The sequence below is a fragment of the Hibiscus syriacus genome, unplaced genomic scaffold (assembly GCF_006381635.1).
Source record: "Hibiscus syriacus cultivar Baekdansim isolate YM2019G1 unplaced genomic scaffold, ASM638163v2 tig00110221_pilon, whole genome shotgun sequence".
Lineage (NCBI taxonomy): Eukaryota > Viridiplantae > Streptophyta > Magnoliopsida > Malvales > Malvaceae > Hibiscus > Hibiscus syriacus.
Window position 1 is genome coordinate 506,470 of NW_024062635.1, and position 72,089 is coordinate 578,558.

General features: G+C 35.9%; 2 protein-coding genes and 1 long non-coding RNA gene across 3 annotated transcripts; 2 read left to right on the forward strand and 1 right to left on the reverse strand.

The window, feature by feature from the left end:
- Nucleotides 1-20,663: 20,663 nt before the first annotated feature.
- On the forward strand, nucleotides 20,664-21,233 carry LOC120114202 (zinc-finger homeodomain protein 5-like). The gene has a single exon (XM_039135181.1). It carries the CDS (start codon nucleotides 20,664-20,666, stop codon nucleotides 21,231-21,233), a length of 570 nt encoding a protein of 189 aa, XP_038991112.1.
- A 1,165-nt stretch (nucleotides 21,234-22,398) lies between these two features.
- Nucleotides 22,399-32,946, forward strand: LOC120114268 (ATP phosphoribosyltransferase 2, chloroplastic-like). The gene is made up of 11 exons (XM_039135233.1): nucleotides 22,399-22,683; nucleotides 22,951-23,010; nucleotides 23,111-23,224; nucleotides 23,538-23,603; nucleotides 23,689-23,796; nucleotides 23,942-24,025; nucleotides 30,943-31,058; nucleotides 31,141-31,267; nucleotides 31,355-31,435; nucleotides 31,581-31,700; nucleotides 32,625-32,946. The coding sequence occupies exons 1-11, from the start codon at nucleotides 22,438-22,440 to the stop codon at nucleotides 32,718-32,720; spliced, it is 1,218 nt and encodes a 405-aa protein (XP_038991164.1). The 5' UTR covers nucleotides 22,399-22,437; the 3' UTR covers nucleotides 32,721-32,946.
- Nucleotides 32,947-42,751: 9,805 nt separating this feature from the next.
- Nucleotides 42,752-46,201, reverse strand: LOC120114191. Its single transcript, XR_005515370.1, has 8 exons — nucleotides 46,096-46,201; nucleotides 45,847-46,001; nucleotides 45,125-45,229; nucleotides 44,699-44,794; nucleotides 44,487-44,585; nucleotides 44,268-44,347; nucleotides 43,650-43,845; nucleotides 42,752-43,157 (listed from the first exon to the last, which is right to left on the reverse strand). It is a non-coding gene; the product is annotated as an uncharacterized LOC120114191 (long non-coding RNA).
- Nucleotides 46,202-72,089: the final 25,888 nt, after the last annotated feature.

Here is a 72,089-nt window from a genome sequence, read left to right on the forward strand (position 1 = left end):
TGATTACTAGCAAAGGCGATAAGAAACCCTAAAAGTTCTAAGAGGCCAAACAAGGGTTAGACTACAAGAGAACGAGAATGCAAGGAAGGAAGAAGTATGCAAACTCTTTAATCCTACTAACACAAGAATGATACTGTGTTAGATAATGCAAAAGACATAAAAAGGAAAAACAAAAGTACCTAAAGCACTAAGAGTCAAAGAAAAAAAAATAACCAAACCAAAAAACCTAGAAAACGCTGGATCAACTTGAGCAACGTTTTTGAGGGGGTTACCGGTGTAAAAAAAAATAGAAAACTTCTTAAATGTATTTCGATGCGTCAAGAAACCAACTGTAAAATTTTAGACCCAAATACCTTCAGTAGTATCCAGTAGACTATGTTGAACGGTGAGCCCTCAAACAATCTATTTTTCGTGATCACTTTGTTTGAAGGTGTTCTTGATCTCCAAAAATTCTGATTTTTTGTATGAATGATATTGCATATATTAAGTTACAATATGAAATTTTCAACACGAAATTCTTCCTGTATAATTTTCAAGAAATTCAATAAGATTCTAGACTGAATCTGCCAATGAAGCTTGAATGATGTATTTGAAGGCTCTAATGAACTCCGATTGGGGTGAAATTTTGACTATATATTACTATTAGGATGAATATGATATCTGGATAATATCAACCCTAAATTCCTTCATTTACACTTTTTCAATTTTTGTGACTTTTTTTGGCTTTTTGATTTTTCTTTTTTTTGTTCCTTTTCTTCTTTTTTTTTTTGAAAAATAGCAAACTAACAAGAAGGATTTGAATCTAAATTAAAACTAAATAACAAGAACCTGAAACGATGAATCTTTTGTGAACTAGCTCCGTTGGGGTACCTTGAAGGTTTTGTTTGCAAAACCAAGAAAGATTGTTTGCTTCTTTCCAAGAATCAGCCCAGCTCTGATACCAATGAATAGGGAAGCAGTGGTGGGTTAATGAACGTTGCTCTTGTTGAAGAATCAAACATAGAAAGCTCTAGACTCGATGAAGAACTATGGGGAATGAATAGGGGAAGGTGGCAGAAACAAGTAGGGTTCTTAGAGTTTCTTTTAGGTGCTAGAAACAAGGTAAGAAACAAGATTAAAATAAGATAAAGAAAAGATAAAGGAATTGTAAATTAAATAAGATAACCAAGAAATCAAAAGATCTCCCTTATGAAGTTGAACGGTAAATATGATTGATGATGTGGATGGATATGTGGAAAATCGATGGATAATGTCCTATCGAGCCCTCCTAATCGCAATGAAAAGGAAAATACGATAATATAGCTCTAACCAACCCTCCTAGTCGCGATGAAAAGGAAAATTGGAGTGTGAAGATTAATCTCCCTCACAAGAACTTGAAAGAACTCAAGGAGAATAAGCTTCGAAGGCACAAGGCAATCAGCACTTGCAAAAACTATATGATACATGATTTAGAATTGACAGCAGTTGTGTTTGCATTGAAAATTTAGAGTCATTATTTGTATGGGGAACGGTGCCATATATACTGATCACAACAGTTTGAAGTATTTATTGACTCAGAAAAAATTGAACTTGAGGCGGAGAAGATGGATTTAGCTTCTAAAGGATTATGATCTAATCATCGATTATCATCCAGGAAAGGCGAATGTAGTAACGGATGCATTAAGCCGAAAGATTTTTGCTTCTTTACGGGCCATGGATGCACGTATGTCATTAAAGGAAGATGATGCTTTAATTGCTGAGCTTAAGTTAAAGTCGACATTTTTGGATCAGATTAAAGAGTTATAAAAGCAAGATGAGAAATATTTGGCGAGGATGGCAGAATTCGAAAGAAATGAAATCAAAGACTTCGAAATAAGAGTGGATGGATGTTTATATTATAAGGGAAGACTTTGTATTCCCTACAATGATGATTTGAGGAAAGATATTCTGTTTGAGGCACATTATAGCCCTCTGACTATGTATCCAGGTGGAAATAAAATGTATCAAGACTTGAAGAGTAGTTACTGGTGGTCTGGCATGAAAAGAGTTGTAACAGTTTTGTTGCTAAATGTCTGACATGTCAGCAAGTGAAAGCTGAACATCAAGTGCCATCTGGGTTACTGTAGCCAATAATCATCCCTGAGTGGAAATGGGAGAGGGTTAAAATGGATTTCGTTACGGGGCTACCTTTTTCACCGGTTAAAAAGGATTCGATATGGGAAATAGTAGGCCGATTGACCAAGACGGCTCATTTTATTTCAGTTCGAGTGTAATACTCGATGAATAGGTATGTAGAGTTGTACATTAAAGAAATAGTAAGACTGCATGAAGTACCTATATCAATAGTGTATGATCGAGACCCAATGTTTACTTCAAGGTTCTGGAAGCCGTTGCATGAGGCATTGAGTACTCAATTAAACTTCAGCACAACTTTTCATTTGCAGAGAGATGGGTAGTCAGAGCGAGCCATTCAAATACTTGAGGATATTCTAAGGGCATATGTGATTGACTTTAAAGGATCATGGGAAAGGTATTTGCCTTTAGCTAAATTTGCATATAATAACAGTTATCAGCCAAGTATTAAGATGGCCTCGTACGAAGCATTATATGGAAGTAAGTGTTGTACACCATTAAATTGGTTTGAATTGAAAGATCAAGACATAATTGGGATGGAGTTGATTAAAGAGATGGAGAAGAAAGTAAAGATTATTCAAATGAATCTCAAAATAGCCTCCGATCGGCAGAAATCATATGATGATTTGAAAAAAAAGAGAAATTGAATTCCAAGAGGGAGATAAAGTATTTTTAAAGGTGTCTCCTTGGAAGAACGTTTTGAGATTTGGGCGGAAAAAAAGCTGAGTCCAAGATTTATTGGACCTTATGAAATTTTGAAAAGAGTCGGACCAGTAGCTTATCAGCTAGAATTGCCTCCGAATATGGACAAAATTCACAATGTTTTCAATATCCATGCTCAGAAGATATCGATCTGATTCATCCCACGTTATTAATCCATAGAAAATAGATGTCCGAATGGATTTAACTTATGAAGAACAACCAGTGTGGATATTGTCTAGAGAAATTAATTAATTGAGCAACAAACGAATTCCGTTAGTTAAGGTACTCTGGCAAAATCATAAGGTGGAAGAGGCTAGAATGCAGTTTCCCTACCTTTTAACTTCAGGTATTTATCTAAATTCGAGGATGGATTTTCTTAAGGGGAGAATTGTACTATCCCAAAATATTAGACCAGAGATTATATCGAAAAGATTGGAATATTTAAGATTTAAATTGAATAAGTGGTAAAATATGATAAAAAGGATTTGGAATAGTGTTTAGACTAAATTATATCAATAGATAAGTTAAGAGGGAAATTTAGACTTTTAAGAGGAAATGAAATTAAAAATAGATAGGGATTTTAAATAGGAAGAAAGAGGAAAGTAAGGTATTTTTTTCTACACTTCTTCTTCTTCTTCTTATTCACGTGAGTGCTCTCTCCTCCCTAGCATAAGGTAAATTCTCATTAGCTAGTGTTTTCTTTAAATTATGAGTTGCTTTTGTATCATTAAGTGATATATGTGTATAAGGAAGGATTAGATGAGATTAAAATGAAGAGATAAAGGAAATAATGGGGATTTTATAAAATGGGTTTTGAAAGGATATGTTAAAATAGGAGTGTTTATGGATGTTTTATGGTAAATTTGATTTGTCATAGAGGCAAATGAGAGATTAGAAGCATTTGATGGGATTAAAAACACATTAGAAAAAGTTATAGAACTTTGTGTTCTTGATAGATGTTAGATGTTTTATGAAACAAGATGAAGAAAAATTTGTATGGATAATTAGAGAAAAGTTAAATAGCATTGTTGGGTGTAAATTTAAAGAAATTTGGCCCCATTTGGCTAATAATCGGATTAAAAATTAGAAAATATGGGCAAGGGTATCGATATTGATAGAACAGTACTGATACTATAGGCAAAAAGAAGATGAATTTGTTGGATAGTATCGATACTGATTCAATCAATATCGATACAGTTGAGGCAGTATCGATACCATTGTAAGGGTATTGATACCAAGCAAACATCGAATCTAAAATCGGTATTGATATCGTAAGAGGGTATCAATACCATAGTATGGTACTGATCGAAACCATGGTAAGGGTATCGATGCCTTGCAACATCGAACCTAATTTTGGTATCGATACCCGGAGGAAGTATCAGTACCATAGTATTGAAGTATCGGTACTAGGGTAGTAGTATTGATACTACTAACCTTGGAACAACCACTTAGGTTTTAATTGTTATAGAAATTGAGATAATGATATTTTGAATATTCTTAAGGTACAAGGTTAAAGAGTATACTAACATTGGTATGTTATGTGTACTTAATGGATAATGGTGTAGATCAGAATCAAGCTCCTGAATCAAGTAAAGTAAAAGGCAAAGGCCAAGTTCCAAAATAGCAGTTGGTGAGTTTTGGATATCAAAGCAAGGCAAGCCTGGTGAGTACATTTATTGTATGCAATCTAGATGAAAATGATTATAAATTATTCAAGATGTAATATTTAAATGTTAATGTATGTTTTACCGTAATTACTATATTTTATTGAACATGGAAATTTACCGTAATTACTATGTTTTATTGAATACATGGAAATTATATTGTGAATGAGTTTTAGAGTATGAATTGCTCTAAAATTAATGAAAATAATAATCCATATGGGTACAATATTGGCATGAAAGGATGCATAGTTGAAATGCATATGGGTGCATTGTCAACAGGAAAGTATACCATCGTTGAAATGCATATGGGTGCATTATCAATAGAAAAGTATACTATAGTTGAAATGCATATGGGTGCATTATCAACAGAAAAGTATGCTATAGTTGAAATACATATGGGTGCATTGTCAACAGAAAAGTATGCTATAGTTGAAATGCATATGGGTGTATTGTCAACAGAAAAGTATGCTATAGTTGAAATGCATATGGGTGCATTGTTAACAGAAAATCATAGCATAGTTGAAGTGCATATGGGTGCATTGTCAACAGAAAAGTATGTTATAGTTAAAAATGCATAATGGTGCATTATAAGCATGAATGGAGGTTACAAATGAAAAGAAAGAATAAGGACCAATGATCATGATAATTGTGAATAAAATACTTATGTATACATAAGGGTTATTTTACAATATTATGACTCACTAAGAAATACTTAATGTGTGTGTTTCCACGCGTAGGTAACAGTAAAGAATAATCAAGTAAGGAGTGCAGTCGTAGCAGCAGATATCATCCACTAAGGTTGACTCACTAGTAACATTAGGACAATAGTAATCATTTTGGAAACTTGTTTGGCATGTAATTAAATTTAACAAAATATTTTGTAATATGTTTTAATGAATACTTGTTTATTATGTTTATCTATGTGGAATTAAATTTTACAACAAAATTTTAAAGGCTTTTCAAAACAGGTAAACAACTTTTAAAGTAATGTGACACTTGTATTCATATACGTAAACATATATAGAATATGGGTGTTACAGGTATTCTCAATTTCTTGTTAGGAATTGAAGTTAATTATGAATTTGGTGGTGTTGTGTTGAGTCAGAAGAAATATATTCATGAGTTGTTACATCGCAATGGGTTTGAAAATGCAAATGGCCTTCCTACACCCATGGTTACCAACTGTAAGCTTTCAGCTAATGATGGAAATCCAGTTGAGAAAGTTGCTCATTATCGCAGTATTGTTGGAGCTTTACAATATGTTGTGATCACTCGCCCAGATATTGCTTTTGTTGTAAATCGTTCGTGTCAATTTATGCAAGCTCCTCTTGAAACTCACTTTCAAGCAGTGAAACGTATTTTAAGATACTTGCAATGAATGATTGACTTTGGCTTGAGTTTCTTGGCTTCTTTCGACTTTCTTTGACAGGTTTTACTGGTGCAAGTTGGGGAGCAGATGTTGATGATAGATGTTCTACATCTGGATATTACATTTATTTTGGGGGCAATATAGTTTCATGGAGCTCTCAAAAACAACAAGTTGTGGCTCGATCAACAGCTGAAGCAGAATATAGAAGTGTTGCATATGCAACTACTAAAATGGCGTGGCTTGAGTCTTTGTTGAGTGAACTGCATGTTGTTTCTCATGGTAAACCTACTTTGTGGTGTGACAACTCAAGTGCATTTGTAGTTTGTGCCAATCCTATTTTGCACTCTAAATTCAAGCATGTGGAACTTGATCTCTTTTTTGTTCGAGAAATAATTGTAACAGGGAAGTTACAAGTTCATGAGGTTCTTGCATATGAACAAGTTGCAGACATACTAACAAAGCCACTGTATGCACCTTTATTTGTAAAGCATAGGCAGAAACTGTTGATTGTTCAACTTAAGCATGCAGGTTGAAAGTTTTGGAGGTTTGAAGCAGCAAGGGAAATGTTAATGTCTATGTAGAATGCAGATAGGAAGTTTGCAGAGTGAAGTTTGGAGTAGCAAAGGGAATGTTAGTGTATGTGATGTATGCATGTATCTCATGCATGTGTGAAGTACTTGAGGTGGTTAGAGTTTTTTGGATTTAACAAACTCTCTCTCTCCTCTAACATCCTTGCCCGCCTTTTATAATTTCCTCTCTTCTTTATGTATAAAGGAGTCTTGAGTCATTACTGTAAACTCATGGATTTACAAATGAATGAAATAATGCATACATGGTTCTTTTTAGTATTATTTAGTTATCGAGTTACTTTGATACTTTAACACTTCTGTCTGATATATTCTCAAAAGTAAGAATGTCCCAAAACCTCAATGGTATCAATCCATTTCCTGGTGATGGGGCTGGACAGAGCTTAAACATAGAGAATCATGAACCTAAGCATTGGTCATACTTTCGTAAATTGTCTCAAGATGAGTTTGTTAGAAAGGTTGTCTTGCTCATCGATCAGGATCATCTGAGTTTTTTGTCTCCGCTGAAAAATATTGAAGGTGGGACTCTAATTGATTATAGCTATCCACCTTAGACATGTACTGGTGCCGTTGCCTTGGCTCAAATTAATCCAGACATCAATTTTGGTGAGGACATATAACAAGAGTTAACTTCTGTTGCTGCTACTAATAACTTGGATATAGGCTCAGAATACAAGAAGTCTCCACTCAAGGGCGATGAAAGTGCACAAGTTGGGCAAAATCTCCAAGTACCTGAATCTGAGCTTGGGGTACTAGTGCCTGTTGATTTTGATTTATATCAATAGCTTCTGAAGATAATTCTTTCTTTTGTCCATGTTTTCTAAATTTCTTCTGTTTTCAAGGATGGGAAATTGGATATTCGAAATACTGGTAAACCTCTTCTCAATCATTCCAGTGGAGATTTTGATTTAAGCACGTTGTAGGTATATCTTGGGTTCCTAATCATCTGATGTCTTATTACTGAAAGAGCTGGTGAATTTTAAATTTGCTTTTATGTTTTCTAAAGTTTCCATCTTTAAGAAAGCTAATCCACATTATATGCATACATGTTTATGCATAAATCTTTAATAGAATCTTCTATTCAGTCAATAGCATTGGTATCCATCCACAACCAGCCATTGCTACCATTTTGTAGAACCTCATCGCCAATGACATCAATGCAGCTGCTAATGATAATTTTCTAGATGTTAAACACCGATTATTTTGTAGCATGCTGCCACTTACATCACCACAGACAGCATTACCATTATGTTATCTGTTTCTAGCACCTCCTCATCTCAATTTATGCTAGTGAACTGAATATAAACATGGTGAAAAAATCTTATCCAACATGCTGCTTGGTCGAACTGTTCTGCATGTTGTGCCCCTAGTCTCAATATTATTCAACTAATTTGGTCACTATTTTTAGCTCCATGTTGGCTAATTTCGTCAAATTCGATGGCAGATCATTAAAAATGAAGATCTAGAAGAACTAAGGGAGTCGGGTTCAGGTACATTTGGGAATGTATATCATGGAAAATGGAGGGGAACAAATGTTGCCATCAAGCGGATAAAAAAATTTGTTTCACTGGTCGTTCATCTGAGCAAGAGAGATTGGTTAGCGTTCTTGTTGTTTCTTGGCATTTTGTACATCATGAATGGAGATTGTTACTTTTTCCTCTTTGTCCCATCTCATCAATGACAGTCTGTGTTAAATGTTTTTCAGACTCTGGAGTTCTGGCGTGAAGTTGACATCCTTTCAAAGCTTCACCACCCCAATGTGGTGGCCTTTTATGGTGTGGTGCAGGATGGACCTGGAGGAACACTAGCCGCTGTCACAAAGTTTATGGTGAAAGTATCTCTTAGACATGTTTTGCTTAGCAAAGAAGGTAACTTTTTTAAATATAGTTACCAGAATGTACTATTTTCCTCTGTTGCTTGGACTTGCCAAAATTGGGGCCTCGCCCGTGTCGATTCGACGAGGATAAGGTAACGGGATATGGGTTGTCAGATGTTTGGTGACTGGGTGAGGAGTAGAAGAAGTTGCAACAGCAGGAGAAAGAGAAAGGAAAGGAAGAGATTAGAATAGATTTAAATCTCGGTTTTCAAGGGGAAAGTAATATAAAACAAAAAAAAATGAAGTAAAAAGGTGGAATGTTAAAATCTTAGTTCTGGGTTTGAAGCCGAAAAGTTTGTTAATTAAATCCAATCCAAATAATAAACTAAAATATTTTAGATTATATTTATTTTTAATAATTATTTACAATCAATAATAGTTAAAACAAAATTTAATAAATAAAAATAATATTTTATATATTAAATATTGATGTATTATAAACATATAATATATTTTTGTACATATAAAATGAATCTCTTTACCCATTGTCCACTCAAGTTGACACTCATACCTGAGTCCGAGCAACGTAGCTACTTTCATCACTCTAGAAATTTCATTTATATATTTTGTTTGCATAGGTTTTTTAACTGTCTAGGCGACTTGATCGATGTAAGCGGCTCATTATTGTCATTGATGTAGCATTTGGGATGGACTATTTACAGTCAAAGAACATTGTGCATTTTGATTTAAAATGTGACAACCTGCTTGTCAACTTGAACGACCCTGTGCGGCCAATTTGTAAGGTAATTTGCACAGTCTTGCTATGTATAAACTTGTAAACTTTGAGGTGCATGTATCCCAATCATGCATCTCTTTGTTTTGGTAGACAGATATTTGATGTCTAAGTGAAACCCAAGTGAAATAAAGATGCTGATGTGTGTACAGGTTAGGGACTTCGGGTTGTCCAAGATAAAAAGGAATACCTTGGTTACTAGTGGTGTGAGGAGAACTCTTCCATGGATGGCCCGAGAGCTGTTGAATGGCAGTAGTAATAAGGTTTCTGATAAGGTAAGACGATTTGTTTCAGAGCTTAGATGACGTTTGTTTATATCTTGGTTCATGTCTTGCTTTACTGCAATCCTGCACATGCTGGGAACAAAATTTATTATTCTTCTTAGAAAGCCCTGCCTCTCAATAATTTTATTTCTCGTATTGTTTTGGATGGCTATTAAGAAGTTGGTTTTAAGCAAGTTATATACTCTTCATTATCTAGAATGCAGCTGTACTTACTGGTTCGAGCTGTAGTTTTCTATTTGTCGTCTATAATGAAGTGAGATGCTAGGACTTGTTGGCTCTGCACATGAAGACATCAAATTTCATCCTTAGATATTTTATATAATATATTTGTTTATTGCAAACTATATTATTATATATATATATATATATATATATCATTATTTATGTTAGATTTTACAGGTGACCCAAGTGGCCCAGCACCCAGACCCAACAGTAACCCATAACCCGAGTCACATAGGGTTTCTAGAAACCCTAGCAGCTTCCCCGTCCAGTGCCGCAATAAGGGAAACCAATCCCAGCCGAGGAGTCTTCACGCCAACACGCCTCCAACAGCCCGAACTTTCCGACGCAAGGATCACAACCATCACCAACACACCAACAAATGTGGATACATGAAACACGAAGCATTAGTGTTTCGTTAGGGTTTAAATACCCAAAAGTAGGAGTAGATGAACACTATAAATATAATGTAATCCCTACTGTAATTTTCACGGTTGATATACAAAATAAAAACATAAAGTTACAAGCAGTTTTAGAACGAAATCGGAGCAACTTCTTGCAAAATTTCAAAGGCAACAAAGGTAAAAGACCTTACCTTTTTTTCGTTTGGTTACCTTGCATGCGTGTTTCCTTCGTTGTTGTGGCTCGAATAACACTCAAAAGAAGCGTTTTTGGCCAATGAACGGGGGTATTTTCGAGATCTATTTTTGTAGATATATCCCCTTAGGCTTATTTTTTAAAGAAATGATTTTGGTTTTCGGAAAGTATAGGAGGTGGGCTTTCGAAAAATGGAATTTTTTTAAACATTCGTCGCCGATGACTGACGGCCGGCGCCAATCAACGGCGGAGGCGAGGCGATGCAACCGTCGGTTTCTGGAAATTTTGGTTCATGTTATTCATTTGTGAAGAACAATATAGAGCAAAGGGGAAAGAAAGGGGAAGCACTTGGCTTAAAGAGGAGAGAAATGAAGGTTTTTCAAAAAACTTTGCTTTAAATAGTTGGCCCATCAGACAGTGACCCGACCCGTTTAATCCCTCAGGCCCGCGTGTTTTCATTATGGGGGGTAAATCGCTTTTTTAGCCCCTTCAGTTTTAAAAGAATTCTCTTTTGACCATAAATTGGATCCCAAACCCGAATTTCATTTCAAATTGACCCCTTATTTTTAATTTTATGTCAAATTAACCCCACTATTAATATATATATATATATATATATATATTTTATATTTTTTTCTGTTTTTACTATTTTTATTTTCGGTTTGTTACTATTATTATTATATTTATTTTCATTATTTTATTCTTCTATTATTATTATAACTTTTTTCCCTAATATTTAAATATACATATGTATCTATATTTAGTATTATTATTATTGTAAATATATACTTTTATTTATTTCTATTTATTTGTTTTACTTAAATACTATATACTATTATCTTTCATATATTTTATTTATTTATTGTATCATTAACATATTTTATGTATATTATTTTTTTATTTCACTGTATTTTTTTCTCTCTTCATTTAATTTCATCCCTTATTTTTGGCCTTTGTTTTTTTTAATCATGTGTTATCTTTTTATTTTTGTTCACTTTGTCTCATATCTATTTTATTTTACCTTTTATTGTTTTTTTGCTTTATTTATTATTTTCATATTTACGTTTTTCACCTTGATTCAATTTTGTACTTCATCTAACATTTCTTTTTAAGGGTACAATTCTAAATTTATTAGAGGTAATTAATTTTGGATCGTTATTTTACCTTTTAAGTTAAACTTTCAATTTTCTTAATTAAAGACAACTGGAAATTACGTAGTATCGAAAGGGCAGTTCAAGGGTGCTAACCCTTCCTTGACTGTAATCGACTCCCGAATCCGACACATCTTTGGAAAGACGCAGATCAAGTAAGAAATAGGGTATCCGATCAACCCATTTGTTTTAAAATAAATGATCGGTGGTGACTCCCAATCCATTTTCCTAAGTCGAAGCCCAATTACGGGACCCACCCGAAAGATGGTTCCGATAGCTTGGCTACTCCGCTAGGGGCATAGGTAAGTGAGTCAGGCTAAGGTAATTTTCAGTTGTCTTTTAAACGAAAAGGGTAAGTTTAAGTTTTAAGGTAACATTTCGATCCTTATTGCTTACTTTTGATTATATTTTTGAGTAAATAGTTGTACTAATCGTTTTCTAATGATTTCAGCCTTCAAAGCTTCTTTTTCATTTAAGGCTCTAAGCCTGAGCTATGAACCCTATTTTAAGTAGGGGTAAAAGCAAAACCTTCATGTGAATTTATTCACCGTGCGGGCATAAGGGAATGTGTCCTCTCGAGTTTAACTTAGTTCACACAAGCCTGTGATGGGTTTAGGACTAAGGGTTTGGCAAGCCCAAGGGGGCACCAGCAAGAAGAACTCGGGTACCATTTTTTTAGAACCTAAATCGGGGGACTATGGAGAATTAGAGCCTACCCCAAAACCACATTCCAAAACCTAGGATACTTTTACCCTAACCATGTCTTTGTGTTTTTCCCTTTCGTCATTTTTATTTATTTATTTATTTTTATTTTACTAATTTTTTTGCCTTTGTGTTTGTTTTTTAGCATTTGCATCATAACAAGAGACTATTGATCCCTAAAAAGCATTTGTTACACACAAAATAATATGAATTAATGGACAAAGGTATTGTAATACAAGAGATTGAAAATGATGAGGCACGACTATGGTCCGAGAAGACTTAGAAAGAGAAGGGAGACAGTCTTCAGGGGAACTATGTGTCAGAGCTTGTTAGTTACGCCTCTGTCAGCCTAAAACAAAACGATGTCCAAGAGATGTGGAATATTTGGGATAGTTGGAAGAATGACAGAAAGCAGAAGTTAAGCCAACGATATGGTGATATTGCCCTCTTACTTCATGTCAAGACTGATGAGCCCCTGCTCCGAGTCTTGATTCAGTTCTGGAACCCGTGATATAGTTGCTTCACCTTTAACCGGGAGGACATGGTGCCCACTATCAAAGAGTGCACTACACTACTGCACTGCGAAAGCATCATACTAGAGAGTGCATATATCAAACACATCAAGAGTCAACTTTTCAAGAACGGACTGGCCAAGATTGTAGGAGTTGCTGAAAAATGGGTGACTGATCGACTCCGACATAAAGGTAGCGGGGAAGGAATCGAGTGGATCCACATAAGGCAACTAATGAAGAACCACCCTGATGAATGGAAGACTATAGACCTTTTTGCACTAGGTCTGTACAGTTTTGTTATCTTTCTGAAGACTTTGGGGTGCATCGACGCAGCCGTGGTGGAACTATTTGAACAATTTCCAAGGCGAGTCAACCCAGCACCAGCCATCTTAGACGAGACCTTTTGGTCTCTCAATCATTGCAGAAGAGTTGGTGGAGGAAGGTTCATTGGGTGTGTTCAGCTCTTTCAAGTATGGATTCACAGCCACTTTTGGAAGACTAACGGGGTTGCCTACCACCGATTTAGCACCACATATTCACCTTTGGGAGAGTTCATCACAATGAAATGGCATGAAGGTGCTTCAAAGGAAAAGTGGATGAAAGTCTTTACACATCTTCAGGATCGGGATATTACCTGGAGAGCCCCTTGGTTGTTCTTCGGTAACGTTCTTTTCTGATGTGGGGATTCTGATACTATGACCTTACTTGGACTTTGGGGTGTAGTTGGGTATGCTCTGTTGTTAGCACTTAGACAGTATGAGGCACGTCAGTTTATCCTAGCAATAAGCGGACTAGCTAGATTAGAGTTCGTGTATCATGGTGACAGCTATAAGAAAATGATCAAGGAAGTAACCGATTCATGGAAGAAAGTATCCCTGATGGATGTTGTAGCTGCCAGAGACATGCTTACTCCGGATTATGTGGAGTGGTGAAGATTGAGGAAAAATGAAAAAATCCCGATGCCAGACTGTGAAGACACCCGGACCATGGAAGAACATCTCAGGTATGTCCCTTCCGAACTTGAGATAGCCAAGGCAGAGTTCGAAGCTGTGAACAATGTGTTGAAGAAAAAAGTAAAGGAACTTGAAGCTAAGCGTTATCAATGGAAGCTAGATGCCGACTCTCAGAAAGATATAGCAGACAAACTGGAAAGAGAACAGAAAAGAGTTTGTTTTGAGCTCGAAGACTTGAGAAAGGGGTATCAAGATAAAGTCAAGGATAACTCTAAGTTGAAAGTAACCTCTAAATACTGGAAAGACGAAGCTCACAATCTAAAAAGGTAGTTCGAGGGGCCAGACAAAAGAGATTGGAAGGAACAATTAAAGACTGCTCAGAGGCGCTTAGTAGACAATCAACATCAAAATCAACGCTTGAGAATCCGGGTGGCTGATCTAGAGAAGCAACATGAAAAGGATGACAAGACAATAGATGAGTTAGAAGCCATTGTAGATGGGTTTAAGAAGCAAGCGAGTGAACTTCAGATAGTGCCCTTTGACGGAGCTTTATAGTGGCATTTCCGTTGGGAGCAAGCACAACAAATGGTGAAGGCCAGAGATGCAGTCATCCAAGATTTTCTGGATCAAGTACATAAGGTAGCCCGTCATCTACATGGCCTAGCACGGGAAGCTGGAGTGGTTTGACAAGGCATTTAACCAGTGACAGATGAAGGCAGAAGATTTGTTAACCTACTAGAAGTTATTTAGGGTCTAAAGGATTTAGTCTGGATGTACCTTTGATTGCTTTTATGTCTCTTATAAGATAAAACATTTTTGTCTAAATAAGGATTATTTATAATAATAGACACTTTTCTAGATCAATGCCTCCAAATTGCATACATCATGCATTGCATTCTTTGCATTTTATATTTTATGTTTACTTTTATATTTTCCATGTTTTTACACTCATATTAACCAACAGAACATGTCTCAGAAAGAGAAAGAGAAAACACCAAGTTTACCGTTACAAGCTCAAGACACACATCACCCTCACAACACTTGAGAAAAGAAGAGACAAATGGATGCCAGAATCGAGAAGATCGAAGAGAACATGGAAAAACTGCAGAAATAGTTGGATGACAGAATGGGTCAAAACAGTCAAAGTACCATGGAGTCCATCAAGAAAAACCAGGAGTCCTTAGTCGACCGAATTATGGCTAAGTTGTATGGTTTACAATAACAGGCAAGTGCACTTGGAGTAGGTGCATCTGAGGGGGTAACCATACCACCAACCCCACAAGTGGTTGTCTCATCCGGGATCTTACCCGGACTACAAGATGACTCATCTGCCACCAAAGGGAAAGCTCTATCGGTTGCAAATTTATAGACTTTGGCAGCAAATCCTGACAGTCATCCGGACGACTGCCCTATCCCAGATTTTGACGAGGAGAATAAGTTAAAGAAGATGGAAGAGAAGATCAGGATGTTAGAAGATCGAATGAAGATGGTCCAAGGGGACCATGATTATTATGGAGTGGACGCAATAGAGCTGAGCTTGGTTCCAGATATGGTGCTTCCACCTAAGTTTAAAATTCCTGAGTTTGAGAAGTTTGAAGGGAACAACTGCCCTTCAGCCCATATCACTATGTTAGGTCGGAAGATGACAGGATATGGGGGAAATGACCAACTCCTGATCCACTGCTTCCAGAAGAGCCTGTCCGGTTCAGCTATCCGGTGGTACAACCAACTCAGTCGAACTCATATCAAGACATGGAAAGACTTAGCCAAATCTTTCTTAGAGTAGTACAAGTATATCAATGATATGAGACCAGACCGAGTTATGCTGCAGATCCTGGAGAAGAAGCATAACGAGAGTTTCCGACAGTACGCACAGAGATGGAGGGATTTATCTATGCAAGTTCATCCACCATTGGATGAAAAGGAAACTAGAAAGTTGTTTGTACAAACCTTAAAGACACCTTACTTTGGGCACCTGGTGGCGATCACATCGGAAAGTTTATCAAATTTAGTTATGGTTGGTGAGATGGTCGAGCTAGCTATAAAACAAGGAAAAATTGAGGGAGGGGACTTCAGTAAGAAGCCTCCTATGAAGAGAAAAGAGCGAGAGATCAACAATGTCAACACCTACAACGCTAACAAAGGTGTTACCTCAAGTTCAAAAACCAGTGCAACTGTACCCTCCGGTGCTTCTAACCAAACTCAGAGAGAACCAAGGAATGAAAGGGAGAGATAACAGTTTGATCTCATTCCCATGACATACAAAGAGTTGTACCAACAGCTCTTCGACACTCACGCGGTGTCACCCTACCCTATGGATCCGATAAAGCCCCCTATCTTATATGGTTTGATGAAAACGCCCACTGTGAATATCATGGTAGTGTGCAGGGGCATTCAATTGAAAGTTGTCTCACATTCAAGAGGCTTGTACAATGAATGCGGAACAAGAATTGGATCCATTTCAACTCTGGAACACCGAACGTTGCTCAGAATCCCTTGCCTAATCATCCGGAGACTGGAATCAATGCAGTCACTACCGAGAGCGGCAGGAGAATCAAAACAAGGATTGAAGATGGTAATCATTGGTATTACCACAACGAAGAAGGGAATGAAGTACAAGAGTGCCCAGAATTCAAATTGTTAGTCCAGCTCATGATGGACCAGAAAGAGCTGGAATTTTACGAAGAAATTCAAGATTCTTTGGAAGCATATGTTTGTGCTACCGGAGAATCATCCGACAAGAAGTACATCAAGGGTAGTCCTTTGATAATTACCCCTAAAGAAAAGATGACCACGACTATACCAGCCAAGGTGGTGATCACAGTACCTCGGTATTTTCAATACAAGGACAATCGACGAGTGACATGGAAGTACGAATGCCAGGTGAGTACTTCCAAAGAATGTGATAACAAAATGGGGAAAAGACCACTTGAGCCCTTCAAAGAAGATGTGCTAGCCATCAACGAACCTATCAAAGAGGAAGAAGCTAAGGAGTTCCTCAAGATCTTGAAGCACAACGAGTATAACATTGTAGAACAGCTCCACAGCTTACCTACGCGTACTTCAATGCCAGTACTATTGTTGAACTCGGAGGCACATCGGAAGGCCTTGTTGAAAGTTCTTAATCAAACGTTCGTGCCATAAGACATACAAGTCAACAAGATGGATCAACTAGTGAACAATATTCAAGATGATAATCTCATCTCATTTTTAGATGATGAGATTCCATCCGGAGGAAGAGGCCGAACAAAGGCGTTACACATTACTACATATTGCAAGGGGCATGCCTTACCAAGTGTGTTGATTGACAACGGCTCAACCCTGAACGTAATGCCTTTGGTTATATTGAAAAGGCTGCCAATATATACCTCATATATGGGAACCTGCCAGAATGTGGTCCGAGCATTTGATGGGACCAAGAGAAAGGTTATTGGCAAGATCGAGGTACCGTTAACAATCGGACCTACCACCTATGATGTTGAATTCCTAGTGATGGATATCATGCCTTTTTACAACTGTCTGTTGAGGAGGCCATGGATTCATCAAGCAGGTGCAGTGTCGTCCATATTGCATCAAAAGGTTAAATTTGTTATTGACGGGGCCTTAGTAATCATCAATGTTGAGGAAGATATCATGGCAAGTGTGACCATAGAGGCCTCATACATCAAAGTAAATGAGGAAGCAGTGGAGTGCTCATTCCGCTCCTTAGAGTTTGTGAATGCCACATTCGTGGTAGAAGGAAGAAGAATCCCTAAATCCTGGCTTTCCAAGTGTATCAGAATGGAGATCATGCAGACTTTGGGAAGAGGTGCCAGGACCGGGAGAGGTTTTGGGAAATATTTGTAAGAAAGGATTAGTCCAGTCCTTCCTATTTCAAAATTAGACCAGTTTGGGCTCGGTTTTCAGCCCAGTTAACATGAAAAGAGGAAGGAGATCCAAAAGAACCGGGAGAGAAGATTAGCCAGATTGACTGGAAATGAACTCTAATTGAAGCCTATGACATTCCCGCCTCTTTACCACACATTCAAGTCAGGTGGCTATGTGTTTGAAACCACCACATCTGATTTAGAAGCGGCTCTGGAAGATCTGAACATTAATGACGTGACCACAGAAGATGTTGACAACGAAGATAGATCTAGGATATGCCCTCTGCCACCTGGGTTCGTGCCTAGCAGTTGGTCGATGGAAGAACTACCTGTGGTTTACAAGAGTCTTTTAGAGTAATATTCGAACTATTCCTATTTGCCTATACCTGGGGCGATAGGTGATCTTTTGTAAGGGTGAATAAACATTTTGTTTAATTTCAATAAAAGATGCATTTTTTCCCATTTCCATGGCAAACACGTTTTTTATTTCATTTCTTTTTGAATTCATTTTCTATTTTCTTCATTCCAGTACTCTATTCTATTCTCTTTCAAGTTTAATTCTTTGACTCTTCGTGTGGGATATTTCCTCTCACACACACATATATTCTTTGTTCCTTCAGGACCCCAGATAACGATAATGCAGGCACTGATGATCATGATCCAGAGGTGGATTTTGAATCGGCTATTTGTCTTGGGGAATTTGATGAATGCGACAATGAAGAGGAGTGCAACTTACCAACCGAATTGTTGAGAATGGTAGAAAGAGAAGAAAAGCAAATATTGCCACATGAGGAGGCGATCGAAATCTTGAATCTGGGCACTGAAGATGACAGAAAGGAGGTTAAAATCGGCACAACTCTCTCGGATGAAGCAAGACAAAACTTGATAGTCCTACTTCAAGAGTACAGAGATGTGTTCTCCTGGTCGTATCAAGACATGCCGGGACTAGACACAGATATGGTAGTTCACAAACTACCGATCAAGCCAGAATGCGACCAGAAATGCTCCTTAAGATCAAAGAAGAGGTCAAGAAGTAATTTGATGCCGGTTTTCTTCAAGTGGCCAAGTATCCAGAGTGGGTGGCTAACATAGTGCATGTTCCGAAGAAAGACGGGAAAGTACGCATGTGTGTCGATTACTGGGACCTCAACAAGGCGAGCCCTAAAGATAATTTTCATCTACCTCACATTGACACATTGGTGGACAATACAGCCGGGAATGCTTTCTTTTCATTCATGGATGGATTCTCGGGATATAACCAGATCAAGATGCACCCTAAAGACATGGAGAAGACCACATTCGTCACAATGTGGGGGACTTTCTGCTACAAAGTAATGCCCTTCGGATTGAAGAATGCCAGGGCAACATATCAGAGAAATATGGTGACCTTGTTCCACGATATGATGCACAAAGAAATTGAGGTTTATGTCGACGACATGATTTTCAAGGAACAAACCGAGAATGAACATGTCGAGAACTTGAGAAAGCTCTTCCAGAGATTGAGGAAGTTCCAGCTACAATTGAACCCTAGCAAGTGTACCTTCGGGGTAATATCTGGAAAGCTATTAGGCTTCGTGGTCAACAGAAAAGGCATCGAGGTTGATCCCGATAAAGTCAAGGCTATCCACAATTTGCCTCTCCCACGAACACATAAGGAGGTTCGAGGTTTTCTGGGTAGATTGAATTACATAGCGCGGTTCATATCTCAGTTAACCGACAAGCGTGATCTAATATTTCGTCTTCTCCGAAAGAACAACTCTGGAGCAGTGTTGGGCTCCGGATCCCATGGTTCGACCTTCATTTACAGAGATCACTAGACGCTTACGCATCATGTCATCAGCATGCCAGGCAAAACCATAGGGTCATTAGCCGCAGAACCATCTAAGTAAAACGTCTCTCAGTAATTCCCTAATTTTGATGTTTGATGCACTCATCGAGCCTGTTTTATTTTATAAACTCCATAATCAGGTGTGTATTATTTTATATGAAGAGTAAGGGAGGAGGAGCTCCCATCGAGTTTGAGTGGGGAGACAGAGATATGATATTATTGAGTTTTGTAAGCAAGTAAAAAAGAAAATATGTGTTATATGTAAAGCTATTATTATTGGCGTCACAGTCAATAGTGGGATACAAACTTGGTTTTGGCGCTTGCTTGTAACTAAAGTTCAATACAAGTGTGTTTTTGGTATGTCAGTCTTCAGCGTAGCAAACTAAGCTGCTCTGGCCTTTCTAGCTTTCGTATTGTTTGATTTGCACTAAAATGATTCCTTTGCTTGGTCCCAAAAATACCAAGCAATTCATACTTCTCTAACGGTGCCTGCCTGAAAAAGCGATATCTGAGAAAAGGTAAAACCTTTAAGTTAGAAAATTTAATTTATTAAAAGTTGTACAAATCTTTAAGTGGATAAAAATAAATAATGGGTGTTAATTTATTTTTAAGGGTGTTGACCGCCATGTATGTATCGTATGGGGGTGATAGTTCAGTTGTATGTATATGAACATGTATTCAATGCACGAAACATCACAAAATCATATATTACATGCAACGTCTATACATACATGCGGTAAAAAGAGGAAGACTCGACATGGGAGATCATAATTTGGATTGTTTGAGGTGACCACGAGACACTGCCTTCAAAGATGATTCATAACACTTTTGTTGGTTAAAACAGAATACATGAATAATAATAATAAATAGTCAGCTAAAGTGGCAGGTGAGGAAGAGCATAGGAAGACAATGGCAGTCTTTATCAAAAGATTAGCTCAAACAGATACTGGGAAAAAAAAAAGATTAGTTGTTCCCCCTAACAGTTAGAGGATTTTCCAGGTTTGAAAGGAAAGACGATGAGTTTATTTGAAGGTTAAGGACAGGCGGCATCGTTTAAGGACATTTCGATGTTCATCCAAAAGACAAGTTGGCCCTAAACGATTATTCTTAACATGTGATATTGTATACACCCTCTAAACGCAACACAACTGTTCGAATCTAAATCCTCTATTAAAAATAATACTTACTTTTTATCGCTTAGATCTCTTGCATAAAGATTTAAAAATGTACAGATTTTGTGTGTCGTTTTGAAGATGAATCCTGGAATTCATGTGATAAATCACACAAAAGGGGTGTAGGATGCAGATAGATCCAAATCCAAGAAAAGAAACAACTTAATTAGCATTAGTTAGTCCAGGACACGTTTGATCTCCAAAATATAAACTTGTCAATCACCTACCTTAATCACATTCCAACTGGCGATCCCCATGATGATATGCTCCCCATTTAAGAGCCGTTTCACCATCCCACAAACGCACCACCTCTCTCTCTCTCTCTCTCTCTCTATCATGGAAGTAGAAACAAGAAGCAACGATGTGATCAAACTCGAAACCGCCTCAGATGTTGAACTCGTGCCAGATCAGAGTACCGACCGAATCAGTAGGTACAAAGAATGCAGGCGCAACCACGCGGCTTCATTCGGCCGCTACGCCATCGACGGTTGCAGGGAGTTCATTTGTTGCAAAGATGACGTCTTTACGTGCGCTGCATGCGGCTGCCACCGCAGCTTCCACCGCAAAGACCATCCCTCTTACGGTTCTGCACCTCCGTTTCTGGCACCCTTGCCTTTAGCATCCCACAATGGACTCACCGGTGAGACTTGTTTATTCAGTGAAGCGGATCGGAACATCAACAAGAGAGCGAGAAGAAGCAAGCTAACAGTGGATCAGAAGAACAAAATGATGGGTTTTGCTGATAAGTTAGGGTGGAGATCCCAGCTGAGGGAGAAGGATGCAGAGATACAACGCTTCTGCGAGGAAGTTGGGATAACCAAGCGAGTGTTCATCGTTTGGTTGAACAATAACCGGCACCGGAGAGATCATGCGTCCCAGCACATGTCATTTGGCTCAAATAAATGACTCATGAATTCTCTTTTTCCCCCTTGCGTAAGCGTAACTGAAACTGTGTCCGTCATGTGGCCTCGCTTTTACTTGTTTTTAGTTTGAGCGTTTTATGTTTGAACTTAAAAGGTGATATTATGGTTTTGGGCCCTTTATAATTCTTATATTAAAATTAGTCTGTGTACTTTAATTTGTAACAATTGGATCCTATACTTTTAGAAGTGCTCTTCATTTGTCTTTTTTGCTAATACAATGTATTAAACCACTCGACACCACCTCACCCGTAATTAGGAGGATAATGCACATTTAAATTTATCCATAAATAAGAAAATAATGTGTTTAAGTGTATTCGAATCTATACCTTTACTGATGTTAAAACAATAATGATATCAACTAAACTAAGGTTCATCCACGACATTTTATTTTGGTATTTTGACCCTAATGTTTCATTTTAGGAAAAATAGTTGTATTTTGGAGTGTTGATCGTTTGTTAACGAGCAATTTCTATGCACAAAGAAGCTTTTTTGCCACAAAATAAAATGATGAGAATCAAAATGCTCCAAAAAAAATAGATAGGTGCCAATGTGACTATTTAATCAAATATTAGGGACGTTTTTGTCATTATGCATTTTTACTAAGCCATTTTCATTTTTGAGTAAACTACATATTTAGTCACCAATTATTTGTGCAATTCTTTTTTAGTTACCTAACTATTTTTTTAAAATCATATCTAATGTTATGTTTAGTTTCACTTTGGTCATCTACCATTAAAAACAATAGAACTACTGACGTTATATATTTTTTTAATTTTTAATAATGATGTAGAATTATCTTATGATGATATGTCAACATCACTGTTAAACTTTTAACAGCAGGTTGTCAAAATAAAACTAAAATATAACAATAAGTATAATTAAAAAAAAGCAATTGAGTGACCAAAACAGAACCACCTAAATAATTAGTTGTCTGAATACGTAGTTTATTCCTTTCTTTTAAAAGGGTATCCATTTTTAGTCGGTGATTTGAGTGTTAAAAGGGTGAAGTGCATCAAGCAGAATATCTCAGGCCGCATCCAACCGTACCCCACCTCTCTCCATCACAGTCAAGTAATTGCGACCAAATGAAACAGTACTCTGAAAAGTAACTACCTTCCATTTGCGGCGGCTGGTTTCTTTGTGTTACAACAAGTACTTAGGGTTTTATTTGGGTCAGCCATTGCAAGATGTCTCTCTTGCAGCCTCATTTCCGGCAGTGCCCCACCGCATTTACGCCCGCCTTCTCGATCTCCTCTAATCACTCACTCTACGTATCGGTTTCTAAATGTAGCTTCATCTCTTGTTGCTCCTCGCAGTCCCAAACGGCCGTCGTTGATGTGCCGATCGACAGTAAAATCGCTGAAAGGGATGAGATTCGATTCGGCTTGCCTAGCAAAGGTCGCATGGCTGCCGATACTCTCGATCTACTGAAGGTACTGCTTCCTTCACAACAAAACGAAGTGTTACTTTTTTTTTTGTCTTTTTTTGTTAATTATTTAGAAAGTTGATTTACGTTCATAGGATGCAAAAGCTATTAATGTCAGTGAGAAATTATTTTTAAAATTCTAACTTTTGTAAATACGTAATTTCAATAATTATGTTTGAATGTGTTTACATTTTAACCACTTTTACTCAACTTGTTTTTCTTGTTTGAAATTAATGTTCTGATTCATTTTAATCCTCTGTATCTTCTGCAAAAGGATTTTCAATTATCGGTTAAGCAGGTCAATCCGAGGCAGTATGTTGCGCAAATACCTCAGGTTTGTGCCATTTTTCTATCTCACAATTTGCATTGTACTTGGCATCTATATCTTATTTATGTATGGTTGATATTCAATGCTTAGTTTGTCCTTCTCCCAGCTTTCCAATGTAGAAGTCTGGTTTCAGCGGCCCAAAGACATTGTCCGGAAATTGTTATCTGGAGATTTAGATCTTGGTATCGTTGGGCTAGATACTGTCACTGAATATGGACAAGTAAGTTTTGAACTATAGGATACTGTTTAACTGTGGACATCCTTTGTAGTGTTTTGCGATTGTGAAAATGTCACTAGTATTTCAATTATCCAACTGAGTCAGCAATTATGTAATATGTAGAATTCCTGCCTTGCAATGTCATATTTATAGTTAAAACTATCTGTTATATGTTATCGTTTAAGTTATCCAGAGTTGTGTTTGGTTGTAATGTAGTTTATTCTAAACTGCATTTATCATCTTCCTATGAGAAAAATGAGTTGCTCTCGGAAAATTGAGTGCAGATTAAAGTCTTATTGTTTCAATACTTTCTCAGGGTAATGAAGATCTTATCATTGTTCATGATGCCCTTGAGTACGGAGATTGCCGTTTATCCCTTGCAGTACGTGTTCTTTTTTCACAACTATATATTGAGCTGCGCCTTCCTGATATCCCTGCTAACCATTGTTTGTATTTTGTTTTTTCAGATTCCCAAGTATGGGATCTTTGAGAATATCAATTCACTGCAGGAACTATCCCGTATGCCCCAGTGGACCATTGAGAAACCTTTAAGAGTTGCAACTGGCTTCACTTATGTATGGCATACACGTCACTGATTTTTGTAATTATATGCTTTCCAGACTCTCTTTCTGTTGAAGTAGCTTACTGACAGAATGTTTCTATTTGAATTTAATTTCTTCTTCTTCTTCTTCTTTTTTTTTTTTTTGTCTTTCTGTACAGCTTGGTCCTAAATTTATGAAAGAAAATGGACTGAGGCATGTGACATTTTCAACTGCTGATGGAACCTTAGAGGCAGCTCCTGCTGTAAGAATTATATTCTCCCCAAGTACTTGTAATTTAGGTTTTTCTTTGAAGTTTTTACTTATTATATGCACCATCGTCATTAATATGTTTAGGCCTGGTAGTAGAATAGCATGGTGTCTCCCTTACAAGGCAACATTCCAAGTAGTAATGCATGTAGGTTTAGTTTTCAATCAAATATTCTATAACCCTAGATGGCCATATTCTCTTATCTATTAGACGAGATATTCTCCAATACTAGTACTTTTCTGCTATTTTGTTCAAACTCAGGTGTGAGCGTTAAATAAAATAATGCGTCTAATATGGGATATGTTTAACTTTCTCTAAGTTTTTTCATGTATTTGGAAGATCTTCATACTCATGGATATGCATCAAATATGAGTTCTTCTGGAAAAAAAAAAGAAAGAGAAAGTAGTGAGAGAGTGAGAGAAGATTTGAAAGGAAAAAAGTCCTCCAGTGGGGAATGGACGACGTTTGTGGATAATCGTAGCAAGAGAGTCTCTAGGAGAGCGCTAAGGGAGCTTTTCCATCATCAAGGTAAGGTTCTAAGTGTTTACATTCCAAATGTTTCCAACAAACCCAAGCATATGAACCATACATTTGCGTTTGTTCAGTTTGAGAAGGATGAAGGTTTAAGGTTTAAGGAAAGTGATTGTGAATATTAATGGAACGTGGATAGATGGCAAGAGAGTTTCTGTAGGGCCTTCAAAATACCAGAATCATCGGTCCAGGTTAACTGTTACTTCCAAATCCAAAAAGAAAGAAGAGAAGGTTAACAAGGGCGAGACCAAGAGAAGAAGTGAGGGAACAGAGCTTTTGGGCAGTTTGAGGGATGGAAGATCATACAAGGATGCTTTGGTTTTTAATGGAAGGTCGAGGGATGATCAGGTGTTTAAGGACAATAATGAGGGTCGTAAGGGGAGGGTCTCCGGGATAAGAAATGTATGGGAGATGCATATCCCTTCGGTTGAATTGGATTGGGTCAAAAGGTCTTTAACAGGGATAATCAGACCTCTCTTTAATTTGGAACTGGTTCAAAAGGGGTTCGCAAGCGATGAGATCAACGTTAAGATAGCCAACTGGGGCTATGCTTGGAATTCATGCATTGTCACCTTTAGTTCGGTACAAGAACTAGCAAAGATGTGGTCGAAGAAAAAGGAGGAACTTTTATTTTTGTTTCAATGGCTAGAATCTTTGTTAAATGAGGAAGGTATCCCTATGGCATTCTGTTCGGTTGAAATGAATGGAGTGCCTTTGTTATGCTGGAATGTTCCGTTCTTGGAAAAGATTGCTGACCAGTGGGGAAAGCTGAAGAACATCCACGAATCGACGGTAAAAATAACGGACATGTCAGTAGCAAGGGTACTGTTGAGGGTGGTGAGCCCTTTTGATGTACCAGAAACGATCACGTTGGGATCTTATTGAAGATCATTCAAGGTTAAAGTTGAACTTGGATCGGTGTTTAGAAGACAGGAGGTTATGTCGGAGATGTCATCAGAAGTTGCTACAGAGGGCGAGTACAGTGAGGTTGCAGTGTCAGTGGAGGAGGAAGAAGAAGGTTCAACAGAGGAAGTTGGTAGACCTGACCTGGCAGTAGAGGATACTAGGTTAAGGGTGGACACGTGGTTGGAAGGGGTGGAGTTTTTGAATTATCAGGCGGTAGTGGGGACCAGCAATTAATGTGGTAGGAGAGAGAAACAGAACAAAGCAGAGTAGGAGTGTCAGATTTTATTGACTTTGGGAAAAATACTCTGGGGATTTTCAGGGAATAGATTTAAGAAAAAAAGTCAATTTGGAGGGCAGCTTTCAAGCCCAATCAGAACACAATTGTGAGCCCATTTCCATTGATTTCAGATTGGTTCCGTCTAGGCCAGTTTGAACATAGCAAATATGGGATACAGAGGTATAAATGAGGTTAGGGTTGAGCATCTAGAAGTGTTGAAGCAGTCTGTGCTGATGGGAGGTGATCGAGGGAAAGACTCAGCTGATAAGGGTGTTTGTCGGGCTGTGACAGGAATTACTGCAATAAGGAGTTTGTCGTCCCCACCTTTGAATCTGAGAAGATCAAGTAGTGCTGGCACTATTTTCTGTGACAAAGTGTATAGTTAATCGAATAGGAAAAAAGCTACAGAAGAGTTAGAGATTGGATTTTCTGCAATGGATGCTTCGATAGAAAATGAAGAATTAGCGTCTACTTGGCAGGTGAGCAAAATGTTGGGTGTCACTTTTAGGGGTGGGAAAAAGGCGTTTGCTCAGAAGTATTAAGATTTGAAACCGGGTATGGAGAATGAGATTTAATCTCATTCCTTTGTTTTTAGGTGTATGAGTTTTGACAGTATGGTCAAGTTTTCTTGTGTTACATGGAACATTAGGGGTCTAGGGAGGAAGGAAAAGGTGCGGGGAGTAAGAAGGATGGTTGTTAACAAAAAACCACTGGTTTTATTCTTGCAAGAGACGAAAGTTGAAGTGGTGAGACCAACTTTATTGAGGAGTTTAGGGGAGAAGGCGCTTCGTGGGATCGCGGTTTCTCCTGCAGAAGGATCTTTTGGTGGTTTGATGAGTCTTTGGGAAGAAAATTGTTTTGATTTTCGGGTGATAGAAGTTTCGAAAAGGTTTGTGGTAATAAAAGGGATATTCAAGGATTCACAAGAGAGCATTTGTTTAGTTAACGTGTACGGACCTATTATTGTATCAGAGAAGGTCTTTTTTGAGGAATTGCTTCGTTTCTTGGCCGAGGTGGACTGTCCATTATGTGTGGAAGGTGATTTTAATTCTTATTTTTCTTAGGAAGAGAAAATTGGTAAATCGCAGAATTTGCATTCGATGAGTGTTTCGGAAATTTGTATTTCAGGCAAAGTTGGTGGATTTATCGTTAACAGGTGGTAGTTTCACGTGGAGTAATAATAGGGATGAGTGTTTCGATGAGTGTTAGATTGGATAGGTTTCTAGTGAATGCAGATTTTTTGGCGATGTTTTCAGATATTGCTCAGATCCTACTTCCGAAGTCTTTATCGGACCATAATGCACTGGTGTTGGAGAGGAATGAGGTCAATTGGGGTCCGAAGCCTTTCAAATTGTTCAATTATCTTATGAACGAAGAAGGTTTCCAACAGATGATGGAGTTGAAGATTAAGGAGGTGAAGAAGGTAAGAAATAGAGGAATTGAATATGTTAAAAGAATTGAAGAAATCAATTAAATGTTGGTCCTCTAAAAATCAGCTAGAATTGCCGAATTTGATTGTGAATCTAGAAAAATCTATTTCTGAAATGGAGGCAGCAGTGCAACAAAGGTCTACTCAGGTGTCGATGGAGGATATTGCGAAAGCCAAGAAGAAATTGTGGTCATTGTATAAAAAAGAGGAACAAATTTGGTTTCAGAAATCTCCAGCGAAGTGGATTCAAGACGGTGATCGGAATTCTCGATATTTTCATAAGTGCGCATCAAATAGGGGAAGAGTTAATGGCCTGAAAATTTTGAAAGCAAATGGAATGGTCACTTCAAATCCGACTGAGATAAAAAAAGTGTCTGTGGGTTCTTTAAGAAGAATTACAATTTGAAGCCAACTTTGGAGGTGGTGAAGTTTGATTTGTCATTCAATGTTTTAACCGAGGATCAATGCTCATTGTTGGAAAGAAAGTTTTCAAAGGAGGAAGTTTGGGAGGCTATTAATTCGTCAGATAGCTATAAGGGGCTGGGTCCAGATGGTTTGAACATGGGGTTCTTTTTAAAAATTCTAGCCATCACTAAAGGAAGATATTTTGAAGTTCTTTGAGGATTTTTATTTGAGGAAGAAGCTGTGAAACGGTGTGAACCATACGTTTATCACGCTGATTCCGAAGAAGTCAAATCCGGTTGGAATTGAAAACTATAGACCAATTAGCTTGATAGGAGGAATGTATAAGATTTTGTCGAAAGTGCTATCTATGAGGCTAAGGATGTGTTTAGATTCTCTGATTGGCCATTCACAGTTCGCATTTATCCCGGGGAGGCAAATCTATGATTGCTCTTTTATTGCGAATGAAGGCATCGACTATTGGAGAATAAAAGGTAGAAGAGGTATTGCTTTCAAAGTGGATTTCAGGAAAGCTTATGATTCAGTTGATTGGGTTGTTTTGATGAAGATTATGGAGCACATGGGTTTTGGACAGAAATGGCGTTCTTGAATCTTCGAGTGCATTTCTTCAGCTACTATTTGGTTCTAGTTAATGGGTCTCCGACAGAAAGTTTTAAGATATCAAGGGGTTTACGTCAAGGATGCAGTTTATCACCTATGTTATTCAATTTAGTAGGAGAGTTGCTTAACCTGATGTTGTCAAAGGCGATTGAGTTGTTATTGTTTTATGGTTTTAAGATTGGTGGCGATAGAAATTCATTTTTGTTATCTCATTTGCAATTTGTTGATGATTTAATTATTTTCTATGGTATGTCTGAAGGACAATTGAAGAATGTTAAGAGAATTTGATTGTTTTCGAGATGTGCACAAGGTTAAAGTTGAATATTTCGAAAAGCAAAATTTTTGGGGTAAATTTGGAGGCCTCGATTGTGAATGATTGGGCAAAGTCTATTGGATATTGGGCTGATGTGTTTCCGACCTAGTATCTCGGGCTCCCTCTTGGATACAAGCGAAATTCAAAAGTCTTGGGAGTCGATTATCTACAAATTTTATCAGAAATTAGATGGTTGGAAAGCTTCAACACTTTCCCTTACTGGTAGGGTTGTGCTTGTGAAATCTATCCTTTTTGCGCTTCCTATATATTATATGTCTATTTAAAATGCCTCAAGTTTATAGATTGTTGAATTCAGTTATGGCAAATATTTTATGGGGAAGCAAATCACAGAGAAGCAGAGTTCATTGGGTAAAATGGTCGCAAGTCTGCAAACAAAGACAGTATGTGGGGTTCGGGATCAATGATTTAAAGCTTACGAATAAAGCTTTATTAGGAAAGTGGGTTTGGAAATTTGGGAGCGAGAAAGAATCCAGGTGGAAAAGGATGGTGTGTTCCAAGTATGATCATGATAGAAGATATATAAGGTTGAGTTCTACACTGTCCGCCCAGTCTTCTTGGCTTTGGAATGGTGTTTTCAATCATTTCTGGTCAGATGGCATTTTTAGCATAGGGCTTCACAATCATTTGTTGCTGCAAGTAGGGAAAGGAAATTCGATACGATTTTGGCAGGATAAATGGATCGGTAGCCTTCATCTAAGGTTAAGATTTCCTAGGCTCTTTGCTCTATCGGTTAACAAGGATGGGTATATAGCAGATTGTGGGTCGCTTAATTACGGAAGATGTGCGTGGGACATTCAAATGAGAAGAAATCTGTTTGATTGGGAGGTGGATCTTTGGATTGAATTGATATCGTTATTAGATACTGTCAGCGTGGGTGCAGGTAATGATGACTGTTGTGTTTGGAAAGGAAATGGGGAAGGAGTTTATTCGGTTCAATCGGGTATAAAAGTAGCTTCAAGCTCTTTGGTTCCGTATTCGATTTGGTCGAAGTTTGTTTGGGCTGGTTTAGCTCCTCCTAAAGTTGAAGCATTTCTTTGGCAGATTTTTCACCAGAAGATGGCAGTTAAGTCTACCTTGATTAGGCGAGGTGTTAGCGGAATTGATGATCCTCTGTGCCCGTTGTGTGGTTTTGATGTGGATTCGGTTTGTCATTTATTCTTCTCTTGCAGATTAGTTTGGATGTGTGGGTGCGGTTCTTGAGGATGTGGAATGTATGTACAACCTTGCCAAATAGTCCTAAAGAATTCTTTTCCGTGTGGTTTGAATTTTTTCCGTATTCTGAGATTTGGAAATTTATTCTAGGAGCAGTTATGTGGTCTGTTTGGTTATGTAGGAATAAATTGGTTTTTGAAAATGGAAGGTTGGATCTTACCTATTTGTGTTTTCTGGTAAGATATAGGGTGGCTGCTTGGTTCTTGGCGAAGAAGTCTGGGTTTCCAGTTGCTTTTGATCTTCTTGTAGGTGACCTTACGTTTGCAGATTTGCACAAGGGTTCGTTGAAGAATTTTCCTCCTTTGACAGGTTGGTGTCCTCCCCCTTGGGGATGGTTTAAAGTAAATGTGGATGGGGCAGTGGGCTGTGATTGGAGGTGTAGTGGTATTGATGGGTTAATTAGGGACTCAGAAGGTAAGCAGCTGGGGTCTTTCTCGGTCGCGTCTGGACCTGGTCCGCCGGTCCTGGCTGAACTTAAAGTATTCAAGCAGGACTGAAAATGTTTTTGGATTCAAAGTGGAAAGACAAGGGGCGTCTCATCTTGGAGAGAGATTCTTTGGTTGCTGTGAATTGGATTAAAAACCCAGAGTGTTGCCTGCTGTGTTTAGCATTCTGGTAAAAGAATTAGCTAAGACTGTGTTGGTTTCCAATGTTTACTAAGGTTTGTGAAGAGAAGTAATAATTGGGAAGCTAATAGTTTAGCTAAGGCAGGAATTGGGTAATGTCTGCTGTGTTTTGTGTTCTGTTTTTTGGTTTTTGTTGGGATTGTTATTATCCTTTCATGGGATAGGTGTGTTTATGAGTAAGGTTATAATCTAGGAAGTTTTTACCTAGGTTGTACTCTTTGTTGATATTAATAAATCTTGGGCACTCTTTTCCTCCTTCCAATGCCCGTTAAGATACTTTGTAGCTTAATGGTTAAGAAGGGGAGGCCTATTTCTTATAAAAAAAAAGTTTTTACTTATTATGTATTAGTTTAAATGTACCTTCCAATGTTCTACCCATCTGTTGTGTCCTTTCTGACTTTCTGTCTTTCACCAGTTGATATCTGATTGAGCAAAATGTTGTTTTCATATTGAAGTTAGTGATTTTAAAAGTTAGCTCTAGCAATTCTAGATAAGGACAAAGCAATCTGAAAAAGTAGTCCCTTTTGCTTGTATGATGTTTATAGAAATCATTTCGCTTTCTTATTAATAAAGATGGGAATAGCTTATGCAATTTTGGACCTTGTGAGTAGTGGGACCACACTGAAGGAAAACAACTTGAAAGAAATTGAAGGTGGAGTTGTATTGGAAAGCCAGGTAACCAGAGCTTTGTCTTCTCTTTTTTCATGCAATGTTCTAGCGAGTGATCTTATAGTCTATAGTGTGCAATTTGAAAAGGATTTGCTTATTGAGTACCTTGCCTGATTTCATCCTAGTTGCAAGCCGAAAAGCATTAATCCAGCGGAAAGGTGCCTTGGACACGACACATGAGATCCTTGAAAGATTTGAGGCTCATTTGAGGGCACTTGGTCAGTTCACGGTGCGCATATTTATTGATTTCATTTTTGTGTATTTCTCTCCTTCTCTTCCCAGCATTCTTCATGTTTACATGTTTTTCATATGGAAGGTAACTGCAAATATGAGGGGCGGTAGCGCAGAGGAAGTGGCTGAGCGAGTATTGAGCCAACCATCTTTAGCTGGGTTGCAGGTGAAGTTTGAAATGACATTGCTCACTCATTTTTGAAATGAACTTGAAGTCATTGCAAATTTTAACTCAAAAATGATGAAAATTTTCTTAGTGGTATTGCTAAATCTAAGAAGGCTCTGAAAATGATTAATATTTGCATTTCCAGGGGCCCACAGTATGTCCAGTATTTTGTAAGCGTGATGGAAAAGTTGCTGCTGACTACTATGCCATGGTGATATGCGTGCCGAAGAAAGCTCTGTTCAAGTCTGTTCAACAGTTGAGAGCGGTAAGTCATGATGAATGATGATAAACCTAAATGCTATGGACACTAGCTTAAATGCTTGCTCTATTTGAACAGTACTTCATCCCTTATCCATTTTGCATATGAATTTAAATCCTGGTCTAGATCTGTATTGTAGTTAGTACACTTCATCTTGTGTTTTGGAAAAATTTAAAATACAACTTTAAGACTAATTTATGGAAAAGGTAAAAAAAATGTAGTAATTATGCAAAATGTTGTAATAATTTGCATAATTTGATAATCTTTTTCATAATTTGACAAACACGCAAATTATTGCAAAAGATATAATGCTTTATCTAATTTGATAATCTTTTATGTAATCGGCCTTAACTTTGCCTCATTTTAACGTGTTCATTGTAGAAGTCCTTGGGTTTTTCTGTTCTTCTGAAAAGATTTCCCACCTATTGATGGCCATAATCTATACTCAATGCTTAGGTAACAATACCAAAAATGAGCTATTGTAATTTTGAGCTTAAAACTGAGAATTTGACTAGGGTATTGATACCCTAAGGCTGAGTATCGATACCTAAGCTCTAAAATTATCCTATTTTAGGTATTATTTGGTTTGTTAATAACGCATGTAATCCAGAATATCCATGTTTAACCTGAAAGTATGCTTGGATGATATTATGTGTTTATTGAAATTTAACATGTCATGCACAAGTCTTTAGTAATGTTTGATCGAATTGGGTTACTTTGGTGATCAATGCGGCGCTATGGATTTGGCCGGGTCTGCAGTGTCACATTTAGTTTTTGAGTAATCATGCACATAATTTGGTTCCAAAGTGATCGTTTTTAGGTGCACCATAGGTGTTATGGGGTGTGTGTAGACATAAGAACCTCCCCAACCTTGAAAGGATTTGATTGATGTTCATTCTGGTCATTGAATTTGAATATTGTATGGTACAGATCGGAGGCAGTGGGGTGCTAATATCACCATTGACGTATATTTTCGATGAAGAGACTCCACGGTGGAGAGAACTTCTTTCAAAGCTTGACGTCTAGTCCTTTGGGGTTGATGCATGGATGGCTTACTTTTAGCTCACATAAAAGCTGAATAACTTACGAGGGCTCAAGGGGTTGAAAAATTACTTTTGGCGAGGGATAGGACCTCCAAATTTTTGTCATGGTAAGTATTGTTTCTCGATAGTGCTATTCTTCTGTCCCCTGTTTCTTTTACCTGCGTTTCTTTTGTTAATAATGTTCTGCCCCTCTTTTTTTATTTTATTAAATTCCCCTTTTGATTGTGTACGAGAACTGATAATTGCTTGTAATGTTGGCAGTTTGCGTCTCTTGTTGGGATGCAAACTGTTGACTTCAATGTCATCTAAATTTTTCAATTTTTTTCTTAATATGTTTTTTATTCGTGTGGAAAAAAATCGTAAGTTGCAAAATTGCAATTTGATCATCGTAATTGTGGAATTAAGACAATTATTATGAACTTGCATTTATACAAGTTATAGACAAAAGTTTCGCACCATAGGTCCTCGACTATAAGTATGCCGTATCAGTGACTGATATGGAGGATCACAGATAAAACTAGACCTATTTTAGGGATTAAGGGTTAGATAAATATTATTTTTGTATGAACCAATTAACATTAGCAGTTAAAGAGATGATTGTTATCTCAATAGATTATGAGTTCGAGCACTAACGACTGTCAATGATATTTGAGCGTTCATTATCAAATAATTGAGAATTTTAAAACAGATATTATCACTTGTAATCACCCTAGATTAAGAAAAAAACTAAAATATTATTTTTAGTTTATCATTAAACTCGACTAAAAATTAGATTACTAACTGGGTAGTTTATCATTAATCTCGACTAAAATGAATAACTTCAAAGAAATTTTTTTAGGTGACCAAAATAAAAGCACAATAGTTTAACCTTCCTAAACCTCCAAGGCAAACTTGGATAAGAAGTGAATGAAGAGTCATGTCTACTGCTTGTGGAGGTAATCGATTTTGGAAGACCTGTTGCAAAAATGTATCATTAACTTGGAAAAAACATTATGATAGAAAAAAGGAAAAAGAAAACGTGCATATACCTTGTGCCATGGATTCAATGTAGTTGGGGTTCATGCTCTTGATGTCCTCCCTTGTTGGAGTCCCCAAAGCCTAAACAACTCAAAATGCACCGTGTTTGTTTTAGGCAAAAAAATAATGCTCAAGGGAAACTATGTTTGGATGGTCCAACCAGCATTTGTATTATCTGTAACTCCCTATTCTTGTAACGCTTGTCTTCTCGATGTCAATATTTCTCCGGTTTCGCTTGCAACTAGGGGTGCACAAAAAATCCGAATATCCGATTTTGCGAAAAAAATATCCGAAACCGGATTTGGGAAAAATCGTTTTTTTTTAACCGGATCGGATTTTTTTAAACCGGTTATTTTAACCGGTTTGGAGAAAAAAACCTAGACCGGTTTTTTTACCGGATAAAAAACAGGTTTGAAAAAAACCGGTTTTTATCTGAAAAAAAACCCGGTCTGGATTTAAAAAACTAGCCGTTAATATAGCCGTTGGGGGGAGTTTGTGACCGTTTTTGATCGTTTTTTTCTTTAAAAAATTACCATTTTACCACCCTAAACATGTATAAATAGGTTGGAGATGTATTTGGTTGATTACAACTTTCTCAAATCTTATTACACAACACTTAAACATCTCTCAAATCTTATTTTTGTAATTTTTTGTTCATCATGAGTAACACGGCTGAATCTTCCGTCGGGGGAAACCTTGAAGTCGTGAGAGTGATCGAACACACTCGAAACAAAGATATTTGGGATCACTACGATTTATGTGAGATGCCAAATGGCTCGAGGAGGGCGCGTTGTAAACTTTGTCTAAAGTTTCTTGTATCGGAAGGAAACACAACGTTGAAGAACCATTTGACAAAATCATGCAAGGTACTTCGCTCAAGATCGGATCCTAGTCAATCGAATCTTACACCGCAAGGTGGTGTTTTTGTTTACGACAACGAAAAATTACGAGAAGCGTTTACAAAGTTCGTGATTACAAAAGCATTGCCGTTCGACCACTTTGATGATGAAGATTTCACGACAACAATTCAACAACTAATGCAACCACGTTATACTCAAGTAAGTCGTACTACCCTTAGAAGAGATGCTATAAAAATGTGGCGTACGGCGAGGGAAAAAATGATTTTAGGATTCCAAGAACACCGTTATGGTGTGTCGCTTACATGTGACGTTTGGAGTTCCCCTCATAATACCGGAAATTCTTTTTTAGCCGTTACGTCACATTGGTTAGATCAAGATAATTGGAAAATGATGAAAAGAACAAACGCGTTTGAATTATTCGGTGAGTCGCATACCGGTGCTAATTTATTTACACTTTTAAAAAGGGTAATTTGTCTTTATAAATTAGAAAATAAAGTTTTTTCTATATCCTTTGATAATGCATCGAATAATACAAACGCGGTTCCAAGATTGAAAATATTACTTTCACTGATTTTAGACGGTGCGTTTTTCATACCCGTTGCGTTGCACACATAATTAATTTATCCGTGCAAGTAGATTTGGAGGTTATTGAGCCGATTAGATTCGAATTTAAAATAATGATAAAATCGGTTCTTTGTAACAACAACAAAAGACTAAATGATTATAAACGATTTTGTAAGTCCGTTAATAAAAAAGCTTTGGGTCCTAATTTGGATTGTCCAACTCGTTGGAACTCAACTTGGATGATGATGCATACTGCCTTAAGGAAAAGGGAAGCATTGCAAACATTTCACGATCGGCTTTTCGAGAGGGGTCATGTCCCAAACATTTATCCGGATTCGAGTTGGGAAACTATAGCCAAAATAACCGATTTGCTTGAGGTTTTTAAAAATGCAACAACTTTTTTATCCGGTGTTTATTACCCTACTAGCCCGTTGGTTCTTAATCAAATATTTTTGTTGGCTACCCGACTAAATGACTTTGAATTTGAAACCGAAGTTTTTCAAGAAATTGGCTTTGCAATGAAGGAAAAACTTTTAAAATATTTTAAGGAGATTCCCCCCATTTTTACTTGTGCCGCCGCTTTAAACCCAACGCTAAATGTTGGTGGGGTTGAAACACTAATTGAACAAATTGCGTTTGCTTTTAATCTAACCGATGATGAACCCAACTTTGTCCAAAACCAAATAAATTATTTAACAAATGTTTTCGAGACATGTTTGCAATTTATTTAACTAAATACGGATCAAGTAGTGTAATACACGATCAAATGAGAATGAATGCGGAATCATCTAGTAGACGTCCAAGTAACATAAATTTGAATATTTTTAACACTCTTGTAAATTCCCAATCCAAACGATCACGTACTACCACCCCAAGTAGCGAGTGGGAAATTACATGTCATGCGATTTTCTATCAAAAATGACATTTGAAGAGTTTGAAAGTTTAGATATTTTGGCTTGGTGGAAAGAAAAGGAAGCACAATTTCCGATTCTAGCCGCCATGGCCCGTGATTTACTAACCGTCCAAGCTTCTACGGTAGCTTCGGAATCCGCTTTTTCTGTTAGTGGTAGGGTTATATCGCAACGGAGATCAAGACTAAGTCCTGAGTCGGTAGAAGTATGCATTTGTTTGAAGGATTATTTGGATGGAGCGGCTCGTAAGCAATATATTACCACCCTAGAAGATGCAATTGATGCCAATTTGGAAGCAAACTTACACATTGAAGAAGTCGAACTTGGAATATCTCCTCCAAACGAAGAAGGCGAAGATGATGAAGAAGAGATGGCAATGTAGTTTATTTTTAAACTTTATTTTAATTATCGTAAACTTTGTTTCAATTATCGAACTTGAAGTTTTTAAGTATTTGAATTTATCGAACTTGGAAGTTTTTAAGTATTTTAATTTATCGAACTTGGAAGTATTTAAGTATTTCAATTATCGTAAACTTTGTTGCAATTGATGACGATGTAATTTTAATAATATTAAAATCGGTTTTTTTATAACCGGATTTTTAAAAAAACCGGATTTTTTAAAACCGAAACCGGTTACACGGTTAGGATATCAGGCCCTCCAAACCGGTTAGAAACCGAACCGGTTATTTTATAAACCGGTTTTTTTTCTATGGGAAAAAACCGGATCGGATAAAAACCGATCCGGATCGGATTGAAATCCGAATTATGTGCAACCCTACTTGCAACAATCAGTCAACTCCTATTTTTTTTTAAAAAAATAGGAGGCTTAGTTAAAAACCCCTTTATAACCATTGAACTACAATTGTAGTTCAATGGACATTGGAAGGAGGAAAAGAGTGCCTCAATTATTTTATTGCCGAAAACCAAATACACCGGGAGTTCAATAACACCAATTACAACCAGAACAACCCAAAAACTAAAAACAAGCCCACTGCAACAGCATGACACTAATTATTTAACCTATCCCTAACTTAGCAAGTTCATCCGCTTATGAATTAGCTGCTCTCAATACATGCCTAACAATAACACCTTTCTCCACCACAATGAAAACAATGTCTTTCACCATTGAGTTGAATAGCAGGGTGCAGGAACCAGGGCTCTTAATCCACTCCAAAGCCATTAAACAATCGGATTCTAAAATGAGCCTACAACATATTGAACTCCCCAACTCCATGAAGAGCAACAACCCTCTTTTAATTGTCAATAATTCTTCAAAACTGGAGGACCTGGACTAACACTCTCTGAAAAAGTATCGAACACCACACCGTTCTAATCTCTAAGCAACCCACCAATTTCTCCTTTATGCCACGTCCTCTCCATGGCACCGTCCACATTCAATTTAATAAAACCAGAGGGGGAGAAGACCAACACACGGACCTTGAAGGAACTGAATTAAAATTCTGAACACAATCTCCAAGGTAAGATCCCCCACTAGGCTATCAAAAGGATCGACACCTTAGAAAATTTTAAAGAAAACCATGTTGCCATCCTATACTTTGTGAGAAAAGAAAGCAAAGTAGAATCAAACTTCCCTTTATTAAACACTATTTCATTTCTCAACTTCCAGATCGACCACAATATAGCTCCTGGGATAAATCCCTAAATGGTTGATCGAGGCACGAGATCAAACCATACAAAAAACAAAGCAGCAGGGCTCTCCAGAACAGAAAAAGAAACATTCCATAACCACAGAAAACTCACCCATAAGTCCCATGATACTTCACAGGAAACGAACTAGTGGCAAACAGATTTCGGAGCCGAACCACACAATGGACAAGAAGAATCTTCAATCCTAGAACCCCACGTTTAATTAGCTCCACTTTAACTGCCACCTTATGAACTACTGCCAGACAAACGATTCCACCGAAGGAGGAACCACACCAATCCACACATGCCTTAACCAACGATAATTATCATCAGACGTGTCAAAAATTAGCCTTAGGCACGACTTGACCGAGAAACAACCATCCCCTTCACCTTTCCATAACATATTGTCTTCAAGAAGAGGTGAAGAATTAAAATATACAACAATGAAAAAAGATCGTTCCATTGTTGCATCTCCCAATCAGCTAAATTCCTTCTCATAGGAATGTCTTAAACCAACCTGAGGAGCTCGATTTACAAAAATCAACAATCTTCCCTCTTTATTATTCGAAAGGGAAAACAATCTTGGAAAGCACACTTTAGTGGAACTCCATCGAGCCAAGGATCGTTCCAAAATCGAACAGCATCCCCATTCCCCACCTTCAACTGAAAATTGCTCCAAAAACAAGTACCAAAATCATCATCCGAGCAACAATTTCTAACCACTCCCTTCCACATCCACGATGCTTTGCGTAGGGTCATATTCTCCATCCCAATTGCATTCGGGTATTGTTACAGCAAATTACCCTCTTCCACCAGAATCTCTCTCATTCGCAAATTTCCACGCCCATTTTCCTAATAGTATTCTTTTCATAAGCTCCAAGTTGGGAACACCAAGCCCTCTCAACGCCTTAGGCTTGCAAACAGTGGACCAATTTACCCAATAGATTCTTTCTTATCAACCGAGTCCCCCCATAAGAATTTCACCATAATTGAATTTAACCTCTTTAAAACACAGTTCGACATCCTGAAAATTGACAAGTAACCGACAAAGAACAAAGTATTGATTTTATCAGTATGACCCTTCCGACAATTGACAACGAAAATGCTTTCCACCCAGCCAAATTCTTATGAAACTTCTGAATAACCAGATCCCATAATGATGCCGAATTCTTCTTCGCCCCAAGAGGCAAACCCAAATAATTCGAAAGTAACCCACTGAACACCCGATTGCAACAGTTAACTCATTTCAAGACTATAATCGGAGTAGCGAGTAACAAAACCAATTAAATTGAATGTCATATAAAAGATAGAAAGCTAAATTATTTTCTCTTCCAACCTGCTTTGAATGACCATTTCGACCACCAATGGTTGTTCTTATCACATGCCCTGTTTCATCACCCACTCCATCAACTACATCAGGCTCACTATCCTGCATCGACAAAACATAAAGGACCACCTACAAGTACAAATACATTTTGCAAGGATTGTGAACATCTATTTACGATTTCAACAGTCAAACTACTATATTTTCAGTTATATATTCATCCTCCTCCCCCAACCCAAAAAAAAAGCAAGAAAAAGAAGGGAAGAAAAAATACAAATTGAGCTACTTACTATGTCTTCACCATGGTCTACTTTGTCTATCAATCTCATTTCATGTTAGAATCAATAAAAGTGAGACAAATAAAATAAAAATATAGGAGAACTAAAATTGAATATTACTTCTTCATTGAGGATAGAACTTTTAGGAATTTTGTATCAAAAGAAATGCAACTACAAAAGGAAAGCGGGGAATAAAGGAAAACGATATTGTCAGTTAAGAAAGGACCTATTAAGACAAGTAGACCAGCGCTTGACTTGGATCAGATACATAAAACTCATTCCCTCGTAAGAGTTACGTGTAATGTTGTATTCTCTAAAAGATGTCATGGATTGAATGTTAATTTTCAGTCACATAAATGAACCTTCATTCTATTAATTTAAACCTCACTTCAAATGAATTAGTTTCCACACCAGTTTCCAGTGGATAAATTTAAAGAGAACAAAATCCTAAAAGTAGAGCACAGAAAAGCAAATTCAGTTTATAACTACATCTAAACTATTTCAACGATCTTAGTGTTTCACTTGGAAGTGTATTAAATGAAATTAAGGTATCATACAGTGGAGAGATAAACTGAATGTTTGGACTGTAGTTTACGTATGATGCATGAACTGAAATATACCTCACAAAAAATTCTTAAATTATGAAGAAACAAATCCACTGAATTCTTTTTTTTTCCTTTATCAAAATTATCCAGTTTAAATGAATGTATTTTGAATACTGCCAAACAGGGAAGAAGGCATCAGATATCAAGTGTTAGTGAGAGAAGCTCTAACCCAGGCGATTTCAAATTTCCACGAGCCCAGGTGTTTTGAAAATTATTCAATCCTCCGACATCCACTCGTTGTCCGCCGCCGTCGACCGCCACCACCGCCGCTGTCAGCCGTCCGCAGCCACACTCCGACCACTGTTTGACCCGTTTTTTCCTGGGAAGTTCGCCGGCTCTCGGTGATTGCAAATTTGGCCTTAGATTTGCGATTGAGACATTCAATCAACGTAGATCTTCACGAAGTCCACTATCGATTTTGCCGCTTACCGCCGTCCGTGTCGTCACCGTCTCTCTACCGGACTCAGCGTTTCTTGCGATCATAACTACTATTCTAGTGTTTAGAATCGTTTCTTTCTCCTTTAATTTCCAGTGATCTGGTTCGGCAAGGAAAAACCCTTTCCTCTAATTTTCTGTTAATTTCCAGATCTCACCATGGAGCCCCAACCCCCGTCTCAGCCTAAGCGAACTCGAGGGTTTGCCGTAATAGTAAAGGCAGGTGCATCCTCTGGGAGCAACATCAGATCTGGTTTTCCTACTCCGATAAGGAAAAACGTGAGAGAGAATGAAAAGGATAGGACAAAGCTTCGGAAACGGAACAGGCAAGCCTTCACCAGACGTTTGCTGGCCGGTTTGAGACAATATGGTAATTTCTCTCTTCTCGTGCGTTCTGATATGAACGTTGTTCTGTCAGCCTTAGCCCGGGAGGCAGGTTGGACAATTGAGCCCGATGACACTACCTACAGGCACTTTCCTACCCACCAAAATAAAAAAAATTAAGAGCAGTTTCTACGAGGTCGGGTGAACATCTTTCAACCAATTCTTTGAAAAATTACTCTGTTAAAGGACATTAGACTATCAACCTCCTGTTGTTAGGATTGATGACAGTGGTATGTCTCCTTCGCAAGGTGGGAATTATAGGATTGAGAAGCTTTCTTTAGTGGAGGCAACACTTGCTCTTCTGCTGCTAAAGTTGATCACCATGGAACCAAGAAGTTAACCACGAAGGGGTATGCCAATAATAAATCTTCTGAAGTAGCGAGAAGGAGAAGAAACATATTCGAAATTGGCGGAAGGAATGTCATATAAACGGTAGTAATGGGTATAGTAGTGGATGTGTCACGTTATTCATTGAGAACCTACCGGAGAAGATCCATGGAAGAGACTTGGATATATTTGGCACACACGGTCAAGTTATGGATGCCTCATTCCTAAAAAAAGGAACTCGAATGGGGTTTGCTTTGGGTTATTCGCTATGCTACAATTGAAGAAGCAAGGAAAGCGATCTCAATGATGAATGGTAATCTTATTTACGGCAACAAAATTAGAGTCTCTTTGACTAAATATAAACCCGACAGTCTTATTTGCGAAAGTCCTCGACAGTTGCTCAATGTAAGTCGGGGTTGGAAGATATTTCGAGTAAACACTGTGAAGTTGAGGGTGTTGTGGACGAAGATAAACTTCACGTGTTGAATAAATGTCTTGGGGGTGGTGCAAGAATTTTATCAAAATGTAATCTTGCTAACCAAATACAAGTCAAAGGACTAGCCGGTTTCACGCTAATGAGAGCTTCTGGTAATGTAGTTCTAATGGTCTTTGAAGACTCTGATTCGTTGACAAGCGTGAAAGATAGTTAGAGACTCTAGCATAATGGTTTTTCAGAGTGGAAACTTGATCGGAGAGCCTAGTGGTGGAGTGCCGTCGCGTATGGTTAATTAGCGAAGGTATTCCTTTTCATGCTTGGAATTGGGATACTTTCAAAAACATTGCATCTAAGTGGGGCAAGCTATTAACAATTTACAACAATTGTGAGTTTCCATTATCTTTTGATCGGGCTAAAATTCAAATATTCACAAAGGCTCAAAGGAGAATTGATGAGTTGTTGGAGTTGAAGATCGGTGCTAATTTATTCAAAATCTTGGTGCATGAAGTTGATCCTTCCTTCAAACCTATTCTTGGATCCCTGAAGATTGCGATATTTCATTAGAAACTTGTTCCTCCAATTCATTCGTGACTGGTCGACATCTATATTCAGAGGTGTTTTTTTAGTTTATGGTTGTAATTATTGGTTTTTATTGTGCTATGTTATCTTACATCTTGGGTGTATTTATAAATAGGGTTATTGTCTTAAGGGCTTTTTGTTGAAGATGGAAGATTGTTAAGTGATATAGATTTTGTAATGGTGTTATTCCCGTATAAGGGATCAGTGTTAGTGTTACCACATGTACTTGGTATTCTAATTAATAAAATATGAGACACTCTTTTCTTCCTTCCAATGTTCTTCAACATACTTCTAAGTATGTGGAAGAATATGATGGGAGTTTTTATTGAGACCTCAACTTCTATAAAAAAATGTACTCCATCTGTCAGAATAATATAATCATTTCTCATTCTCAAATAAATCCAATTTAACACCACCTCCTTGTTTTAAAGCCAATTAAAATTCAACAAAAAAAGGGTCAAAAGTAACCAAGGCACAAGTGTCGGTCATGAATAACTAAAAACCATGCATAACAAGTGTTCGTCTTTTATGCCCAAAAAACGTTAATTTATTAGAAACAAAAAACTTGTCCAATTTCCAAACAGAAATGTGTGGGACATTCATTTTACTATATTCTCCAAATCACTCAAAGCTAAGGATCCAGAGATCTCTTCTCTTCTTCATAATAACCCATTTATAATTTAAAAGGAAAAGAAACAACCCACACCGTACACACAGCACTGCATTTATATTTATAGTTCCAGTTGAGTTAATGGATTCATAATACCTCAACTGAACAATATCTGCAAAGGCCTGCAGCGACCGGAAAAAACAATGGTTCCATGCGATTACAGAATGATAACTTCATATTTCTCAGCCATCTTTGACTAAGATCAAGGTTTCTTCAATCCACCAATTATTAAAACCAGGGTTTCTTCACCAGATTATTACTTACAATCATATCTGCAACCTCTATAGGTCAACGAACCTTTTCTCTACTTTGTTGCCGAGACATCATGCTAAGCGAATGCATATTCAACTGCATGCTCAAAATTCAAGTGAATAAACACTTTCCTTACCTTGACAAAAAATCAAATGAAAAAATGTTACATCAGACAACTCGAACAGAACGTTATGGACCATGCAATGTGGATAGTAACTTTTTCTGACACTACACGAAGTTACCTTTCATGTTGCAAATTGGAATATAATGTGAACTTCGAAGATAAACTTACGAGATCAGTTATGGGAAAGCTTAAATCAATTATGAAGACCATCCATCCACAAACCAAAATGACCCCCAACCAAGATAAATAAGTTTTTTTTCTCAAATGAATTAGAGCATACTTCAATATTTCATACTCTTGAATGAGCTTTTTAATCAGTGTCACATTCGTAATACTATCAATAATACATATTTAACATTTCAAGACTTAGTTTCCAATCTTTTTTTTTTTACACCACACCTTTGCCATAATTTGTAAAACTTCCATCAAGATTCTTGTGTTGTTTTTGACATAAAAAGAAAAAGCAATAACTGGAACATACTAATGGTTGCGTTATTACCTAGTTCAAATAAGTTAGCACAAATTTAATGCACATTTTGAGTCTTGAGTTAACTTGGCAACCACCCAAACAAATTCAAGGTGAACATTCAAGGCATTACCTGGCAAAGGGCTTAAACCTTCAACTATACTCAAAGAAGTGTTCCAACAGATAACCGACCAGCTCTTTTGCTCAGTTTCCCATTAGACAGTGACCTCTGAGAGAAAATAATAATTAGAATTGGGAAGTTGCAGATGATGAATCATTGGCACAAATAGTTCACAGAAAAGCACTGAAGAAAACAAGAACAAATTGAAAGCATAAAAAAAAAAAAACAGGAAAGGAAAAGTTTTTTTGTGTGGGGGGGAACTTACTTCACTCTATATGTCAATATGTAAAAGGTAGCAAAGGAAAAGTATTGAATCTTTGGATACTTATCATTCTTCAGCAATGAAGTCAATGATGGAATTTAAGGCTTTAAGCTAGCATTTTCTTTATCAAATCACATTTATAGCGAACCAAAGAAATGCCTATTTGACTCAAAAGGCTAAAGTTCGGCAAGAAAAAACCAAACTATGATAATCACAATAGTGCTCCTCACTTTGGTTGACTATAATGTTATTGGAATTACAAAAATACCAGAGAGGCGCCCTTAGCAGCTCTTTTTTGTCTAACAAAATCCATTAAAGGTGTAATTATTGGAGTATCCTTTGATACACCTGAAAAAAGGCCATTGATGGCATGACTTAAAAATTTTAATACATAGAGATGACAAGTTTCAGTCGGTTAATACAATAAAAAAAAATTATCTCTTATTTTCAAAACTTCAGAGATGTGAATAAGATTCATCTGACCAACCAGCTCTTTCTGCCTCCCTTCTCTCTAACTGTATCTCTACACTAGGAAGATTCTCAGCTGGCTTTCCAAGAAATTCAAGGAGCTCCAAATACTCAGGATCTAGATGTTCATCAAAGAAACACTTGCATTTATGATAGGAAAATAGTGGCCTACATAAGTTCTAAAAAATTCCACTTTTTTCCAATTATGGTAAATAAAATTTTAGCTATTACCTTTGGATATGGTAACTTCACGACCATCCCTTTTAGACCACTTCCTTGGAACATGTTGAGAAGGTGCATACTCAACAACTACTTTACACTGAGCCCCTGAAAGAAAGTGAAGGGATAGTTTTACTATGAAATCCATGAGCATCAGTTTATTGCAAATAGAAGTTAAGATAAACCTTTATTAAAGAAAATGTGATGTCCTACATAAGTAGTCAAAAATCTTTTTTATATCAGGCAATCAAAGTGTTCTAACATTCCCAAACTACACGAGAGATTTATGAGGTGCAGGTGAAAAGACAGATTCAGATTCATTAGCCTATTTGAGAATTGAGAGAGGATGAATTTCTATTGAAGAAAAGCTAAATGATGCTGGTTATAAAAAAATGTAAGCTATGCTAAATAGACTTTTATGAAGTTGAAGAATTATACCCTTCTCATTAACAACACATGACCATTAAGAACTCCGCAAACTCCAAAACATCCTCTGGCCTCTTGAAGTCCACATACGCTCTAGATTAAGAAAGATTCTTCTGACTGCAAAAGCATTTCAAGAATGCAGGACCACTGGATGGATTAGATGCTGTTTGGTAAACTGGAAACTAAGTACTGAATTTAAGTTATAAATATGTTTGGTATATTAATTAAATTAAGTATTGGATATAATTGAGTGTTAATAATGTAAATTTTAAAGGTAATATAGCATTAAAAGAAATAAAATAAAATTTATCATTTCACACACTTATTCATAGAAAAATTCTATTGGATGGTTTTATTCAGGATATAAAGACATTAAAAAAACTAAATAACTAAAAATTAATTATTATTTTTCAGCTGGTTGAATTTTCAAGTAGATTAACACACCTAACCCTAGTCTCTCAGCAGTATCTAAGGATTTATTCAAATTTGATCCAAAAAATCAAGAACTTGAAAAAAAAAGACTATAATACAGGAGAAACTCTCCTACTATATGAGACAGACACTATGACTTTGATTAAGCAAAGCAGACCAAACATGCCCCTTTACAAAAGACCCGCAATTAACCCATAATGGAATAATCTCCCTTAACAAAATCCAGAAACAAGAAATACAAGTATAGGGAAGAACTAAAAAATGTAATTAAGAATATGATTTAAAAAAAAAAAAGGGACAACCTACTCTTCCCGGACGAAGGAGAGCCAACTGTAACGGCCAAAAAAGGCACAATCGACTTGTTCGACAAGCATGGACTCCGTGATGGACGGTGGTAAGTGACGGAGAATCACCTTGGTTCGATAAAGTCCCCTTCATGCCTTCAAAAACCCTAACCCTAGAAATCACAAACCACGACAATCCCCCTCAAAAACCCTTTAACGACTTCCAAATTTAAGAAGAAAAAATTGTGAGAGTCAATGTGAGATCACATCTTTCTATGGATGGAACGCCCATTCGATCGATTAGCACAACGGAGCCCTAATTTTTGATAATTGAAGCCCAAATCGCCATGCTTGAGCTCATAAGACTAAATGAAGAAACAAATTAAAAGTTCCAAGAAATGGTAAATTATAATTTATGATATTTCGGTTATGTCTTCGTCCTATGGCTAGGCTAAATAATTTAAAAATTAGTTTTAGTACATAAATTGGTCCCTAAAGAATAACTTTCTTTATTTAGGTCCTTTTAACGTTATCATTTTTTTCAGGTTAATCCATATGATTATCAATACTATTAAAAAGGTTAACTTGCAGGCAACTTCTGCGGTGCGGCGCCTAAAAAAAAGGCTAAAAACGACATGACTGGTTAATAAGTGACCGGTTAAAATTTAGACCGGTTATGTTATATCATTTAACCGAAAATATTATCAAGTACAATAATATATTAGGTAGCGCTTATATAATGTAATAGGTAGCGCTTATATAATAAAATAGGCATTTAACCGGAAATATTATCAAGTACAATAACATATTAGGTAGTGCTTATATAATGTAATAGGTAGCGCTTATATTGACCTATTTTCTAAGTAAACCGGTATATTATACCGGTAACATTGCAAATTTATCTATTACATTATAATTAGGTTTCGATGTTTTTTGGATCGATACAATTTTAAATGTATTGACACTTTATGCATGCACCTCGTTGGGCATTCATTCTGGAAAAAAGTATCGACGCAAACTTAAAAAGTGTCGATACATTATTTAGACCTTTTTTCTCATAAAATCGGTATTTCTATCGGATACATTGTAAATTTACCTATCACATTGTAATTATCGGTTTCGATGTTTGTGGGATCGATACTTTTAATAAATGTATCGACATTTATGCATGCACCTCGTTTGGCATTCATTATGGACAAAAGTATCGACACAAATTTAAATAGTGTTAATACTTTATGCTGACATATTTTCTTATAAAACTGGTATATTTATACCAGTTACATTGTAAATTTACCTATTACATTATAATTATCGGTTTCTATGTTATTAGGATCGATACTTTTAATAAATGTATCGACACTTTATATTTTGGACAATAAGTATCGACACAAATTCAAAAGTGTCGATACATTATGTTGACCTGTTTTCTAATTAACCGGTATATTTATACCGGTTACATTGTTAATTTACTATTATATTATAATTATTGGTTTCGATATTTTGGGGTTGATACTTTAGAAAATGTATGTACACCTATTTAGCTAGTTATTGTACATACCTAAATATGTCATGCGAATTTAATGTTGTACGCACCCTTCAACTACCACTACCAATACCACATCCTATTGAAAGCACGACTGAAACATGTTCAATGAACCTTTACTTACATCTCCATCAACCCGGGACCACTGAACTTGCACAACAAAATTTTTTCCATGGATCATACTGATGCAGACAATGTTAAGCCAACCGGGAATGCCATGAAGTACATAATGTTGATGAATCTGACAGATTGGTTGGTCAACTCTTCTCTTCACGTGATCAAGCTTGGTACTTTTACAAGGGATTCGCACGGGAACATGGTTTAGTGCACGTAAGGAAACAATACGGCTTGACGTGGAAGGGAATGTGAAGACACAAGAATTTTGTTGTTCCAAAGAAGGTTTCGAGTATCAACAGTCAATACTGTTGATCGCCAACGTGCTCATAGGCCAGTCACAAGAACAGGATGCAAGGCTAGAGTCGTAGTTACAGCAACAAATACAAACGATCAATGGGTTATAAGTAAGTCTTATCAGAACATAATCATGCATTGTGCACACCTGCTATGACACCATTTATACGTTCAAATATAGCTGTAAGTAAGTCTGATTCGATGAGGCAACAACATTGAAAGAGGTCGGTGTTGGAACGTCACAAGTAATGAACTGTTTAACGCAACAAGCAGGGGGCTATCATAATGTTGGATTTACACATAAAGACCTGTACAATTCACTTCAAAGAGGTAAAGCAAAGGAAATCGTCGATGGGGATGTGAATGCGCTTATTGCTTACTTGATTATAAGAAACATGATGATCCTGGGTTTTTTATGACATACTCGGTAGATGAATCAAAGGCATTGCATAATCTTATTTGGTCGGATTCTACATCGAGATCAGATTACACAATGCTTCGGTGATGTAATTGCGTTCGACACAACGTACAAAGATAATTTGTATGGTCGACTAATTATGCCTATTGTCGGTGTCAATCATCACCATAACACAATTGTGTTTGCCACTGCAATAATTGCTGATGAGACATCCCAATCTTTCGAGTGGGTGCTACAGAATTTTTTAGAAGCCATGATGAATAAATCGCTTATTTCAGTTGTCACCGATGGGGTTAGGGCAATGCAGAGGGCTATCAAATCTGTTATCCCCTTATGTTAAGCACAAATTATTTTCTTGGCATATTTCTCTCAATGCACAAGCTAACATTGGTGACCCAAAATTTACAGCAGTATTCTCAAAATGCATGGCTTCCTAGTGGACAACCGAGGAATTTGATATTCAATGGTGTTCGGTTGTTTCATAATTCAACGTCAAAAAGAATTCATGGGTGATTGAGAAGGGAAATACTCGACACTTATGGGCACAAGCATATCTAATCGGTCATTTCTTTGCCAATATTCGCTCAACACAAATATGCGAGTCTATGAATGCTTCACTCGCGATTGCACTGAAACACAAGAAGACATATTTAGATGTTGTTCGTGCAATTGAAGATGTGATTAGTAGAATGCGTATGAACGAGTTGAAAGAGGATTACTTATGTTCTCAGACGAAGCCCTTCCAGATCACAAAACTGGTCGACCTTGAAAGCCATGCTGCTGAGATTTTTACCCGCGAATCTTTTCGTACATTCCAAGATGAACTTCAACGGGAGACATTGTACCAGATTCAGGAAGAGATTCAGTCCTTATCAGATTAATGTCAACATTATATTTTGACAAAGTACAAAGAAAAAAATAGAACATTTGAAATTAGTTTTGATTATCGTATGGAAACCTTAAATTGCTTCTGCAAAAAATTCGAGATCGTTTGACTTCTGTGTCACCATCAACTTCACATTTTGAAGCACTTGGATTACACATATTTGCCTGGGACTTTGATTCAAAATAAGTGGACTAAGGATGCGAAGGCTTCTGCACCCAGTTTTGTTGACTTGAATGTGCCTCCAGAAGTGATGCAAATGGCAAGGTTCGATGCTCTACATTCAACGTCAAGTAGGTTTTGCTACATTACATCAAAGACAGAAAAATTTGAAAACTCGTTTGGTTTGAATGATTCAGTCAACCAGAGCAATGTAGTAAACAACGTTCGCGACCCTCAACGAAAACAAAGCAAGCGAAAAGAAGTACCGAAAAATAAGGTCGAGAAGAAAATTAGGTGATGTGGGTATTACAACGGTGAGGGACATAACAAACTAACATGTCCTCAAGTCAAGCTCAGATTGAATACAAGCACACAACCTACATCAAAAGATTTTTTTGAAGACAGAATGGAATGGCCATTCAGTCCCGCACGTGATGACAACGATCTCTATATATCGTAAGTATCAACATGACTCCTACTGTGTATAAGAAACATGTACAACAACCTATTGTTAACTTTTCTCATCTCATACATAATTACATATAATTATTGAAGAATTGTTGTATTCAGTTGTTGAAGAATTGTTCTTAATTTTATATAAGGATAGTTGTTATGATATACGTTCACGTTTCGAGACCAATTAGTTAGATGCATGCAGTAGCCCATATCCTCGAGGCAGAGCAAAGAAATCTGGCACTTAAAGATTTACCAAGAGCGGTAGCTTTTGCTCTGCATGAAGACCGAACCTAGAATCAACTTTGCAATTATGCCTATCATGCTGAAGAAAACCTGCTGAGTAATAAGATTTGCACACAACTGCAAGCATTTTAAACACTAAACCCAAATCCTCACATGGAAAATTATGCAACAGAGATGTCAGGATTTCCCATAAAATGATTGTCTAATGCATAATTTTCCATGTGAGTAATTGGGTTTTGGGTTTAAAATATTTGCAGTTGTGTGCAAATCCTATTATTCAACAAGTTCTCTTCAACATGATAGGCATGATTGCAAAGTTGATTCTAGGTTCGGTCTTCATGCAGAGCAAAAGCTACCGCTCTTTGTAAATCTTTAAGTGTCAGATTTCTTGTGCTCTGCCTCAAGGATATAGGCTACTGCATGCATCTAAGTAATTGGTCCTGAAATGTGAATGTATATCATAACAACTATCCTTATATAAAATAAGAACAATTCTTACTGGTCGTTTTCGATTTTCTTCAATATTGATACGCAGGGGCTCCATTTGAAGGTCGTCATCTTCGCGAACAAAGATTGAACTTTCAACCTATAACCATTCAAAAACAGCAAACTTTAAAACCTAACCCCTCTTTTGAAGATTAACATTCTAAAAAGTAGTGTTTCGACAACATACCTATCGAACACGTGAAGGGAAAAAATGTTCAATATGGAAATCAATACCCTAGCATTTGATAAATTTACATGAATAACTGATCGTAACTGTTATGAACGCTGGTATTTGTCGGAGTTGAATAGAATAGAAGCTTTAGGGTTTATCGATTTGGGGTTTGTATAACGTTACATATAAATAATGAAGGAAAAAAACGCGTAATTTAAAAACGTATCGACACAAATTTAAAAGTGTCGATACACTATGTTAACCTATTTTCTCATAAAATCGGTATATTTATACCAGTTACATTGTAAATTTACCTATTACATTATAATTTTCGGTTTCGATGTTTTTTGGATCGATACTTTTTATAAATGTAACGACATTTTATGCGTGCACACTGTTTTGCATTCATTCTGGATAAAATGTATCGACACAAATCTAAAAAGTGTCGATACATTATGTTCACCTATTTTCTCATAAAACTAGTATACTTATACCGGTTACATTTTAAATTTACCTATTACATTATAATTATCGGTTTCGATGTTTTTGAGATCGATACTTTTTAAAAATGTATTGACACTTTATGCGTGCACCCCGTTTGGCATTCATTATGGACAAAATGTATCGACACAAATTTAAACAATATCAATACATTATGTATACCTATTTTCTCTTAAAACCGATATATTTATACCGATTACATTGTATATTTACCTATTACATTATAATTTTCGTTTTCGATGTTTTTTAGATCGATACAATTTTAAATGTATCGACACTTTTATGCGTGAAGCTCGTTAAGCAAAGGCTTGGTCAAAAGGTATCGACACAAATTTAAAAGGTGTCGATACTTTATGCTGACCTATTTGCTCATAAAATCAGTATATTTATACCGGTCACATTGTAAATTTACCTATTACATTATAATTTTCGGTTTTGATGTTTTTTGGATCGATACTTTTTATAAATGTATCGACACTTTATGGGAAACTTTAAGTTTGAAAACTTTATGTGTTGATACATGTTTGTAAGTTACCGATATTTCTAAGTAGGAATAACCAATGATAACATGCATATTAGCTAAGTTAATAAGTTTTGAAAAAGGTAAGTTGTTACCTTATAAATGAAATTTGAAACACTCCCGATGCTTCCATTGAGTAAGTTGTTGTTTGGATGGAACAAAGGCTCGGGCTAATATTTATAGTGGAGCCGAAATTTATATTGAAATTCAAACTCAAATTTAAATTTAAATTCAAACTCCAATTACATATGAAATGAATTTGAAATGCAGTGTTAAATTGAACATGAAAATTGCATAATTGATTCATATTGTTCAAGTAACATGCGTTATGAATCATCAAGCGGGTAAAAGACAATATTGATTGAGTTCAAATCTGAGTTGTGAGTTGATGGGCTTGTCACACTTGTCACATGGTGGGAATAAAGTACTCACATGGAAGAGATATATAGATTGTTTTGTTATGCACAACCCATCTCATCCGAATGAAATATACACACAATATAATCAAACCAAAACATACATACACAAGAAATTTATACATAACAATGTTCAAATAATGTACCCACAATGAAATAATCCGATGAAAAAGGGTTATTTCTAACGAAGTCCGGAACATTAGGCGCCTTCAACAAATTTTCCAAATACTTTCGTATGTTACCTCCTTTTTTGAGGACATATATAAATAATTTCAATTATCAAACTAATGAGGTGCAATTTTACTAACAATAAACTAAATTCGTATAAGCATGAATAAATTTGTGTCATACCTAGAGCATTATTGCCCGAATGGGAAGCAACGTCAAAGGAATGTGGACATATGTAATTGTATTTCTATATAAACACATAAATTGTTAATCAATCAATGTATGAACACCTGTTTAACTGGAAAAACATATTGCATAAATGTAACTTACCGAATTATAAATCATTTTTTCCAGTGAATCATAGACCAACAGTGTATTTAGGTCGTTAAAATAAGGAAACACGTTCCAAACATCATTCAGATCTTTACAGTATGTAACATTATCATATGTTTTGCAATTTGCTTGATCCTATTCACAAACAGTCGAACATAAATATGTAGGAATCATAGACAAATAAAAGTAAGCAAACTGTAATGACATTCATCTTACCCAAGTGAATAGAAAATGGTCAGACAACAAAGGTAGTTTCTCAAGTACAGGGTCGATGTTATGCTTGAGATTGTAATCAAGTTTGAATGTTAACATTTAATTGTATGTTAACGATTTTGGCTACAGTAATTCAATTACTCAACAATTCTAACCTCATCTTGGAAGACCAAATGGCAACAACAAAATTGTCTACACAAAAATTCATAAATTTATATAATCATGTTCTGAGGACAACATCTACAAGATGAAGAAAATGAGATTAAAGTTCTACGCTTATATGTTAAAATAATGAATACAAAAGAACATAATTAAAACCTTTTGGTTGTCTTAGGAAGTAGGCAAGGACACCATTGGCATAAAAAATTACAAGTTTTCTTGCAGGCGGCGTTGCAAACACGATATACTTGTTTGGAACATATAATAATCATCATCATATCATCATCATTATCTTCATCGTCATCTTCATCTTCATTGACCTCTTGGTTGTTCACATCTGTTAAAAGAAAATAAAATACATTTCAGAACGTGTAAATGTTTAGAACATAAATAATTAATTACCTAACTCGTTTGATGTCGTTGACGTAATTCGTCACGCAACATGGAGACTTCATTGCGCAATGATGAAATATCAGCTCACGTTCCACTCACAAGGGAATCAATATGCTCCCGAAAATTGACCATGTATTCCATCACCGTCTTAATTGTGACATCCTCTCCAACTAGAGCTTCTGAAGCTTCTTCCATCATTGCGACTCCAATTGGTGGTTGTCTTCATGGCGAATGAGGTACATTTCCTCCATTCTCCAACCGACTTTTTCGACAAAATCATGTCTCACTTTTTTAATAAATAACATGTCAATCTTGTAGGTTAATCGAATAGGGACGTCATACGAAAAATCAACTTCTTTTTTATTCAACAGATGGGTGATGACACATCCATATGGTAGTGAAGTTGAAATTATTGCTCCCTTTGTGACCATATATACAATTGTATTAGATAGCAGTTTAGCAATGTTTGGAGCTGTTTTGGATTTATACTTTGCTATCCACCAATAATCCCTATCTCGAAGCGTTGAATGTTTTCCCCCAGTAGGCCGGATATACCAAGTGAGCATTTTGTCAAACACTCTCGACTCTACATCTAGGTGAATTGGGCTATTTCTAGCAACCTGTTGTATTGTAGTATCTAAATCATTTTCATCTGAATCCCCTTTATTCTCGACACCTAGACCCTCCGCAATAGTATCCGGAGATATATATATATCCTTCCCCATGACATGGGTATTAATTCATATTATATTAGTCTTATTAGGCTCGTACTGTAAGGAAACATTGTTGTAGAAGACTCTAACTAGGTTGGGGTAATATTTTGGTTCTACACCAAGGAATTCAAGCTAACCCCAAGATGTAAATGTGTATTTAAAACTAAATGCATATTTATCATCGAACAAGAAACCCAGGTCAATGACACGTTCGAGACGAATCTTCCTTACTTTAAAACTCCTCTGCCCTCTTTCTTTCTCCGTATCGGATCTAAAGTTCAAAGTTTCGAATGACCTGATTTCCTCAGAAGAAGCGATTGTTTGAGAAGAAGATTGTGGTTGAGAAGACCTGAAAAGAAAAGAGCTTTGAGAAAGACCGCGCTTCTGACGCTGACGTTTTGGAGCCATTTTGGGTGTGGATGCTGCTACATTGGAACACAAACATATTCAGGAAAAAAAACTCCAATTTGGAAATCAATCAAACCCATAAAATATCGATAAATTTACCTGAATATTTGATCGTCACTGTTATGAGAACGTTGGTATTCGTCGGAGATGAAGAGCTCTTTTATGCCTTTAAGTTTAGGGTTTGTCGATTTAGAGTTTGTATCGATTATAATCTATAAATAATGAAGGGGAAAAACACGCAATTTTTAAAATGGTATCGACACAAATTTAGCAATTGTCGATACTTTATGTTGACCTATTTTCTCATAAAATCGGTATATTTATACCGGTTACATTGGAAATTTACCTATTACATTATAATTATCAGTTTCAATGTTTTTGGGATTGACACTTTTTAAAAATGTATTGACACTTAATGGGTGCACCCTTTTGGCATTCCTTCTGGACAAAAAGTATCGACACAAATTCCATAAGTGTCGATATATTTTCTAAATCTATTCTCGCATAAAACCGATATATTTATAGCGATTACATTGAAAAATTACCTATTACATTATAATATTGGGTTTCGATGTTTCTGGATCGATACTTTTTATAAATGTATCGACACTTTATGCGTGCACCAATTTTTTGGGCATTCATTATGGACAAAATGTATCAACACAAAATTAAAAAGTGTCAATACATTTTGTAGACCTATTCTCACATAAAACCGATATATTTATACCGGTTACATTACAAAATTACCTATTACATTATAATTATGGGTTCGATGTCTCTGGGATCGACATTTTTTAAAAATGTATCGACACTTTATGCATTCACCATTTTGGGCATTCATTCTGGACAAAAATTATCAACACCAATTTCAAATATGTCGATACATTATGTAGACATATTCTCGCATAAAACATGTATATTTATACCGGTTACATTGAAAAATCACCTATTACATTATAATAATGGGTTTCGATGTTTTTGGTATCGATACTTTTTATAAATGTATCTACACTTTATGCGTGCACCATTTTTTTGGGCATTTATTCTGGACAAAATGTATCGACACAAAATTAAAAAGTGCCGATACATTATGTAGACCTATTCTCACATAAAATCAGTATATTTATACCGGTTACATTACAAAATTACATATTACATTATAATTATGGGTTCGATGTCTCTGGGATCGACACTTTTTATAAATGTATCGACACTTTATGCGTTCACCATTTTGGGCATTCATTCTAGACAAAAAGTATCGACACCAATTTCAAAAGTGTCGATACATTATGTAGACTTATTCTCACATAAAACCGGTATATTTATACTGGTTATATTACAAAATTACCTATTACATTATAATTATGGGTTTCGATGTTTTTGGGATCGATACTTTTTATAAATGTATCAACACATCTGCTTACTTATTTTTTGGAAACTTTACGTTTGGGAACCATACTGGACAAAATGTTGGAAACAAATCTTTGTGTTTATTAATTTTGTCATTAAAAAAGTTTATTTTTACCACCTACATTGTAAATTTACCTTTTACTTGAACGTTATTGAATTTTGTAGTTATTATACATACCCTCAATATGGAATGGCCATTCAGTGTCGCACATGATGACAATTATGATGACATTTGGAATAATGCAGACAATGATCTCCATATATCGTAAGTATCAACATGACTCTTACTATGTATAAAAAACATGTACAACAACCTACTGCTAACTTTTCTCATCTCATGCATAATTACATTCACATATAAAATTATAAATCGTATACAAAATTATAAATCTTATACAAAAATAACCCTACATTTACATCATCGCTTCCTTTTTTTTATTTGTGTCTCACGACAGCTTTTGTTATCTCCTCTCTTAGTTGATTTTGATTGTGGCTTATGAGATCGTTTAATATTCGCGATCGATCCCACTGTCCAACAACCTATATTCAAATTGTCAGTATGTTAAGTATTGTAAACCACAACATTCAATCTACGACTTTTAACAATTTAACTGCAAACGAATTTTTAATTCCACTTACAAAATAGTTGCCCCTGTAAAACCAATCGATTCCATCCACATCATCACATACATGCCACAATCATATCTGTTACAAAATTTGAATACCACACATGTTAATTATGAAACCTGCATAAATTAAGCTTTCTATTTATGATAACATCTCATACCCATTCACTTGCTCATTCATCTTCTGCTCCACAAATTTGAAATTTTTCAAGGGGGACTTTCCTAGAGATCCACATGCTTCTACCCAATTGCATTTCTTATTATAACTATCTAATATTTTCATCTGTATTAAAAAATATAAAGTTATGATCCAAACAAATTATGCATTATAATTTACATAATTTCCTTTCATACATACCAATCTTTAGCATCATTCACTCTCTGTTTAGATGCTTTAGATGTAAACAAACTATCATATATTGTTGCAACACGATCTACCATATCCAACACCAACAGATACCAATGTGAATTATGGTAGTTTATTGTGATCATGATATGCAACAAATTTCACACCCAATTTGACAAAATTCAACATTCTATATCCGAAAACATCATTTGCAATTCGTATGGTGTCTTACCTTCTCACAGTCGGTGAATTTCACATAGTTACCCAATATGGGACTCGAAAAGCTAGCAATATCCTCAACCCTTACTTTATTGTTAGCATCCAACACCTGTTGCTGCAATTATGCGATAATCATTATTAATTTACCGTTTATAACTCTACTTTTCAACATTTATTAATTTAACTCACCGCTAAGTGGTATGGAAGGTAACCAATCCTCCGGAGTGACTTTAGCATACTGTCCAGGCGAGCAAATCAATAACCTAAAAAAATTAATTACACAATCAGAACATATTCAATAGGTTTTAACATTTTGTACTTTCTACTTACCACACCGCCAACCCATTCCGTAGGCTTCAACGTTGCAACGTCGGATACACTAGCGAATTGATTTCCCATTAAGATTACAGAATATCTGTATGAATCATTAGGATTAATATCTTTGTCATGAAATATTTAAATATCACTCACAAAACAATATATTTCACTTACCCCGATTCTTACCCACTATTCCATAAATAATCACAAATTGCAGCTTCGAGGTCATCAATTCCGCTTGGAATGTTCGCTTTTTCAACATACAATTTTGCATACAATTTTTTGTCACAACAACATGATAAAGATCAAATTAAGTTTTCTTTTATTCAACTTACCTTCTGCTTCTTCTTCTGGGGTGCATGACATTCCGAATCCAAATATGCATCTATAACACTCTCTGGTGTATAGATCATATCGACATCCTTCCTCCTCATTTCCTTCATCTTTTCTTCATATTTTTTCAGTTCATCGTATTTTTGCTCTACATAGCTCTTCATCTCTTTTATTTCACCCTTCAATTTTCCCCCTTCATCCAAGTATTCATCAACCACCCCCTTCACCCCTGTAAGTTCACTCCTCAATTCCATAACCTCCTTCACCACTCCATCAATATTTTCACCCGTCACCATCTTAAGTTCACCCCTCAACACCTCAACTTCTTTCACCACTTCACCCCTCAACACCTCAACTTCTTTCACCACTTCACCCCTCAACTCCTCAACTTTTTTCACCACTCCATCTATTTTTCCTTCTACTTCCCCCTTATGCCTCTCAAGTGTCTCTTCGACTCTCTCAAGTTTCGCTTCGACTCTTGATTCTCTTTGCATGATATCAAATTGGATTTTTTTGATATCAGCTAATTCAGACATCAAAATGTCAAATTTACTCTGTTTTCCCTCACCGTCATCCCCCAATACAATCATCTCTTCTTCCTTCTCATCTGCCTCCTCTACCTCCTTGCCAATAACCTTCAAAATTAAATTACAATATTAAGACATTGATAATATTATTAATATTATTTAATTACATTTATTACCCTTTCTTGCTTCCTCGGTCTATCCAACTTCAACTTCGCCATCACTCTAACCACCTCTTCCTTCCCCACACACGGATGTGTGCCACTCCGATTCTTTCATAAATTGGCACTGCCTCACAGCCCGACCAAAAATCGAACATTGCAACCTGTATTTATAATAAAATTTATAATTTTATATAACAACTATACTATCACTTTATATTAAAAACAAAAACATTCTTCAACTCATTTACCTCTAAGATTGCTATGCACCCTTTGAGGTATCTCTGTCTGCACTTTTTAAAGGTGATTATTGATTCAATCAATCTCGAATGGACATATTAGCCCAATTGAATTCACCCCAATTGAATTCACCCTTCAAGCCTTCATCGCAAATGAGCTTCATATAATCCTTGTTCGTTGACGTATCACCCGTTGGACAAAGAAAGATCCCGACAAGGTATAATAGAACTCGGGCCTTCAGCTCATCCTCCCCGTAAGATCCACTTTTGATTTCCTCTTCAAGTTCTACATATGTCACCTTCTGCTTCAAACCATATTTGGAGGCAAGTGATTTCCAGTTCTTACTCTTAGAGACTTCTACAACACTTTTGCCTTGATTTCCTACCCCCAAGATGGCTACAGCACATGTGATCCCCAGAGAAAATGAAAAATCACCATATTTAGCAATACATTGTTCAACATCAAATTGCGCCATCAAGGATCGACACAATTCCCTCCGAATAGGTCGATCCCTTACCCCTACCAACGATTCAAACCCCATTTCTCCCAGCACATTCAACTGACCCTTCTCCTTAAGGTGTTTAGTTAATGAATTCACCGTTTTGATGCTGCACCTTATCGACACTTCCTACATTTTTTTACAATATATAATGTTATAGTTCTTATATATTTTGTTTCAACGTATTTACAAGTTTAATGAATACATTCTTTTCATGTGCTTTCCTTCATTCTTTGTATTCTTCATTATCCATCTTTGACTGTGCGATGTAAGGTTCCTTATCAGCATCACTCATCGAATTTCATTTCTCCAACACATCATTTCTCACTTAATATTAAGCATAAATGTTTCTTAATCAATACATTAATGCTAAATAATACTCAATGTCAATTTCATTTACGCACTGAACCGATGTGTTCGCCACCTTTCTTCATCCTTTGGCATTCGGTCATACTGTCAACATTTAAAATTTGTAATCAATTTAAAGTTCTTAAATACTTTAATCCAATTACCATTTCAATAATAATAACAAAAAGACATTGATACTTACTAGAAGTACATATATCTACCCTTTGGTTGCTTTCGAGTCTTGGCCTCAATTTCAAAGACATCTGTGCCACCAATAATTTTTCCACCCATTGACTACATTTTTCCTTCATATATCAGTTTACACAAATCAAAACAAATACTTGTTACATATACTTTATTAGGGGTGTTCATTCGGTTAAAACGGTGGTCGATCGAACCGAATTAACCATAACCGAATTAACTGAATTTTTTTTCTTTAACCGTTAACCGAACCGAACTTTTTTATGAAAGTATTAACCGAACCGAACAAATTTCGGTTAATTCGGTTAATTTTTAAATTAACCGAAATTTTTTAGAATTTAATATTTTTTAATTAAAAAATAGTTTACAATATCTAATTAATTTGATTCAAGCATCATATTAAAATAATATATTTGTATCTATCAATTTAGTTCAAAAACAACCAACAATATTGCACTTCTACAAAATAAATCAGAACAAAGTGCAAAATGTGGAACTGGAAGCATAATTCAGTATACAAACAGTTTACACTTTAAGTGTTGGTGCATGAAGAAGGTTGTGCTAACTACTAAGTTGTTTGCTGCTGCTGCCATACCAACCAAGATGTTCTCTATCAAGTGCAGAACAATTCATATCTTAAGAGAGCATATTACCTGCACAGTGCACAACATAGAAATAAAGAGATGCAAAATTCAGTTCGAACCATCAAAAACAATAAAAACAATCCAAGGTATAAATATCAAATATATCTATTAAGTATCAACCAATGCTAAAATTATAAGTTCTAAGCTAACTCAATCTAATGTAATATAATCTTATTTCAGGTTGATGAAGCTCTTATGAAGGTAGCAGGCCCAAAAGCTTATTTCATGCATTGTTTACCTGCTGAACGAGGAGTAGAACTGACTAACAGTGTTATTGAGGCTCCAAACTCCATCGTCTTCCCACAGGTAGAAAATCGCATGCATGCACAAAATGCTATAATGCTTCATGTTCTTGGGTTATAATTGCATGGCATTGCTGCATTTTTTAAAGAAAGATGGCACGGTATGTTACCTCTGGAACTCCATTTTCATCGTAGACAAAAATCAAAACTTTTGTGAGTTTTGATTGCTTTTTCATGGGTGTAAGGGTTTGAAACTTGAGAAATTTTAGAATCTAACGAGGTGATTACAATAAAAAAATGTAATACAATCTTATTCAGTAAACATCATCACTTCATCAGATCTGTACTAACTAATAAGTAATCTGGCTAATGAAATTAAAATGAATGTAAGGGAAGAAATTACCACAAAAAAAAAACAGTATTCAAAAAACTCCTTTTGCACCAATTGAATCCTCCCAAAAAGTTTCCATTTGCATTATCTCTACAAGAAAAAGATATTATTTTAAATCTAAAAATACAGTATAAAAAACCATATATATAAATTAAAAAATACATTGCAATAATGCAATTTACAATTAATGCATACCCTTCAACTCATACTCACAGTGCTGCAGTGCAGAATCCTATGCTCATGAATTGAGGGTAGGTTGTAATGCATTCCAAGATAAATCTAAAAGTTAAAATGATTAAATCAATTAATGTTATGTCAATTCTCCTCAAAGTAAATTCACTTATTAAATTAAAATTAATTAATAAAGAATCAACATACCATTATCAATCATGTCAAGCTCTTGAATTTGTTCTTCAAACTTTTTGATCTCCTCTTTGGTTGATGACTTTTTAATATAGTCTTGAGTACACACAAGAGCTTGTACCATTTTAGGAGTTAAAGAACTCCTAAATTGATCAAGCACACGTCCACCGGTACTAAATGCAAACTCTGAAGCGACGGTAGAAAGCGGTATAGCTAATATATCTTTGGCCATATTTGACAGAACTGGAAATCTAGGGCTATTGACTTTCCACCATGACAAGATATCAAATTCATCATCATAATTCTCAACAGCCTCCCCTAGATTTATCTAATTCAGATGTTTGATCCTCACCACCAATTTCAATCGCACGCCTTTTATACAAATCTTTCATGCATCTTTTCACTTTTTGTTGCGGTTCACTTATAGAAATTCTCACATTTAAATGGTTTCCATTACTAGAGACTCGAGGCTTATACTCATCATACAATTCATTCAAAGTCTCTTTCAGCTTTTGCATCACTTCAAAACTTTTTTCCGAATTATACATCTCACTAAGTGCAAATTCAAGATAACTTAATTTCTTCCTAGGATCTAAAACACAACCAACAAAAACAAGCATATTCATCTTCTCAATATCACCCCAATATTTCTCAAATTTATCTTTCATCCTCATGGCCATAACACTAAATTCAACATCAGCAATTAATTGAGCATCCCTTAAAAGTACGCAAATTTCAGTAAGTTCATCAAAAAATTGTTAGATGTGACATATGAAGTACCTGAAACTCTCAAAGTGACTTCATAAAAATGTTCTAAGAAATCCCTCAAGTTTCTAACACAAGTCCAATCATTTACAGTTGGCCAGCCCTCTCCTAACTCAAGTTTAGCCCTAAAATTTGTATCTTGCTCCTCAAATCTCTCAAATGCTCTCTCAAATTTTTCAGCAATGTCTAACATTAAATATGTAGAGTTCCACCTAGTACAAACATCAAGACATAACATTTTTTTGCTCTCAATTTTTTCCATCTCAACACACTCCATGAACTTTTTCAATCTAGCTAGAGATTGTCTCAGATATTTCACAGCCCCCTAACACGTGCAATAGATTTGTTCATTTTCTTTAAACCTTTAACAACAATCAAATTCACAATATGTGCAATACATCTTATATGAAGATATTTACCATTTACAATGTAACCCCCTCGAGGACTAAATCTCTTTCTTAAATAACCAATAACAACATCATTCGAAGTTGCATTGTCAACAGTGACAGTGAACAACTTATCAATCCCCCAATCTAATAAGCATTTTTCAATCATCAGCCCAATTGCATCTCCGTTATGACTAGAAATTGGATAAAAACTTATGATTTTCTTATTCAATTTCCAATTGTTATCAATAAAGTGCACAGTAAGACGCATATAATTAGCTCTTTGCATAGAGGTCCACGTATCAGTAGTTAAAAAATCTCTACAACATGAACTTATTAAATATTGTTTCAGCTTAGTCCTTTCATCCAAGTACAACTGATAAATATCTCTAGTTATAGTAAATCTTGAAGGAATACAAACTTGGGGCATGCTACAGACATAAATTTTCTAAATCCTTCACTCTCAACAAACTTGAAAGGTAATTCATCAGTCACAATCATTTGGGCTAAAACCTTTCTAGTTGTTTCTTGATCAAATTTCCAAGTTGTGAGATGTCCTACTTCTCATCGAATATCCTTACTAGGTAACACTAAATTGCTTTGATTAGTGTCAATGTTGTTAGGATTTTTCTTACATTGTTTCATGTGATATATTAATGACCCAGTTCCATTTTTTTCCCATCACAACAAAATTCTTTCTCACAATGATTGCATCTACCCTTACCTTTACCCTCACTATCTAAAAACTTAGTAAAGTGAGTCCATACTTCTGACCTTAAAGGAATAGCTTTTCTTTTACTTGCAGTCCTCTTGTGTTGTTGATTTGACTTGAAGCTTCAGTCGTTGAATTTGTAGAATTTGATAAAGGGGGTGAAACACTTCCCTTAACAGATGCTGCCATATTGGATATCTACAGCAAAATATGAGAAGTAAAAAAAAGTAATAAATAATCACATTAAGATAACATAACTCAAAATAAATCAGAAAGCATAACTAAATACCATTTTTTATTACAAAAGAATGCATTTCACGAATGACTATTTAAAGACTGACACCAAAAATCTCAAGTAGAATATTTACACTGGAGTGATAAATAAACCAAATACAGGGAAAAAGGATAAAAGCAAATGGTTCCCTACTTGTTCATTATAATTATCGCCCTCACCCTCAAAATTTTCAATTTGCATAAAAAAATATTTAGTTTTGTCATTGTTTTAATTGTTAGACCACTGGAATTCAATTTCAAAATTCCGTGATGGCCCAGTTTTACTTTCCGGCAATAAAGTATACTCGCCTGAAATGGCTCCGAGCATTACGACCCGATCAATTTGGATAGTAACTTTTCCAAAGGAACTTAAATACCATTTGATTACTAAAGCTCATTCTCATTTGGATTTTAAAGAAGTTGGGTAAAGATGCAATTGGAAAGAAAGTTGAAATTCGTCAGGCCTTTGACAATTCATGCTAAGATTTGGGTTTCTCTTTACTACTGAAAAAACCACAAGTCAAGATGTAAATTGGTGGCCTATGGCTTTCTAGATCTTTTGCACATGTTCATTTCTGAATTCGAACTCTAGAATTAGAAAGAAAAAAAAGGATTTGTGATGTTTTCATTTTTGTAGTTATTCTCCACACTCCCAGAATTTAATCTGTTTTGAAATAGATGTAGGTTTTAGATTTTTGAGGCACATTCCCAGAATTTAATCTATATGGAAGTTGTCTTAAAAAAAAGCTTACAGAGTAGCAACCCTAAACAATTAACAAACATACATACACAACCTTACAGAGCAGCAACCCAGACCAACCTATAAATTTCACCCCTCCAGAAGAAACAAACAAGCAATTACCCATACAACTAGAATTTAAAACCTTCAACAGCACACAAAAACTCAAAAACTTTTGATGACAACCACCAAGAAAAGACTAGGAAAGCTGTATCATATACACCTAGACAGAAATTCAACCTAATAAAAAAATCGATCTGCTACTTTTGATCTTTGACCCACACAAATGAAGCTAACGAAAACAAAACATGAAGAATGCTGCCCAAAATAAACTGAGCTAACTCCAAGACTCACCAATAAGCTAAAACAAAACCTAACATCTCTCACACCCAGGAAAATCTAAATACTTGAATCTAATAGAATAAGGAAAGCGCAATCATGAAATACCGAATACCATAAAAACCCAGAACAAGAAGGCCACCAAACTGAACCGAAACATGGAACCGAAACATTAAACAAATAAAAGAAAAGAGAAAAATCCCAAACACAGAAATGATATCAAATCATAAACCCTAAATCAAATAAGTGATTAAAATTTTTGGGGGAGAAGTAAACTAATCACAGGGAAAATCTAGAATTTTTATGTTAGAAAGCTAACCTGAATCGATATTAGAGAGACTGAGAGAAATAGATAGAGAGAAGGAATGAAGGTTGATGAAAGGCGAAAGCTCGGGTGGTGGTGAGAAACTGAGAATCATGAGATGAGATTGGTAAAAGTTTACATTTAGTTTTTAGGTTATTTTATTTAATTAAAATTGATTTGGACATTTGGGTTTTAAAATTTAAATGGGCAGTGGGCTGCTGTCTGACGGGCTGTGTCTGAGTTGTATATATATATATTTAATTCGGTTAATTTGGTTAATTAACCGAATTTGAACCTAATTAACCGTTAACCGAATTCTAAAAATTTTCTTAACCGTTAACCGACCGAACTAATTCGGTGGCCGACCGAATTAACAGAACTAATTCGGTTCGGTCGGTTAACCGAATTAGTTCGAAAATTTGAACACCCCTACACTTTATTCAATATACAAATATATATAACTACTCTTGTGGTAAAACGGTTTTCTTTAAAAGAATTTGAACGTCCACTACAAAATGTGTTGGCACATTTATACAATCTAAAATATCATTTTCTACCTATAATATTATATACAGGTATCTGTATTTATTTTCTATCTATAATATTATATAATCGGTCCCAAATCCTTCTTGGCTTCGATTCAAAATCCCTAAACCAAACCCAAAAACCCTAATCCCTATTTCCTTCAAATGAATGAGAACACTCAATACTCCAAGTATCGTCACATTTATACAACCTATAATATCATTTTCTACCTATAATATTTAATAAAAGTATCGATATTTATATTTTACCTAGAATATCACTTTCTACCTGTAATCGGTCCCAAATGTTTCTTTACTCCAAAACCCCAAACAACACATAAAAACCCTATTTTTGATTACTATAATAATAAAAAACTAGGGTTTCGACAACGTACATTTTGATTCGACTGCAGCAACAAACAAAAAAACTTCGCTTTAGAAACGCCTTCTGAAATGCAACAACAATTAGGCTTCGATTTCAAAAACTCGTCCGTTCTATCTATTTTTCAGAGGATATTTAACTATGCCCTTTCTATTTTCACCGGATATGTTATTTATATTTAATCGATACAACTACCAAAGTGTTGATACTTTTATGTCAGGTGTTGATACTTTCGATAGTATAATTACCTATTTCTTTGAAAGTATCGATAATTTATTATGCGTACTTATTAAAGTATCGGCACTTTCAATATATCCGGTAGCGCTTTACCGGTTTTTTCCTTTAAAGACCGATTTTGTCATATTTTTACATGTTATATCGTTTTGGATCGATACATTTTTATAAAGTATCGACACTTTATAGGTGCTAAAACTGCTTCTCTTTTAAATTCACAAAGTGTCGATACTTATATTAAAGTATCGACACTTTCAATATATCTGGTCGTTCAATGCCGGTTTTATCCTTTAGAGACCGGTTTTGTCATATTTTTACCTGTTATATCATTATGGATCGATACGTTGTTATAAAGCATCGACACTTTATAGGAGCTACAACTGATTCTCTTTTAAATTCACAAAGTGTTGATACTTATATTAAAGTATCGACACTTTCAATATATCTGGTAGCGCTTTACCGGTTTTGTCTTTTCGAGACCGATTTTGTCATATTTTTACCTGTTATATTGATGTGGATCGATACATTTTTATAAATTATTGACATAAACTGACAAGCTAAGTTTACTGGTTGCCAAAGTTTTTAATATTTCTTAAAGTATTTAGACCTATTACATTATTATTACTCAACATTTCCGGTAGCGCTAAACTGAATTTGTTAAATATCTTTTAATGTATCCGGTAACGCCGTATATTAGCCCACCTTTCCTTAGACAATCCCTTAACATGTAACACATGTTCGAATGTATCATATGGCACCTCCAATCAAAAGTTAAAAGATCAATATGAAAACATGTGCATAGTTTAAGGATCAAATGACACATTAAGCGTAAAAAAATGTAAAAACAAAGCTTAAATATATTAAAAATTAACCTTTTACTTTGATTGGTGTTAATTGACCATTGATTAAATTTTTTTAATCGAACCTCGTAACGTCATAAATTTTTAAAGTTAAAGTTCATACTTTGACCTAAGATTTATATCGATGACTTTCAAAATATTGATGTTTAATGACATAATCCAAAATGTTCATTTTCAAACTCTAGAATCACTTTAAAACCTTTCTAAATACTCTAATTTAGGCATTACTCCATTTTTAAGGCTTATGGGGGCAACATAGGATTATTTAACACCAATCTTACACATGTTTAACAAAAGAATACCACATATTGAATAAGAAAAATATGTTTTAACACTCAAAACACTCAACATGCATGCACAACAAGCAAGATATCACAATTGTGAAGTTCAAAAAGTATTTCAAAATTGGAAATGTACTACCTTAATGCCTAAATCCTAAAATGAAGCTCCTTGCTCAATTTTCACCAAGCTTCTATTTTCTCTTAGCACAAGAAGACTTTATATCCTCTTTCTTTAATCAAACAAATTAGACAAAAAATTCTAAACATATACAAAATTGTAGGAAATCTCAAGTATGAATTTATAGCCTATGTGAACTACGAGTGAAGCTTATAATATTTTAGAATTAAAAATCATCCTTAAACCTTCACACATGCTCTATATTATTTTCATGAAAGATATGGAGCTTAAATGGAAGCTCTATGAATACTAGAGCTAAATATAATCTTACTTAAACTCAAAATATCATCAAGGATGGCCAAATTCTCATCTTTTAGCTCTAGAGTGTGGCTTTGGATGAAAGAGAAGAGTAAAGAAGACAAAGATATTTGAGAGGAAGATAAAAATGGGTGCTCAAATTTTACCCAAGTTTTCCTCTGGTGACATAAGCTAAATTCAATGAAAATCAGTCTTATAATCATTCAATGGTCTAGTTATACATTTTGTCCCTCCTCATTTAATTCCAACTCAAAAATCCTCCTTTTACGGTCATTTGAGTCCAATTTACATTCAATTTGGCCTATAATATGTCTAATGATTTTAATTGCATACACGCATCATTTCGTAGAACTCTCAGATCTACTCGCATAAATTAACTTAAAAATTTAAGGGATTACACAATATGATTGCATCAATCCTTTTCATTGGTGAAGAGAGAGATTCCTTATAGATACATCCTTCGTAGAGGTGGAATAATTTTAGCTTCCTTTAGCTTATCTTTCAAAAACACCTTTGGTTTCAAAGATTAAGAGATATATTCCTCTAATTTCTTAGCTGAAGGAGGAGGCGGAGTATAACATCCTAAATATTGGGTTAGTGACTAAATTGTTAAACTTCAGAATTTGGTGACTAAAGTAGAATAATTGGATAATTTAAGGACTTATATGGGGAAATATCATATAGGATTGAATTGCAAAAAAGGAAGAATGAAAGGGCAAAATGGTCATTTGATCATTTAATGATTTAAAATTGTGAAAGTGGGGAGATATATTACACATGGGACTGATGGAGAAAGGAAAAATCTTTTTAGAGAACTCTCTTATTCTTCTTCTTCATCCTCTTCAACCGTGAACCTTAGGGGAAAAGGTAAGTTTCTTGTTAAGTGAATTATTTGTTAAATTTTAGTTGTGTTTATCATCCTTAGGTGCTACTTAAGCCTAAGGAAGGCTTAAGTTAACTTTAAAACAAAGAATGAAGGAGTTAGGAGAGAATAAAGAAAATGAGTTTTTAAGTGAAAACATGAAGAAAAGTTGATAAGTAAAATTTAAAGCAAAATTTGACTTGTTAATGGTTGAATTAAGAGATTTAAAGTGATAGAATTGAAATTTTAACATGTTTAGAATTTGGTTTGATTATTGATTTACATATGAAAGATAGGATTTTGAGATTAAGGATGTGTTGAATGAGTAGAAATTGGTTTGGATATATATACTTGAGTTAAGAGTATAAAAGGGGATTAAATATAAAGGATTTAAGTTGATTTGGAGTGATTTTCGGGCTTAAAAAGTGAAATCTGGGCATAGGGTATCGGTACTGCTTCAATAGGTACCGATACCTCAAGTTTGGAATTAAGAAAGACATTCAAAGGGTATCGATACCTGGGAATGTATGGTACCGATACTGTAAGGAAGGTATCGATACCTTGAAATTTTGAATGAAATTTCGGTACCGATACTCGTATTGGTATCGATACCCTTAGTTAGGGTAGTACCGAGACCCTATAGTAGGTACTGATACCTCTTCCAAGGAAAATGAAAATAGACTTTTCCTTTAGTTTAAGAAATAAGAATTAGAGTATGTTATTAGGAATATTGATATGTATAAATGTATGATTATGTAGACATCGAGCGTAAACAAGTTCCATAACGACCACCAAGTTAAGATTTGATCAAAGAAAGGAAATTATAGAAGTGGTTTTGGAATTTCATGAGGCCAATGTGAGTTATAATATAGGTATAATTCAATGGAAATAAGACTTGTGATAAGTCTATTTCCTAGGTTAATTTCATAGTTGAATAGCTATGAACATGCATACATTATGGTTTTTATAAAAATATGCATAAGTTATATATGATTACATATGATTTGATACACGTTATATGACTTATGTGAATGTAATCCAATACTTATGGTACATGATATGAGATTGATGGTTATATGCACATGTGGAATGTGATAGAAGAAAAGTTATATGTGATTTATGAAATATAACACTAATGCCCATGCTATGTGATATGAAAGCTTTAGGTATAGTTGTCATGCCAAGAGTAAAGGGTTTCATAGGTCCTTCGGAACAGATTCATAGGTCCTTAGGGACAAACTTCATATGCCACTCAGTGGAACTTATACGAGCTGTGATGACAGCAGATGTGCACAACCTCCATGTACTCCAATACCTTAAGTTCTCAGTATATACATGGGCCTATAAAGAATATGAAAAGTGTGTGTATTGCATTATATGTTATCATATCAATATTACTTATAATGAATCATAGGAAATGAGATGGAATCATGAAATGATAGTGATGATTTTATTTGAATATTATGTTGCATGTTCATATTTATGAGAAATATATTATTATAAGTTTATGCATCACTAAGTCTATGACTTAGCGTGTAAGTATTTTTACACGTAGGTACTGAAAAGGAAGAAGATCAGGTTTAAGACATAAGGACAACGTACATTCATTCGAAGATCAAATCAGAAGTAAATTCACTATATGTATTTTGTTGTATAAACGTGTTGGCATGTAACATGTGTAATTTACATATGTTCTGATCAGTTTTGTAATATTATGTTGTACTGATGAAAATAGTCAGTGTTATATTAATGAAAGTTTAAATTTACTATAGTTTTTATAAACTTATATGTTTGAAAAGTCAATGTTCAGGTCAGATACGGGTTGGGGGTGTTACATTTAATGATATTAGAGCTATGGTTTAGTCGATTCTCGGTATAAACGGGAGTCCATAGTGTCTTAAAAAGTGTACATGCGAACATAGTAGTAAGTACTTCTGATCTGATAAGAGTAATGTGTATGATATTTTGCTAATAGAGATATTTGGTTATATCTTATTAGATGTCCGGAAAAAATAGCTCCCAAAGTGAAGCGAGATATGAGAGGCTAGCTGAAAGTAGTAATTCACCTGCACTGGCCAGGCAAGGTGAAGGAAAGGCACCCCCTGGAGTGCATGTGCAAGATCAAGACGTCTTCTTTAGGATGTTGGACGCAATCTTGACGCGTTTCCAACCTCCTGCCTCCTCAACACACAAGATGAATGTTGCAAATGAGCGAAAAGGATTAGGAGCTCCTGAGTTCAAAGGTGAAGCTGAGGAGGGTCCTGTTGTTACGGACCTCTGGCTCAATGACGTGAAGATTATGTTAGAGGGATTTCACTATTTGATGTGGAAAAGCTAAATGGGGTGGTCTCTTTGCTTCGCGGGAAAGCGAGAATCTGGTGGACGAATGTTATTTTGAGGATGACTAGTGTGAAAGTGACATGGCCTTTGTTCCTAGAAGAGTTTAAGCATAAGTACATAGGAGACCAGTTCATCAATCAGATGAAGTAAGAATTCTTAAATTTGAAGAAAATGAACTGCACTGCATATGAGAATGAGTGTGAATTCAACAAGTTAAGTGATTTTGCAGCTGAATTGGTACCAACAGAAAAAGATGCGTACGAATGGTTTGTGAAAGGCTTGCGCCCGAGGTTGAAGGAGATGTTGATCGTGCTGAACTTGTCCTCATTTCAAGAAGTAGTGAACCATGCTAAAGCTCTAGAGCAAGCTCAGAATGAATAGTTTGGGGAGCAGAGAGCCCAACCATCTAAAAGAACTGGGGCTTCATCAAGTTCTGCACCACCTAAGAGAGGTAGAGATTTTGGTTTCCAGTATCAAGCAAGGTCAGAGTCGGTGGCATCCTCTGCAAGAGGATCAAATCATATGAGAATGAGACAGACTCAATCTGTAGGGTTTGGTGATGGGTGAGCATAGCAGAGTCATGTAAGGCATTGTCAAATTTGTAGAAGAAACCATAGCGGGATATGCAGAGTCAAAATAGGAGCTTGTTTTCGATGTGGAGAAATAGGACATTTCATGAGAGACTATCCCTTGAGAGCTGTAGAGCCTGCTTCACAGGAGAGATCTGCTTCATTGTCCATAGATAACGAGGTAGAGGTAGAGGAAGAAATCAGAAAGAATCTTCTACTCAACAAGAAGTACGCTCCACTGCTCGAGTGTATAACCTCAAGACTAATGAAGACCGTGATGATCCAGAGATAATATCAGGCACCTTTCTACTGTTTGATAAACATGTTATGGTATTGATTGATACAGGGTCTATTTATTCGTATATTAGTAGTAGATTGATGACAGAATTGAGAATTCAGTTAAAAGCCACTAGTAATTATGTTATAGTAACAAATCCGTTGGGGCACAGTGCTCGGGTTAATAGAGTGTGTCGATGGTGTCCCATACAGATTCAGAGAATTGAATTCCCTGTTAATATGATGGAATTACCCTTTGACGAATTTGAAGTGATACTAGGAATGGACTGGTTATATCACTACCATACGAATGTCGATTGTAGAATGAAGAGGGTAACGCTAATAATTCAGATAGATTGGAAGTGGCAGTGTTCAGTGAAAGATGAAATCCATTGGCAAACGTTATCTCGGTGATGTCAGCAAAGAAGCTATTGCTACAGGGATGTTAGGTTTTATGGTTAATGTAATGGATACTAGAATCAATGAGAAAGGTTTAGAAAAAATCCCTATTATCAG

Bases quoted from the DNA above. Each gene is read 5' to 3' on its own strand.
- LOC120114202 (XM_039135181.1), top strand. From the start codon at position 20,664: ATGGAAGTAGAAACAAGAAGCAACGATGTGATCAAACTCGAAACCGCC.
- LOC120114268 (XM_039135233.1), top strand. From the start codon at position 22,438: ATGTCTCTCTTGCAGCCTCATTTCCGGCAGTGCCCCACCGCATTTACG. The intron at 23,011-23,110 runs GTTTGTGCCATT...TCCTTCTCCCAG, and splicing joins ATGTTGCGCAAATACCTCAG to CTTTCCAATGTAGAAGTCTG. The intron at 31,436-31,580 runs GTGAAGTTTGAA...TTGCATTTCCAG, and splicing joins CATCTTTAGCTGGGTTGCAG to GGGCCCACAGTATGTCCAGT.